Here is a 72089-nt window from a genome sequence, read left to right as displayed (position 1 = left end):
ACTTGCCTTCCTGGGCACTATTCCAGGGCCAGAGCACAGGCCCATCCCACCCATTGCTGTCGCTACCACTACCCAAGCTCGTTGTCCAGGAGGCTGGGGATCAACCCACACTGCTCTCTGTCATTGGCACCTGTGCATGCCTTCTTGTGACCTGAGTATGAGCCCACCCAGCCTGGTGGTGCCTGTGCACATTGTCTGGGAGCCTGGGGATTAATCCACCATGTCTATCACCATCAAGTACCTGTGTGTCTCCTGAGAGCCTAAGGATAGGACTTCCCAGCCTGCCATCACCGCTGCCACCAGTGCCCACATATTTGCACAAGGTGAAAGCCTGAGGACTACTCTGTCCATCATGTTGCCACGACTGTTGGTGTCTGCACATGCCATCTGGGGTCGCAAGAGTTGACCTGCTATGACTACTGCAATTGCTGATGCTACACATGCCTCTCAGGGTCTTGAGGGCATGCCTATCTACCTAGCTCACCACTGTCACTGCTGGCACTTGAGAAAGCCACCTGACTCACGCCTGTAATCCCAGCATTTTGGAAGGCTGAAGGGGGCAGATCACGTGAGGTCGGGAGTTCAAGACCAGCCTGACCAACATGGAGAAACTCCATCTCTACTAAAAAATAATAATAATAATAATAATAATAATAATACAAAATTAGCCGGGCATGGAGGTGCATGCCTGTAATCCCAGCTACTCGGGAGGCTGAGGCAGGAGAATTGCTTGAACCTGGGAGGCGGAGGTTGCAGTGAGCTGAGATCACGCCATTGCACACCAGCCTGGGCAACAAGAGCAAAACTCCATCTCAAAAAAAAAAAAAAAAAAAAAAAAAGCCACCTGAAGGCCCAAGGATGGCCTGCCTGAAACTTCAACCACTAGTGCCCACGTTCATCACCCACAAGTTCAAAGACCAATGCAACTGGTGCCCAAGGACCAAACTGCCTGGCTTGTCTTTCCCCAGCAAAATCTCACCACAGCCTCCATTAACAATGAAGGCTAAGACACTGAGGAGCTCACAGACATCAGTGATGCTGATTATAGCTGAAGAAATCATAGAAGTCTAAACTACTGAACCAACCCAGAACTAAAGGCAAAGTGTCTTACTGATTCAACAGTATAGATACAGCTACAGAAGTCAGTCTTTTACTACCAATGCCAATCTATAAAATTAGAAGAAGCAACTGTTTTACCAGATATTCAAATATCATTGTAAGGGCATAAGAAACATTAAAGAGCAAGGAAACATAGCATCTCTGAAGGAAAACCAATAATTCTCCAGCAACAGATTTCAATCAAACAAATCCATAAAATGAGTGAAAAGGAATTTAACAGCTGAAATGGAATAATTCAATAAATAAAATAAATAATACAATTTGAGAACCTCAACAATAGACTAGATTAAGAAGATGAAAGAATTTCTAAACATAAAGATCGGTCTTAATATGCAGGATTAAATGGATTAAAGACTTAAGTGTGAAACACAAAACTATAAAAACCCTGGAAGACAACCTAGGCAATACCATTCAGGACATAGGCACGGGCGAAAATTTTATAACAATGACACCAAAAGCAATTGTGACAAAAGCAAAAATTGACGAATGGGATGTAATTAAACTAAAGAGCTTCTGGGCAGCAAAAGAAACTATTAACAGAGCAAAAAGACAACCTGCAGAATGGGAGAAAATTTTTGCAAGCTATGCATTCGACAAAGATCCAATATACAGCCTCTATAAGGAACTTAAACAAATTTACAAAAAAATAAAACCTTTAAAAAGTAGGCAAAGACATGAACAGACACTTCTCAAAAGAAGACATACATGCTGCCAACAATCATATGAAAAAAAAAAGCTCAAGGGTCATGAGGGATTATGACAGACAGGAGGCAGAACTAGATGGCAGCTCTGGACAGAGCAGCATGCGGAGGCTTGCATTGTGAATTTTAGCTCCAGATGGACTGCAAGAACAGATCAGCAATCCTGACAGGACCTACAGACCCTCCGAAGGAAGCAGACTGCTCTTGCAGGACCTGGGAGACACCCCAAATACTTTAAGTCCCCTAACCACGGAAATGGGAAAGGGAGACCCTCGTCTCATGAACACACACCCCCACTGGAGAAGCTGAAAGTCTGTTTGTGGGAGAAGTTCGTGACTTTACCTGGAGCTGAGCCAAGTTAGAGAGCCAAGCTGAGCAACATACAGGAGTAAAGGAAGTAGCACAAAGGCACTGGAAGGCCGCTGGATCCCCAAGTAGCCCATTCCTGCCTGACACCACAGGCATCCATCAGGAGGGTGGCCAGAGGAGCACGGGGTAAAACTTCACAGGGAGAAGGACTTCTCTAGCTGAACTTTGTAAAAAATTAAATGGGGCTGGAAGCCTCCTGGCCAGAACTCGGGGGGAGGGCGTGAATCCGGCTTGCAGACTTCACAGGCGGGGTGAGAACTGAAGCCCATTTCTTTGTCAATCGGAAGGCAGAAAGCCTCAGGTAAGTTTTCAAGCCAGATTCGCCTTCGGCCTGGAAACAGACTCCGGGCTATCACAAGGGGCACTGTGGGAGTGAGACCAGCCTTTCAGTGTGCGTGGAAGCTAGCATTCCCCCACTTCCCTGACAACCTGCATGACTCAGCAGAGGCAGCCATAATCCTTCTAGGTACACAATTCCACTAACATGGGAATCTGAACTCCATCCCCCACAGCAGCGAAAGCAAGACCCACCCAAGGAGAGTCTGAGCTCGGGCACGCCTAGCCCCACCCCCACCTGATGGTCCTTCCATATCCACCCTGGTAGCAGAAGACAAAGAACATACGATCTTTGGAGTTCTGGAGCCCTGCCCACCACTGGTCCCTCTCCACAGTGTCCGGAATTGGTGGGTTCTTGGTCTCGCTGAGTTTAAGAATGAAGCCGCAGACCCTCCTGGTGAGTGTTAACAATTCTTAAAGATGGTGTGTCCAGAGTTGCTTATTCCTCCCAGTGGGTTCGTGGTCTGGCTGGCTTCAGAAGTGAAGCTGCAGACCTTCGCAGTGAGTGTTACAGCTCTTAAAGGCGGCAGGGACCCAAAGAGTGAGCAGCAGCAAGCTATGTTGCAAAAAGCGAAAGAACAAACTTCCCACAGCATGGAAGGGTACCCAAGCCTGTTGAGCTGTGGCCTCCGGTGGCCTGCTTTTATTCCCTTGTTTGCCCCCCGCCCCATCCACATCCTGCTGATTGGTCCATTTTACAGACAGCTGATTGGTCCGTTTTGACAGAGTGCCGACTGGTGCATTTACAAACCTTTAGCTAGACACAGAGTGCTGATTGGTGAATTTAAAATCCTTTAGCTGGACACAAACGTTCTTCAAGTCCCCCACCGGATTAGCTAGACCCAGAGCGCTGATTGGTGCATTTACAAAGTTTTAGCTAGACACAGAGTGCTGATTGGTGCGTTTACAATCATTTAGCTAGACAGAAAAGTTCTCCAAGTCCCCAGCGGGCCCAGAAGCCCAGCCGGCTTCACCTCTTGATGGCACTCGCCAGACAGGACTTTGCAGCACCCAGCCCCTGCACTCCAGAAGCCTAGAGAGAGCTCATCCCCCGGTCAAGCCCAGCAGGCACCGGCCATCCGCCCCAAGTGTGGGGCCCACTGAGCCCGCGCCCACCCAGAACCCGCGCCAGCCCACAAGGGCCACACACAGCCCCGGCTCCCACCAGGGCCTCTCCCTCCACACCCTTCGAGCAGAGGGAGCCGGCTCCGGCCTTGACCAGCCCCAGAGAGGGGCCCCCACAGTGCAGTGGCGGGCTGAAGGGCTCCTCGAGTGCAACTAGAGTGGACGCCGAGGCCAAGGAGGCGCTGAGAGCAAGCGAGGGCTGCTAGCATGTTGTCATCTCTCAACACTACTACAGCGGATGCTTTCTGGAAAGCGCCATCTCCCAGCAGGAGGCCCATCAGCACAAAAAATAGAGCCTTAAACCACCAAAATGGTGGAAGCAGTTTGAAAAACAGGTTGGCAGTTCTCAAAGAATTAAAAATAGAGTTACCATATAACCCAGCAATTCCACTCTTAGGTATATACTTAAGAAAAAAGTTTGTACGTAAGAGTTGAAAAATTCTCAGTGAATTCTTATAGCAGCATTATTCATAATAGTAAAAAAGCTGAAATAACCCAAATGCCCATCAGCTGATAAATATATAAACACATTGTGGTATATTTATATAATACAGTATTATTTATTGATACAAGGAATGAAATAGCTATATATCCTACAAAGTGGATGACCCCCATGGAGTCATCAAAACACCACCATCATTCTTCAGAGTTAGTAAAAACAATTCTAAAATTCATATGGAACCAAAAAAGAGCCCACATATCCAAAGCAAGACTAAGCAAAAAGAACAAATCTGGAGGCATCACACTACCTGATTTCAAAGTATGCTATAAGATCATAGTCACCAAAACAGTGTGGTACCAGAAAAATATATACATCAAAATATGTGCACTTCAATAACATAGCATCAAATTTATAAAACAAAAATTGAGCAACCTACAAGGAAAAATGAAAAAATTCCAAACTGTAGAGGGAGATTATAACTTATTTTTCTTAGTCATTCAAAGAAAAAGAAGACTTTAAACATCAATAATACATTGGATGTTAATAAAAATTTACTATTTTTGTGAAGGGAATAATTACAAAGAACTTCATTCAACAACTACCGAATACAATTTTAATAGGACATATTGAATATGCACAAATATTGACCATATAACGATTTGTTCTACATGCCAAATCTTAACAAAAGTCAAATAACTGACACTCTACAGAAAGTGTTCATTTATCCCACTGATATGAAATTATAAGAAACTGTTCTAAAACCCAGTTAATTAAAGAAAAAAACTTAGTGAAAAAATAAATATATTGAAATTAAAATATTACTTATTAAAACTTTTTGGATTCCATTGGTATATTATTAAAGAGGAAATTCAGAGTCATAAATGCTAATATTAGAAAATAATAATGGTGAGTCTTTGGCAATACCATCATGAACACTCCTGATCTCATCTGATCTCAGAAGAAAATAATAATAGAAAACAGAAACATCTCAGTCTTTGCAGTATGAATTACAAAGAAAATAAAATGCACAAATAAAAGTAACAGGAAAAAAGGAAGCATCTTCAAATATGCAAAAACATTAAAGAAACTTGACAAAATTAACTCAAGATGAAACAGAAAATAAGAATGTTTTCCTGAATTAATAAAGCAACTAATTCTGTAATCAATAACCTCCCAAAAAAGAGGGCACTTAACTTATATTTTCAACCACATTTCAGAAATTTAAACAATTGTAATTATATCCAACTCTTCTAAGAAAAAAAAGAAAAAGGGACACTCCAAAACATCGTATTTGTCAAAACAATTTTTATTAAGATAATATTCACACAACAAAATATTCACTATTTCAACCATTTTGATTTGTTTAATTTAATAGATGTTAGTATATTTACAATGTTGTGCAGCCATCACCACTATTTAATTCCAAAACCTTTCCATCACCCCAAAAAGAAACTCCTTCTCTAATCCCCAGAAACTACTAATTTGTTTTCTATCTTTATAGATTTGACTATTCTGGACATTACATAACTGGAATTATAAAATATATACCCATTTGTGTCTGCCTTCCATAACTTACCATAATTTTTCAAGGTGATCCAAGTTGTAGGATATATAGCTATTTCATTCCTTCTATCAATAAATAATACTGTGTTATATAAATATACCACATTGTGTTTATATATTTATCAGCTGATGGGCATTTGGGTTATTTCAGGTTTTTTTACTATTATGAATAATGCTGCTATGAGAATTCATTGAGAATTTTTCAATTCTTAGGTAGAAACTATTTTCTTAAGTATATACCTAAGAGTGGAATTGCTGGGTTATATGGGAACTCTATTTTTAATTCTTTAAGAACTGCCAACCTGTTTTTCAAACTACCTCCACCATTTTATGTTTCCATCAGAAATGTATGAGAATCCAATTTCTCCACATTTTCCACAACACTTGTTATTTTCCATCTTTCTTGATGATAGTTATTCCACTCGATATCAAATGGTATCTCATTGTGGTTTTGATTTTCATTTCCCTTTCATGTGCTTATAGCCCACTTAAATATCTTTTTCAAAAAACTATTCAAATCTTTTGATCATTTCTTAGATCATTTGTGTTTTATTGTCGTTGTTGCTGCTGCTGATTTGTAGTAGTTCTTTATATATTCTGGATATTAATCCAATTTTCAAATATTTTTCTCATATTCAGTGGGGTTTTTCCCCTTCCTTGGTAGTATCCTTTAATACACTCAAGTTTTTAACTTAAATGAAGTCCAATTTAGCTATTTTTTGTGGCTATGTTTTTGGTGTCATATTTAAGAAAGCATTGCCTAATCTAAGGTCACAACTATTTGTACCATTTTTTCCTGAACATTTACAATTCTAGTTATTACATTAAGGTCTTTGGTCAGTTTTGAATTAATTCTCATATACGGAATGAGGTAGACAAATTTTTCCTTTTACATGTGGATATCCAGTTGTCCCAGCACCATTTGTTGAAGTCTATTCTTTCCTCATTAAATGGTCTTGGCACCCTTGTTGAAAATCAATTGCATGTAGATGAATGGGTTTATTTCTGAACTTTAAATTTGATTTTATCAGTCTATATGTCTATTCTTACACCATTATCACACTGTTTAGATTACTGTGACTTTGAGGTAAGTTTTGAAATTGAGAAATTTGAGTACTCCCACTTTGTTCTTCTATTTCAAAATTGTTTTGGATATTTAATCGTCTTTTCATTTCTATATAAATTTTAGAATAATTTTTTCAATTTCTGCAAAAAGACAGAATTTTGATAGGGATTGCATTAAATCTATAATCAATTTGGGAAGTATTTTCATTCAAATTATATTAAATCTTCCAACTCATGAGCATGAGAAATCTTTCCATTCACTTGGATCTTCTTTTTCTTTCAAAAATATATTGTAGACTCAGCGTACAAGTCTTACACTTCCTTCATTGCACTATTTCCTATGTATTTAATGTTTTATGCTATTGTAAGTATCATTGTTTCTTCATTTAACTTCCAAGTTGTTCATTGCTATTACAGAAAAGAAATGCAGCTGATTTTTGCATATTGATCTTGTATCTTCAAACTTTATTGAAATTTTTTATTAGCCCTAATAGATTTTTGTGAATTCTTTTGAGTATTCTACATGTAATATCATTTCATGGCTTAATAGAGATAATAATGCTTCTTCCTTTCCTCCGAATGCCTTTAGTTTCTTCTTAGCCTAATTGCCTTTGCTAGAACTTTCAGCACATTGTTGAACGGAAGTGTCAAGGGCAGACATTCTTTTCTTGTTCCTATTTTTAGAAGAAAACCTTTTAGTCTTTCACTATTAGGTATGATGTTAGCTACACTTTTCTTATCGATGCTCGTTACCAGGGTGAGAAAATTGTCTTGGATTTATGGTTTCTTGAGTGTCATCATGAAAGGGCACTAGATTTTGTCAAATAATTGTTTATGTCTTTTGAGACGATTGTGGCTTTTTTTCCCCTTTATTCTACTAATATTGATTGATTTTGCATATTTAAAAAAACTTTTTTTTTTTTTTTTTTTTTTTTTTTTTTGAGACAGGGTCTTGCTCTGTCACCCAGGCTGGAGGGCAGTGGTGCAATCTCAGCTCACTGCAGCCTCTGCTTCCCGGGTTCAAGCGATTCTCTTGCCTCAGCCACCGGAGTAGCTGAAATTACAGTCGTGCGCCACCGCGCCCAGCTAATTTTTGTATCTTTAGCAGAGATGGAGTATTGCCATGTTGGCCAGGCTGGTCTCGAACTCCTTGCCTCAAGTGACCTGCCTGCCTTAGCCTCCCAAAGTGCCGGGATTACAGGCGTGAGCCACCCCCCACAAGCCAATTCTTAAAATAAATTGCACTTGGTTGTGGTGTATAATCCTTTTAATATATTGCTAGATTCCATTTTAAAGTATTTTGTTAAGAATTTTTGTATCTTCATTGATAAAGAATACTGGACTAGTTTTCATTTCTGGTAATGTCTTTGTCTTGCCTTCATATCAGGGTAATACTGGTCACATAAAATTAGTTTGGAAATGTGTCACAATTTTTTGAAGATTGTAGGAAAGATTAGCCTTCATTATTCTTTAAACGTGATTAAATTCACTAGTACAGCCATCTGGTCCTGGATGATTTTTTTGGAAGTTTTTAATCACAGACTCACTACCGTCACTTGTTATATGTCTATCTGTATTTTTTATTTCTTCTTGACTCAGTTTTGGTAGTTTATTTGTAGAAATTGTCCATCATTTTATTTAGGGTATCTAATTTGGTGACATACAATTATTCATAGGGTTCGCTTATAATTTCTTTTATCTGTGTAAGTTTGGTAGTAGTATTCCCACTCTTTTTTTTTTTTTTTTTTTTTTTTGAGACAGTCTCGCTTTGTCGCTCAGGCTGGAGTGCAGTGGCGCCATCTCCGCTCACTGCAAGCTCCGCCTCCCGGGTTCACGCCATTCTCCTGCCTCAGCCTCCCAAGTAGCTGGGACTCCAGACGCCCGCCACCACGCCCGGCTAATTTTTTGTATTTTTTTAGTAGAGACGGGATTTCACCATGTTAACCAGGATGGCCTTGATCTCCTGATCTCGTGATCTGCCTGCCTCAGCCTCCCAAAGTGCTGGTATTACAGGCGTGATCCACCGCGCCTGGCCTTTATTTTTAATTTTAGTAATTTATGTATTCTTCCTTTTTTGCTTGGTCGGTATAGCAAAAGGCTAGTGAAGTTTCTTGATCTTTTCAAATAATCAACTTTTTTTGATGTTGATTTCTCTACTATTTTGTTATTCTCTATTTCACTTTGCTCTAATATTTACCATTTTATTTTTCCTGCTTGCTATGAATTTAATTAGTTCTTCTTTTCCTGGGTTCTGAATTTAGAGTGTTAGCTATCTATTTTATTCATTCTTTTTTAAGGTAAGAGTTTACATCTATAAATTTTTATCTGAGCTTAGCTTTTGCTGCATCCCTGATTGTATTTTCATTTTGGTTCTTCTCCAAGTATTTTTCAATTCCCTTTGTGATTTCATCTTGGACACATGGGTTATGTAGGGGTATGGTGTTTAATTCTCACACATTTGTGAATTTTTCTGTTTTTTTTTTTTTTTTCTGTTACTGATTTTTAGTTTCATCCCACAGTGGTTGGAGAAAGTATTTTGTATGATTTTAATATTTTAAAATTTTCTGAGATTTATTTTATGGCCTAACGTGGACTATTCTGGAGACTGTTTTGTGTTTACTTAAGAAAAAAATATGTATTCACATGTTGTTAATTGGAGTGTTGTATAGATGTCTGTTAGTCTACTGGTTTATAGTGTTGCTCAAGTTTTCCATTTTCTTACCGGTCTTCTATCTAGTTATTTTGTATTATTAAATTTAGAGTATCAGAATATCCTTTTGGTTATAAAAATTTTGTCTTGAAGTCTATTTTCTCTGACATTAACATAGCTATTTCTGCTCTTTTTTGGTCACAATTTGCATGAAATATTATTTTCCATTCTTTTATTTTCAAACTACTTGTGTATTTTAATCTAAAATGAGCCTCATAGATACATATAATTGGATCATGTTTTTAAATATATTCTCTCAATCTCTGCCTTTAATTGTAGAACTTAATTCATTTACATGGAATATAATTACTAACAAGGAAGGATTTCTGCCATTCTTCTATTTCTTGTCTATATATCTTACACCTTTTTTGTTCTTCAATTCTTTCATTCCTCCATTATTGCCTTCCTTTGTATTAAATATTTCTAGTGTATCATTTTAATTATCTTGTTCTTGTACTACTTCTTTTTATTTTTTTCATTTTACTTTAAGTTCTGGGATACAAGTACAAAACGTCTAGGTTTGTTGCAAGGTTTACCTGTGTCCTGGTGGTTTGCTACTCCTAGCAACCCCTCATTTAGGTTTTAAGCGCCACATGAATGAGCTGTTTATCCTAATGCTCTCCCTCCCCTCGCACCCCCATCCCCTGACTGGCCCTGTTGTGTGTTGTTCCCCTTCCTGTGTCCATGTGTTCTCATTGTTCAACTCCCACTTATGAGTGAGAACATGTGGTGTTAGTTTTTCTGTTCCTGTGTTAGTTTGCTGAGGATGATGGCTTCCAGCTTCATCCATGTCCCTGCAAGGGACATGATCTCATTCCTTTTTAAGGCTGCATAGTATTCCGTGGTGTATATTTACCACATTTTCTTTACCAGTCTATCACTGATAGGCATTTGGGTTGGTTGCATGTCTTTGCTATTGTAAATAGTGCTGTAATAAACATACGTGTGCTTGTGTCTTTACAGTAGAATGATTTATGGTTCCTTTGGGCATATGCCCAGTAATGGAATTGCTGGGACAAATGGTATTTCTGGTTGTAGATCCTTGAAGAATCACCACACTGTCTTCTACAATGGTTGATCTGATTTACATTCCCACCAACAGTGTAAAAGCATTCCTATTTCTCCAGAGCATCACCAGCATCTATTGCTTCTTGACTTTTTAATAATCACCATTCTGACTGGCATGAGATATTATCTCATTGTGGTTTTGATTTGCATTTCTTTAATAATCAGTGATGTTGAGCTTTTTTTATGTTTCTTAGCCGCATAAAAGTCTTCTTTTGAGAAGTGTCTGTTCATATTCTTTGCCAACTTTTTAATGGGGTTGTTTTTTCTTGTAAATTTGTTTAAGCTTCTTGTGGATTCTGGATATTAGACCTTTGTCAGATGGGTAGATAGCAAAAATTTTCTCCCATTCTGTAGGTTTCCTGTTCACTCTGATGATAGTTTCCTTTTCTGTGTAGAAGCTCTTTAGCTTAATTAGATCCCATTTGTCAATTTTGACTTTTGTTGCAAATGCTTTTGGCATTTTCGTCATGAAGTCTTTGCCCATGCCTATGTCCTGAATGGTATTGCCTAGGTTTTCTCCTAGAACTTTTATGGTTTTGGGATTTACATTTAATTCTTTAATGCATCCTGAGTTAAATTTTGTATAAGGTGTAAGGAAGGGGTCCAGTTTTAATTTTCTGAATATGGCTAGCCAGTTTTCCCATCACCATTTATTAAATAGGGAATCACATCATCTGCAAACAGAGACAATTTGACTTCCTCTCTTCCTATTTTAATACTTTTATTTCTTTCTCTTGCCTGATTGCCCTGGGCAGAAATTCCAATACTATGTTGAATAGGAGCAGTGAGAGAGGGCATCCTTGTTTTCTGCTGGTTTTCTATCTCTGGTGGAATTCAGCTCTGAATCAGTCTGGTCCTGGACTTCTTTTGGGTGGTAGACTATTAATTACTGTCTCAATTTCACAGCTTCTTATTGGTCTATTCAGGGATTCACCTTCTTCCTGGTTTAGTCTTGAGAGGGTGTATATGTCCAGGAATTTATCCATTTCTTCTAGGTTTTCTAGTTTATTTGCATAGGGGTATTTATAGTATTCTCTAGTGATAGTTTGTATTTCTATAGGGTCAGTGGTGATATCCCCTTTATCATTTTTATTGTGTCTATTTGATTCTCCTCTCTTTTCTTCTTTATTCACCTAGGTAGTGGTCTATTTTGTTTATTTCTTCAAGAAATCAGCTTGTGGATTAATTGATTTCTTGAAGGGTTTTTTGTATCTCTATCTCCTTCAGTTCTGCTCTGATCTTAGTTATTTCTTGCCTTCTGCTAGCTTTTGGATTTGTTTGCTGTTGCTTCTCTAGCTCTTCTAATTGTGATGTTAGGCTGTCATTTTTGAGATCTTTCTAGCTTTCTGATGTGGACATTTAGTGCTATAAATTTCCCTCTTAACACTGCTTTAGCTGTGTCCCAGAGAGTCTGGTATGTGGTCTTTGTTCTCATTGGCTTCGAATAACTTCTTGATTTCTGCCTTAATTTCCTTATTTACCCAGGAGTCATTCAGGAGCAGGTTGTTCAATTTCCACGTAGTTGTGTGGTTTTGAGTGAGTTTCTTCATCCTGAGTTCTAATTTGATTGCACTGTGGTCTGAGAGACGGTTTGTTATGTTTTCAGTTCTTTTGCATTTTCTGATGAGTGTTTTACTTCCAACTATGCAGTCGATTTTATAATATGTGTCATGTGGCACTGATTAGAATATATATTATGTTGATTTGGGGTGGAGAGTTCTGTAGATGTCTGTTAAGTTCACTTGATCCAGAGCTGAATTCAAGTCCTGCATATTTTTGTTAATTTTCTGTCTTGTTGATCTAATATTGACAGTGGGGTGTTAAAGTTTCCCATTATTATTTTGTGGGAGTCTAAGTCTCTTTGCAGGTGTCTAAGAATTTGTTTTATGAATCTAGGTGCTCCTGTATTGGGTGCATATATATTTAGGATAGTTAGCTCTTCTTGTTGAGATGATCCCTTTATCATTATGTAGTACTCTTCTTTGTCTTTTTTTTTATCTTTGTTGGTTTAAACTCTGTTTTGTCAGGGACTAGAATTGCAACCCCCGCTTTTTTTGGCTGGGATTACAGGCATGGGCCACCATGCCCAGCTAATTTTGTATTTTTGGTAGACACGGGATTTCTCCATGTTAGTCAGGCTGCTCTTGAACTCCTGACCTCAGGTGATCCGCCCGCCTCGGCCTCCCAAAGTGCTGGGATTACAGGCGTGAGCAACCGGGCCCAACCTAAATCACATCTTTATACATCGTATGATCATCAACATAGGTTTATATTTATTGCTTTATGCATTGACTTTCTTTTTATTGTATTTAAGATATACAATATTATGTTTGTGTATATATACATATATATGTAGTGCAATGATTGCCATAATCAAGCAAATTAACATATCCATCATCTCACATAGTTACATTTTTGTGGTAAAAGTATCTTAAAATCTACTCTGGGCAAATTTTGGAGTATGATACATTATTAACTACAGCTCTTGTGTTGTACGTGAGCTCTCCAGGCTTATTTATTTTATATAGCTGAAACTTGTACCCTTTGGATTTCATCTTCCATCTTCCACACACCTCCCACCTCTTTCTAACCTTTCTATTTCTTAGGGCTTTTGTGGGGCTTTTTTGTTTAGGGTCTACCTATAAATGAGATAATGCAGTATTTTTCTTTCTGTGCCTGATTTATTATGAGCATAATGTCTTCTAGGTTCATCCATGTTGATGCAAATGAAAGAAACTTCTTACAAAACTGAGTGATATTTTATTATGTATATAATTCCTTTATCCATCTGTTCATAAACACTTAGGTTTTTTCAATATCTTGGGTAATGTGAGTAATGCTGCATTGTGATGTGTAGTTTTTTTTAAATCAGAAGAAAAGAGGATATTGCTTATATATACTAAAGTTACCTTTATTAAAGATACACACACACACACACACACCCCAGCATTTTTACTCCTTTATGTGTTTGAAATTACTATATAATGTTCTTTCATTTCAGCCCAAATAACTGCTCATAGAATTTTTTATCATCCCACTGTATTCTTAAAAGAGGTCAGCTGTAAATTTACTGTGAATCACTAATAACTAATCTTCCCTTATCTGCAATTTTACTTTCCATGACTTCAGTTACCTATGGTCAACTTTCGCCTGAAAATATTAAATGGAAAATTTCAGAAATAAACAATTCTCAATTGCATGCCACTTGAGTAGCATGATGAAATCTCATGCTATCTGGCTTCATCCCACTTGGGAGGTGAACCATCCCTTTGTCCAGAATATTCATCCTGTATATGCTACTGACCCATTAGTCAATTATCACCTATCCTGGTTATCAGATTGACTGTCACACTATCACAGTCCTGTATTCAAGTAACCCTAATTTTACTTAATAATGGCCCCAAAATGCAAGCGTATTCCCCCTAATTTATACATTAAAATTATCAAATTTTAAATTTTGATTAAATGTTATTGTAAGTTTTATTTAAAAACATAATATGTGTATGATTCAATACTATCCATGGTTTCAGGCATTCACTAGGAGTTTTGAAATCTATCCCTCATGGATAAGAAGGAACTACTATAAATGATAAGTCTCTTCTCTCCTACTGTTTTCAAGATTTACTCTTTGGCTTTGGATTTGAGCCATTTGGTTATGATATGTCTTCGGGTGGTCTCTTTGAGTTTATCCACCTAGAGTACATTGAGCTTATTGTACATGTAGATTAAATTTTTCATAAAATTTGGTAAGTATTAGACAATTATATCTTCAAATATATTTTCTGTACCTTTCTCTCTCTCTTTTCTTTTTGGAACTTCCATTATGCATATGTTGATATCTTGATGGTGTTCCACAGGTCTATTAGGCTCCATTTATTATTCTTCATTCTTTTCTCTAAGTGAGATTTTCTCTAACTGGATAATCTCAATTGACCTATTTTCATGTTCACTAGTTTTTCGTACCTCCTCAAAACTGCTGTTTAGCCCTCTAGAGCATTTTTCATTTCCATTATTTTATCTTTCAACTCGAAAATTTCTATTTGGTTTCTTTTTAAAAGAACATTATAAAATAAATAATTTTTAAAAAATATTGATAGTCTCTATTTTGTGAGATATCATTCTCATGTTTTTTTTTAATTGTCTCTTGTTGATATTATCTATTTTTCTGAGATATCATTCTCATGTTTCTCTTTAGTTCCTTAGATGTTGTTTCCTTTAGCTCTTTGAACATATCTAAAATAGTTGATTTAAAGTCTGTTTCTATTAAGGCCAATGTCTGGATCTCCTCGGGGTAGTTTTTATTAACTGCATTTTTTCTTTTCCATGTGCCATACTTTCTTCAGTTTTTTCTTTTTGTATGTCTCATACTTTTTTTGAATACCAGACATTTTAAACATGATAATGTGGCCACTCTGGAAATAAGATTCTCCCTCCTCCCCACGTTGTACTCCTCGTTGTAGTTATTTGTTTGTTTAGTATCTTTTCTGAATAAATTTTCTGGTCTCTATTTTTTGTCACCTATGTCGATTAAAATATTTTTTTTCCATTAGCTTAGAGGTCAGCTAATAATTTGACAAAGATTTCCATATGTGTTTGGAACTTGCAGAGCGGCTTTGTGTATGTGTTGGGCCCTGCTTTCAACACTCAGCCAGACAGTTTACAACTCTGCCTTGGCCTACACTTTCTGCTTGTGCAGGGAAGGTAGAAATTTCCCAGGTTTTTACTGAACATGCACACAGCCTTGACATACACAGTTTGCAAATTCTCAGAAATATGTTGAAGCTTTTCAAAGCCCATATTCCCCAAAGCATCTCATTCCCAGTACTTTCTCTCAAGATTTTTGTTTAGTCTATTGTTTTCCCCAGTATTCATGCAGCAGTATTTATGTTTTTCTGTAAATGTTTTCTAACACCGCCACACACCAAGTAGCAGCTTTACCACTACGTGAGGTCCAGATTAGGTGAAAAAACGAGGCTTTTGAGAATATATTTGAGGGAGTCAACAGGGAGATCAATTTTTCATGAATGAGGTCCATTCTGTTTCTTCTGGCATTGGTATTAAGAATCTGGGCATTATTTTCAAGCCTGCTGCTTCTCTGAGAAGAGTGGAAACAGGGTAAGTTAAAAACCACAAATCGATGTTCTTACTGAGATGAGATATTTTGCTAGAATTAGCACTCCCTAGGTTGCTAAAAACCTTAGGTTAGTTTTCAGAGTTCTAAAAAGCTTTATTTTGACAGTTGTTGCCAGCTTTTTAGTATATTTTATAAAGAGATAAAATTTTGAACATTTTTATTCCATTTTTGCTGCTGTCACTACACCACAACCTTGTTATTATACTATTTGTACCATATAATTTATTCATTATACTATTATTAGTACTTACTAGTCACAGCAATTCCCAATATTAAAAATGAAGGACATTAAAATTCTGGCAATTTTAGTCAAGAGCATAATGGATTGAACCACGTAAAATTGACATTTGTGAAACTGAAAAAAAATTATAGCTACAGTGGCACATTGTGTTTTTCAAAAACACGTTTCCAAAAGTTGTAGTTTTCTAAAAATATGTATTCCATCCCACAAGAACTTTTTATAATGTAACATTGATACTCCTCCACTGAGAGGTGAAGTCTATGTTCCCTCTGCTTGATCTGAGGCAAACCTTCGTAACTGCCTTAACTAACAAATACAGTGCTGATGATGCTTTCTGCCTTCTCAGGCTACATAATAAAAGGTTATATGACTTCTGTTTGTATCTCCCTCTCCAGAACCACTGGTTGAAAGAGTGGAAATCTTAGCCAGAGCAATAAGGTAAGAGAAAGAAATAAAAGGCATCCAACTAGAAAGAGAGGAAGTCAAACTATCTCTCTTCAGAGATAATATGACTCCATAATGAGAAAATTCCATAGTCTCTGCCCAAAGGCCATAGACCTGATAATCAGTAAAGTTTCGGGATGCAGAATCAATGTACAAAAAATCAATATCATTTCTATACACCAAGCTGTGAGCCACAGCAAGAGCAAAATCCCATTCATAACAGCTGGAAGAAAAAATAAAAATACCTAGGAATACAGCTAACCAGGATGATGAATGATCTCTAAGTGAGAATTACAAAACAATGCTGAAAGAAATCAGGGATGACACAAACATGAAAAAACATTCTATGCTCATGGATAGGAAGAATCAATATTATTAAAATGACCATACTGCTCAAAGCAATTTACAGATTCAGTGCTATTCCTATCAAACTATCAATGACATGTTTACAGAGTTAGAAAAACTATTTGAAAATTCATATGAGACCAAAAAAAAAAAAAAAAAGTCTGATGAGTGAAGTAATCCTAAGCAAAAAAGAACAACACTGCAGGCATCACATTACCTGACTTCAAACTATATGACAAAGCTGTAGAAACCAAAACAACATGGGACTGGTACAAAAGCAGACACATGGGCCATCGGAACAGAATCTCTATTCCAGAGATAAAGATTATTGTAACACAGAAATAAAGCTGCGCACCTATAACCATCTGCTCTTTGACAAAGTGGACAAAAATAAACAATGGGGAAAAGACTCCCTGTTCAATAAATGGTGCTGAGATAGCTGGCTAGCCATATGTAGAAGGATGAAACTGAATGCCTACCTTTCACCATATACAAAAAACTAACTCAAGATGGATTAAAGATTTCAATGTAAGACCTCAAACTTTAAGAATTCTAGAAGAAAATCTAGGAAACATCATGGTCGACATTGGCCTTGGGAAATAATGCATGACTAAGTCCTCAAAAGCAACTGCAACAAAAACAAAAATTGACAAGTGCAGCCGAATTAAACTAAAGAGCTTCTGCAGAGAAAAAAAAAAAAAAAAACTATTAACAGAGTAAACAGCAAACTACAGAATGGGAGAAAACATTTGCAAACCATGCATCTGACAAAAGTCTCATATCCAGAATCTATAAGGAATTTAAGTCAACAAGCAAAAACTAAAACCTTTATTCAAAAATTTGGAAAACATGGACACTTCTCAAAAGCAGACATACAGGGAGACACCCAACTTATTTTTAAATATGCCCAATATCACTAATAACTAGAGAAATGCAAATCAAAACCACAATAAGATCCCCTCTCACACCAGTCAGAATAGATATTATTAAGTCAAAAAATAACAGACCCTGGTGAGGCTTTGGAGAAAAGGGAATGCTTATACACTGCTAGCGGAAATATAAATTAGTTCAGCTATAGTGGAAAGTAGTCTGAAGATTTCTCAAAACACTTAAAATAGAAGCACTATTTGACACAGCAATCCCATTACTTAGTATATATCTAAAGGAATATCAATTATTCCACCATAAAGATACATGCATGTGTATGTTCATTGCAGCATTATTCACAATAGTAAAGACATGGAATCAACCTAGATGCCCATCAACAGGGGGCTAAATAAAGAAAATTTGGCATATATGCGCCATGGAATACTATGCAGCCATGAAAAATAAAAAATCATGTCCTTTGCAGGAGCATGGATGCAGCTGGAGGCCATTATTCTAACCAAATTAACAGAGAAACAGAAAGCCAAATACCATATATTCTTACTTAAAAGTGGAAGCTATTGGGAGGCTGAGGCAGGCAGATCACGAGGTCAGGGGATTGAGACCATCCTGGCTAACATGGTGAAACCCTGTCTCTACTAAAAATACAAAAAATTAGCTGTGCGTGGTGGCACACACCCGTAGTCCCAGCTACTCAGGAGGCTGAGGCAGGAGAATCGCTTGGACCTAGGAGGCGGAGGTTGCAGTGAGCCGAGATCATGCCGCTGCCCTCCAGCCTGGGCAACAGAGCAAGATTCCGTCTAAAAAAAAAAAAAAAAAAAAAAAGTGGAAGTTAAACACTGAATACACATGGACACAAAGAAGGGAACAACAGACACTAAGGCCTACCTGGGGGTGGAGGTTGGGAGGAGGGTGAGGATTGAAAATCTACCTATTGAGTAATATGCTGAATATCTGGGAAAATTATCTGTATACTAAACCCCCAGGACACACAATTTATCCATGTAACAAACCTGCGCATGAACCACTTGAATTAGTTACATAAACAAGAATGAGGGCATAAAAAAAAAAAAAGACTTTACTTAGCACCTTTGTCAAAATCACTGAGCATGGATAAATATATATGGTCTTACCCATATACAGACCATTCATATGATGGTCTTATCCTTGACTCTCCATTATGTTCTGTTGAACTATATGTCTCTCCTTATTCCAGTATCACAGTGTCTTCATTATTGTAGCTTTGTCTTAAAACAAGGTGGTCTAAATTCTCTGGCTTTGTTCTACTTTTCAAAAAATATTTTGAATATTAGTCTTTTGGAACATTTATGCAAACCTAAAATTATTAAGGCATAAATTATTAATGAAGAAATAAATAAGCAAATGCTTATAAATACATCAGCTAACATGAAAATGATCAAAAGTAGTCAAATAAAAGCTATATAAAAGTTATATTATATATGTATATATAATTTTTCAGAAAAGACTGACACCATATATGAAAGTTTACAAATTTAAAAAAACATCAATTCAGGGAAATATGCCAATAAGAAATTGAACAGAAGGTAAATTTGTTTTGGGTAAGTTGGATCTTGGTCAATTGATTCTTGATTAAAGGCAGGCTCTTAAGCTTTCAATATTTTGTTGCTATGTGGTGGGTTAGGGTGAAAGGTTAGGGGAATCTCTTTAAGCTGTAGACTCAGAGTCTTTTGACAGGAGCTGCGCACTTTACTCTGTCTTTTATCTTTCAACTCTCTTGATCTTACTTGTCTTGTTGTATGAGATAATTATACAAAGGATCCATAACGATGAAAAAAATCTGTTGTCAATGCGAATTAAATGTATCCACCATTCAGATGTGATTAAAACCACCTCAGGGCCGGCCGCAGTGGCTCACGCCTTGTAATTCCAGCACTTTGGGAGGCCGAGGTGGGCGGATCACGAGGTCAGGAGGTGGAGACCATCCTGGCTAACACGGTGAAACCCCGTCTCTACTAAAAGTACAAAAAATTAGCCGGCTATGGTGGCGGGTGCCTGTAGTCCCAGCTACTGGGGAGGCTGAGGTAGGAGAATGGCGTGAACCTGGGAGGCGGAGCTTGCAGTGAGCCGAGATCGTGCCACCGCACTCCAGCCTGCAGCCTGGGCGACAGAGCGAGACTCCGTCTCAAAAAAAAAAAAAAGAAAAAAGAAAAGAAAAAAGAAAAAATACCTTCTCATAAATGGACCTTAGACAATACTCTTGTCCTTCTTGTAAAAAAAAAAAAAAAAAAAAAAAAAAAAAACAGTGTATTATGGAAATGTTTCCTTACAAGCCCTAGGACTTTTGCAATAAGGATGTTCTGTACCGACATGGCTTTACTTCTTGGCCCCATTCAAAAAAGCAAATTAACTACAGGTATTAATTAACCTCTGGTGAAACTGAGAGCCATAGAAAAAGGAAAGGGTTAGCCATCTGCTTTCCTACAATTAGGTTAATTTGTCACCAAACTTAGAGACCTTCGAGTTTGGAAATATTCCAACGGAAGCTGTTTTATTTCCTTTCTGTTAAGCTTCACTGAGCAAGAGGAACCTCAGGCCCCCAGAATTAAATAAAAGCCCCTGTGTTCCACCAGCCATGATCACTCACCTCTCTATTGGGCACTCAACCATGAAACTCCATTCCCTTATTTCTGTTCTCCTCCTCTTTGTGACTTTAATACCAAAAGGTAAGATGGTGAATGATTGTAGAAGTCTATTGGGACGCCTAGACCGGAGGAGGTCTACTGAGATAATTATACTGTGGCCATCCTAACTCAGACCCCAATTCACAGCCTTAGGAATTCAGAAATCCAACATGTTTCTCTTCTTTGGTACTAATGAGGCCACAATTGAGAAGCAGGACAAGGAGTTATTTCAACAGAAAATGGGGGTTCAAGAGCTCAATAATTAGAAAATGGGGCCGAAATAGAGTTAGGGGTATAGAAGCTTTGATATGTGATTTAAAGGTTAGTAAATAAAGCAAACAGCTATCATCAAGGCTTCACTCTCCAAAAAGGAGAGTGAAGATGATAGCTCTTGGTTCCAACTCGGTAGTGGATGGAAGTGATGTAGAGTCTATTGGTGAGGAATATTTGTGAAGGGTAGCAGTTAGGTAAATAAGACAGAGTTCAACAAGAAAATTTTGCATCTAATTATAAAAGACCAATAGAAATTTGGGAGCAAGGGAATTTGGAAAAGAATAAACAGTGGCATGAAGCTTTAATGGCAAAATTTTAAGCATAAGACAAATAGTACAGAAAACACTTCAAGACTCGTAGTTGCATCCTTAGGGTCCATGATTCAGAAGTTTCAATATCGAAATGTAGCATCAAACTGAAAAGGGAATAAAGAATCAAACATCTTCAGGGTGTTTCATCCAGATCCTGATAAGATACGGTAAAATTATTATCTCGACTGTTAATAGTGGGATGTTCATATCCCCCAAAATAAAGTGTGTGGTCAATGAGCAAAGATCTCTTCCTCCCTTTATCTCTGAGATTATTTTTTAAATAATTTCAACTTATATTGTAGATTCAGGGGGTACATGTGCAGGTTTGTTATGTTGGTATATTTTGTGATGTGAGGTTTGGGGCATGATGGTAATCCCATCACTCAGGTAGTCAGCATAGTACCAAATAGTTTTTCAATCCTTGTTTTCCTCCCTCCCCACTGTAGTAGTCTCCCATGTCCCATCTTTATGTCCATGAGTATCCAATTTTTAGCTCCCACTTATACGTGAGAACATGTGGTATTTGATTTTCTATTTCTACATTAATTTGCAGTCCTCCAGATCATCCATGTTGCTACAAAGGATATGATTTTGTTCTTTTTTATGGCTTCATAGAATTCCATGGTCTATATGTACCACATTTTCTTTATCCAGTCCACCATTGATGAGCACCTGGGTTGATTCTTTGTCTTTACTATTGTGAGTAGTTCTGTGATGAACATAGGAGTGCAGGTATGTTTTGGGTAGAATTATTTGTTTTCTTTTGGACGATATACCCAGTAATGGAATTGCTGAGTGGAATGGTAGCTCTGTTTTAAGTTCTTTGAGAAATCTTCAGACTGCTTTCCACAGTGGCTGAACTAATTTACGTTCCCACCAACAGTGTATAAGCACTCCTTTTCTCCACAGCCTCATCTGCATTTCTGTCATTTTTTGACTTTTTAATAATAGCCATTCTCACTGGTATAAGATAGTTCTCATTGTGGTTTTGATTTGTATTTCTCTAGTGATTAGTGATGTTGAGCTATTTTTCATGTTTGCTGGCTGCTTCTATGTCTTCTTCTGAGAAGAGTCTGTTCATGTTTTTCATGTCTTTTCCCCACTTTATTTGTTTTCTGCTTGTTGATTTAAATTCCCTGTAGATTCCAGTTATTAAATTTTTGTCAGATGCATAGTTAGCAAATATTTTCTCCCATTCTGTTGTTTTCTGTTTACCCTGTTAATAGTTTCTTTTTCTCTGCAGAAGCTCTTTAGTTTAATTCGGCTCTACTTGTCAACTTTTGTTTTTGTTGCAATTGCTTTTGAGTACTTAGTCATAAATTATTCCCCAAGGCCAATATCTAGAATGGTGTTTCTTAGGTTTTCTTCTAGGAGTCTTATAGTTTGAGGTCTTACATTTAAATATTTAATCCATCATGAGTTAATTTTTTGTATATGGTGAAAGATAGGCATCCAGTTTTATTCTTCTGCTTGTGGCTGGCCAGCTATCCCAGCACCATTTATTGAACAGGGAGTCCTTTTCCTATTGTTTATTTTTGTCAACTGTGTCAAAGAGCAGATGGTTATAAATGTGCAGCTTTATTTCTGGGTTCTCTGTTCTGTTCCAGTGGTTCATGTGTCTGCTTTTGTACCAGTCCCATGCCATTTTAGTTACTGTAGCCTTATAGTATAATTTGGAGTCAAGTAGGATGATGCCTCCAGTGTTGTTCTTTTTGCTTAGGATTATTTTGGTTGTCTGAGTTCTTTTATGGTTTCATATGAATTTTAGAATAGTTTTTTCTATTCTGTGAAAAATGTCATTGGTAGTTTGATAGGAATAGCACTGAATCTATAAATTGCTTTGGGCAGTATGGCCATTTTCACAATATTGGTTCTTCCAATCCACAGCAGGGAATATTTTTCTATTTGTGTCATCCGTGATTTCTTTCAGTAGTGATTTGTAGTGTCCCTTGTAGAGATCTTTCACCTCCTTGGTTAAATGTATTCATGGGTATTTAATTTTTTGTGTGGCTGTTGTAAACGGGATTGCATTCTTGACTTGGTTCTTGGGTTGAACATTGTTGGTGTATAGAAAGGCTACTGATCTTGTACATTGATGTTGCATCCTGAAACTTTACTAAAGTTGTCTATCAGGTCCAGGAGGCTTTCAAAGAATCTTTAGGGTTTCTTAAGTGTAGAATAATATCATCTATAAAATGAGGTAATTGGATTTCTTCTTTTCCTATTCGAATGCCTTTTATTTCAAAAGGCTGATTGCTCTGGCTCGTATTTCCAGTACTATGTTGATTAGGATGGTGAGAGAGGGCACTCTTGTTTTGTTCCAGTTCTGAGATTCTTTTAAGTGCGATCAAAGCTACTCAATTGTTTGATCTTTACCTAATCTGTGGACATGTTGAGATCCACCTCACATATGATTGCCTCCTTCTGAAGGAGCTTATGCAATTTTCATTTGGTTCTCAGCTTTGGTCAGAAGATACCATTGAGGTCAGATACACTTGTAGTGACATGTGATATGAAATTATATGATTGTAATAATTTCAAATTAAAATAAAATTTAGTGGCAGTTGTTTTTATTTTAGAGAATAAAACCCATGTACAGATAAAGAACGTGATTTTACTCAGATCACATAGGTACTAGCAACATTGCAGCTAAAAGTAAATCTCTTTAATCTGGGTCAATGTTGTTTTTAATCAATCCATAGGTGTAGATATGTATACAAAAATGATAACTCTGATTTCTGCCAGACTTTTTTCTCAAAATCTTCTAATTATATATTGAGGAAACTAAGGAGGTTTTCTACTCTATGTGACAACATGGATGAACCTGGAGGACATTATGCTAAATGAAATAAGCCAGTCACAGAAGACAAATACTGCCTGATTGCACTTCTATGAGGTACCTAGAATAGTCAAACTCATGGAAACAGGTAGCAGAATGGTGGTTTCCAGGGACTGGGGAGGGAGGAGGAAATAGGGAGTTGCTATTTAATGAGTAAAAGTTTTCAGTTTTATTAGATGAATAAGCTCTAAATATCAACTGTACAATATTATATCTATAGCACTTACAAATTTCTTAAGAAGGTAGATCTCACTTTAAGTGTTATTACCACAATAAAATAAATGATGCAGAACAAGAGGTTATTTGAGGTTGAAAGCTGAGTTAATCTCCCCACAAATATGACAATAATCCTTCAGAGGCCTGCCTTTCAAGCTGTGACATCTTCCTGGAGGAATAGAAATATCAGCCCTTCTTTCTTCCTTCCAAATCGGTTATACCAGGAAGAAGGATTAAACAAAGGTCCTATAATTCTGCACAGGAGGGAATCACTTTTGAATAGCCAGGTTTCTTGTGATCAGAGGATATTAAAACCATACATAAAGGTCAAAATGCCTTACTTGTGCATATTGAGATGTTCTTAGACACATTATGAAGTGGGACCCAGAACACTCAGGTCAAAAAATAGGAATTTCATTATCAGTTTTGTATGGTCTCTTAGTACTGAATAGTTAATTGCTGAGCTGTCTATACAATTTAATAATACTGCACTCCAAAAATTCTGATCTTAATCTCTGCTGTGACTGTTGGGCATGTAGAATTTATCAGGTGTCTAGAAGCATTCTGATAATCTTAGAAATTTGATAACTCCTATATAACTTTTATGTCATAAAATTTATTTTAAGAAAAATTGAGTGGCTAGATCATGAAGAGTTTTGTTAAAGACATTTTTACACCAAAAAAATCCAATTAAGTAAAAAAAGTTATTGTTTTCATGAAAAAATTTCTCCAAAGAAACTACATAATCTGTAATATTAGTTTATCAGCTTAATGTCTGATGAATATTAAGTTATAGCTACTTGAATATATGTTTTTATATATCCTTATATTTAATCCAAAAAGAATCCATGGTATCCTATAAAAAATTGGAATAGTGGCCGGGCGCGGTGGCTCACGCCTGTAATCCCAGCACTTTGGGAGGCCGAGGCGGGCGGATCACGAGCTCAGGAGATCGAGACCATCCTGGCTAACACGGTGAAACCCCGTCTCTTCTAAAAATACAAAAAATTAGCCGGGCGTGGTAGCGGGCGCCTGTAGTCCCAGCTACTCGGGAGGCTGAGGCAGGAGAATGGCGTGAACCTGGGAGGCAGAGCTTGCAGTGAGCCAAGATCGAGCCACTGCACTCCAGCCTGGGCGACAGAGCGAGACTCCGTCTCAAAAAAAAAAAAAAAAAAAAATTGGAATAGTTCATATAGATTTATATGTACACATAAACATACATATATATGCTGGGAATATGAGTCTAAAGAGGTTAGAATGGCATAAATCTTGGATTGCTGCATTAGCTGTCTGAGAATTAAGAAAATTATAGCATTTTTCTTACACTGACCGTGGAGAATAACATAATATCTAAATACACGACATTGGATAGGAGCAGAAGACAGCTTGAACTCACATTATGTAGAGAAATGGAAACTGCACTTCTATTTTTTGATTGATAAAGTTCCAGGCAGAGCCTGTTCCATTTAAATCCTCTACATCATTCAAAAAAAAACTTAAAAGTTACTGACTCAATGAGTTCTAATGCTAAGAAAGTTATATCCTTTTAGAAAGTAGATGAATGCGCTATTAAGGGTCTTTTCCAGTGTGATTCTAAGTCCTTCTCACTGCATCCACAGAAATTAATGTTGTGATATAATATGAAGTGAACATCTAAATTGTTTCTTTTTCCAAAGGCACTTATTAAATATGCATCCTTTCCTCAACTGCTGTGTGATATAACCATTATAACATATTAACGTCAAATAAATTCTAAAGTGTATTAGAGAGTGCCTCTCTTCTTTTGCTCTACATGTATATACTTCTGTCAATAAGTCTGAAAATAAATGTGAATATCTGGGAAGAAATTTCCTTCCTCATGAATGAGGAATATGAATCTGAATATGAATTAAGTAATTTAATCTTATCTTTTTGACTTAAACTAGTGCCCTTGGCATGAGGATATGTCACAGTCATCGGTAAAAAGGGAGATTATAACTCTTTGGCTTCATGCTCAAAGCATACCTCCTTAAATTAAGCTTCCCATGTAGCAAGAAGCACATCACTGGTAGGATGAATTGTTCCACTCCTTTTGAGTGAAGCAAGGGACATCTCCCAAATAGAGGAATTGGCACTGTCTTAGGCTACATGCTGTGTCAGTAGGCTGAACTTTACCGTAGAGTGGGTTATGCATCCTACTGAGAGGAAGTTCACTCTTTTGGCTTCAGCTGAAGATTCACATTCCACCTCATTTTGCATGGGATGCCTCTAAGTTCACACGCATAGGCCTCCTTGATGCCATACTCTGCCTCTGACTATATCTTTCCCAGTACTAATAACCCCTGATTTTAGCTTCATTTAAAAAGTCTGACAGTGTTGCCAGATGTTAAATGTATGGATGAAGTTATCAGGGAAAAGACCAACAGTTAGCAACAGGTCTGCTATGCTTCTTAGCATGAAGCCTGTGTTCTGTGTAGACAATGCAGTTGAACCAGCGCCTTCCACAACTGGCCGGGGAGACTTCAGGTCTCTCTCTGAAAGTCAGCCACTTTCTCTTCCACAATAGTCTTGGAAAAAAGAGAGAATATTACAAGATATTACCCAACTCCCCCATCGTGATATTCTCTTGTGCACAGAAACCCTGAGTTTATGAACTGCTAGTCTGACAGTAGAGTATAATACCAGACTGCACTAGGTTGAAGCTTCTAACAAGAGTGGAAGACAATCTTGCATAGGTTATGAGCACGCAGTTCCAAAAGGCGGCATTGGTTTTTCTGGCTATGGATCTATTTCTACAGAGTAGAGAAACAACAATGATAGCCTAGTTTAAATACAAAACAATAACAAGCAACAACAAAAAGACTGAGAGCTGAAATGGCCACCAAACTGTTACTCATCTACAGAAGCAAAGAAGCCAGAGGTAGTATATTAGAGGCCAGTAAAAACAAAATAAGATCCAGGTGTGTTAACAGGCTGGTTCAGGAACTAATGTCTGTTAATGAACATCAGCAAAAGTGTTTTTCTTATATAACATCTGCAGTGATATACAGTAGGAAAAATAAACTATGGTTGTGCTGAGAAGGCAAGAGAAAGGATAGTAAGCATAGAGAAAACTACTGAATTAGAGCACACCCTTAGCCATATGCTTCTCAACAACCAGATGAATTAAGAGAACATGTGGATACACTTAAGGGAAAATACCTTTTAGCTCTGTGAGTAATTCTCTCCAGGTGTCTGTCTGTCTGTCTATCTATCTATCTATCTATCTATCCATCCCTCCATCTATCTATGAGGTATTGAGCAACATAGGAAAGGTATTTCTTACATAGTCCTGAAATGAGGAAATTAGTTTAGATAAAATCTAAAGGATTGATAGGCTTTCTATGAAAGGAGATGAAGATATGAACATGAAACATTTGATAGGGACGATGTATGCACAGATGGGAATTTGGAGGGACACATACTTCCTTTGAAATTGTTTCTTAGTGGTGGCATTGTTGGTGTTTGGTGCAAGACAATTCCTTAGGTGAAAAATTTAGCAATGCTGTGCTATCTGCTAAATACAAAAGTCACCTTCCCTAGGCATGGTGGTAAGAACAAATGGTCCCACACATTCCAAAATGTACTGCGCTAGGGGAGGACAATCCCTTTAAAGGATTTTAGAAATTGGCCTATTTCCTCCAGGGTGTATATAATCTACAATCTTAGCTCCCTTCCCATAAAAAGGCACTATTTCTGTCTACGGGTCTCATCCTTTCATATAGACAATGTTTTCTTTCCTATCCCAAAGCCATTCTTCTGGGGGTTTATTCTTCTATGTATATTTTCAATAGTGAATTAATGATGTTCTTAAATCTCTTCCTGTGTAGGAAAGACTGGCGTTATTCCAGGACAAAAACAGTGTATGGCTTTGAAAGGGGTGTGCAGAGACAAACTATGCCGCACACTAGATGATACCATTGGTATATGTAATGAAGGAAAAAAATGTTGTAGAAGGTGGTGGATACTTGAGCCCTATCCAACTCCGGTTCCCAAAGGAAAATCTCCTTAGGTGGGAGCAAACGTTAAGCCCTTTGAACTCCAGAATGGATGGATAAATTTTGCAGACTCCTGTTTAACCCAATTTCTTATTCTTCCTTGACTGGAAATAAACGTTGTCCTAATCCCACGTTTACTGACTGCCTCCTGGAGCATTTCTTCTTGATGCACATGCAAGCCTCTTAAGAACTATAAGAATAAAATAAATAACAGAAGAATCTCATACCCTATAGGTACTTATAAAAAATATGTTTCTAAGAAAAAAAGATAAAAATGTTAAATATGTGAAACAATAAGAATATGAAGTATCAGTAGGCAGTGTTTGATTATTTGAAGTGCAATGTCAGTCTGCTTCCTCATCCAGTTCTGAACAAATATCATTTTCATTACTAATAGAGACCTACTTAGATAATATGGGTTAAAGCCTGCTAATCATGTGACCTTGCTAACATTTCACCTGAGAATTAGGCGCATGACCATTCCAGTCACTCCAGCACTTGAAGCAGGTCTCCCCTCTACTGCCCCCTGCCCCTAGAGAAGTAGAAAAGAAGACCCGCTTTTTACAACTAGGCTCACTAGGAGGAGCTGTAGAGCTGAAGAGTTGCTAACTCAGCAAGCCTGGTTAGTTCTTTCCAAACTCTCCATCAGATAACTCCATTTCCTGGGGCCAAGAAAATTAAAGGGCAGGGAGGATACCAGGAGTATGACATGGCATGAGTGTCACAAAGATGGAAAACATCTAGAATGAGGCCAAATTACCCCACAAACAAAATTCAAGAGTTTGTATTTTTTTAACCACAGAGCTTATGGTCAATGAATCAGGGAAGGATGGGTTATCTCCCTATGCAGAGGAGATGTCAGGAGTCTATTAAAATAACTCTAATCTCATCTTCATGGATCTGTTTCTTCAATACTAGTCATTACTTTTTCTATATCTTCTCAGAATCACTCATGAACGGCATGTTACTCTGAGATCAGATGCTAAGCTAATCTCAGAATAATACACTAATACAATTTTTACCATATACATTTTACACATAGCTGAAAATTTACATCTTCTCTTCTTTGCCATCTTAAGTTATGTGCCACTACATTATCCACTGTAGCACATTAGAGATTCTTTGATAATTAAATGACATTAAGAGACTTTAAAAGTCATAAATACCCTCCTATATTAAAATGCTAAAAAAGAAAAACTTCCCACATTTGAATATAAACAAGTGTTCTTATAAAATTTCTAGGCATAAATTGAAGTTCAGAGATTGAATCTCTTCTATCTCTATGTTAAAGCCCAAAGACATTAGAATCCAAATGAATTACTGCCTGAAATGAAATTATCTTCCCCTTGTCAAGTCCAAATTTTTCTATTAAATGTAAGCAAAAAAAAAAAAAAAAAAGTCATCACTCATTTCTTATTCTCCGTCTTAGTGAATTAGGGAAAGTTTCTTCAGAGACTTGACATTGAATTAATATAACATCTCAACTCACTGAAGCAAAAAGAACTTTTTTTTTTTTTTTTTTTTTTTTTTTTTTGAGAGAGAGTCTCGCTCTGTCACCCAGGCTGGAGTGCAGTGGCGCGATCTCAGCTCACTGCAAGCTCCACCTCCCGGATTCCCGCCATTGTCCAGCCTCAGCCTCCCAAGTAGCTGGGACTACAGGCGCCCGCCACCACGCCTGGCTAATTTTTTGTATTTTTAGTAGAGACGGGGTTTCACCGTGTTAGCTAGGATTGTCTCGATCTCCTGACCTCGTGATCTGCCCGCCTCGGCCTCCCAAAGTGCTGGGATTACAGGCGTGAGCCACCGCACCTGGACAGAACGTTTTTTTATATCTGAGCAAGGAGAAAAAACAGGTAAGGGAAATGAAAAATATAAGGAACAAACAGAATCAGTCCAGAAAGTCTAATTTCTTTTTTTTTTTTTTAAGTGAAAGTTTATTAAGAAAGTAAAGGAATAAAAGAATGGGTATTCCACAGGCAGAGGAGCCTCTAATTTCTAATTCTGATTGTTTTTCTTAATTTTCTTTCAGATAATACTCTCGATTTTACCATACAGTATTGGCCATTTAATAAAGAAGTTCAGTGACAGACAATACAATATAAAGTAGAGCAATGTGTCTGATCTCCAGCACTGTCAACATTTTGAGAAGAACAATTTTTTTTTTTTTTTTTTGCTGTGGGGAGCTTTCCTGTATATTGTAGGATGTTTAGCAGCCTCTCTTTCCTCTAAAACATTTCTCCCACCTGTGACCAAAAAATAAATAAACAAACAAACAAACAAATAAAAATCTCTACACATTACTAAAAGTCCTCTGAGGGCAACATTGTCCCTAGTTGAAAACCACTATAGTAAAGAAATTATCAGTTAAAGTTGAAAGTAAATAGGAGTTAGAAAATTCACTCAAGTAGAGACCTTTGCCTGTAAACTTTCAAAAATAAGACAGCTTCACATATAAAACAATAGTTCAGAAAAGTCTTCTGACAATCCAAAGATGAATTATATGTCTTTATCTGAAACATATAGATCTAGAGATAACCCCTTTGGTTTTTTTACTGCTGTGCTAGTTGTTACAAATACCTGACCATATCTTAACCATTGAGATTTTAGGGCAATATTGCTCTGATATCTCATCCAGAGGTGCAGAAATCCACGTTTTAGGGACATTTAAAATATTTCTGGGAAAAGGCTGTCTGTGCCTTTTGATAATAAGACTGGGTGAATTACATGCAATCTGTTGGAGTACTTGACTATATCTTCTGGAGAAGGCCATGTTTACTGTATACAATGATATGATTCTGTGCATGGAACATATTATATTGATACTAATTTATGAGGGCATAGTTGATAAACCCCAAAGGAATTAATTTTATTGTTATATAAAGGCAAAGGCAGGCCGGACGCAGTGGCTCACACCTGTAATCCCAACACTTTGGGAGGCCGAGGTCAGGAGTTCAAGACCAGCCTGGCCAACAAGGCAAAACCTCGTCTCTACTAAAAATACAAAAATTAGCCAGCCATGATGGTGGGTGCCTGTAATCCCAGCTACTAAAGAAGCTGAGGCAGGAGAACCGCTTGAACCCAGGAGGCAGAGGTTGCAGTGAGCCGAGATTGTGCCACTGCACTCGAGCCTGGGCGACAGAGCGAGACTCCATCTCAAAAAAAAAAAAAAAAAAAAAAAGAAAAAGACAAAGGCAATACTATATATCATGAAAGCTTGAGATACTCTCAGATCTTTGCCAGTTATACATTTAGAAATTTGTTTTGTTCTTTCTATCTTTCTGGAAAATTTGATATGAAGGAGACAATAGAGTTTCTGAATAAATGGCAAGTCACAAAAATACTTGAAAATAGTCCAAGTAAAATGGATTTTACTATCATTAGAAAAAGATTGCAATTTCCATATTCAAAATACAAAATAAAATATTTTTGCTGCTGTAAGAACCATAGCTCATATAACCTTGAAAGGTTTTTATATTAGATGTAAAGTAGTATGACACCCAATGATAGACTGTGATGGGTTAAAGAGCAATACTATGAACACTAAAGCAACTCTTAAATAACACAACAGTTTAATAACAAGAAAAATTGAAGAATCACAATGACCCAACTACATGAAAAAAACAAGATAAAGAAATCAAAGAACAAATGAAACAGAACATCTGTAAGATGGCTAAGTAGAAAGTCCCCAGCCTTCATCCACCCACAGAACACTGATTTTGCAACAATCCATGGATAAAATCTCTTTGTGGGAACATCAGGACCCAGTCAGGAGCTCATGACAACCCACTAGAGCCCAAGACCAAGGAAAACTGCTTTGAGAAGGCAGGCCCATGTCCCTGGGAGTAGGCTCACCAATCATAGACCTGGCCATGAACACAGAAACACCGCCATCTGCCTGTGGAACCTGCTGCAGCCCTGCGTACATGTGGTTCCAGATGCAGCCTCAAAAGTCATTCCCAAAAGTCATTCAGGAGCAGGTTGTTTAATTTCCATGTAATTGTATGGTTTTTAGTGATTTTCCTAATATTTATTTCTATTTTTATTGGGATGTGGTCAGAGAGTGTGGTTGGTATAATTTCGAGTTTTTTGAATTTGCTGATTATTGTTTTATGGCCAATCACATGGTTGATTTTAGAGTGTGTACCATATGCAGATGAGAAGAATGTGTATTCTGTTGTTGGGTGGACTGCTCTGTAGATGTCTTTTAGGTCCATTTGGTCAAGTGTTGAGTTAGGGCCTAAATATCTTTGTTAGTTTTCTCTCTCGATGATCTGTCGAATGCTGTCAGTGAGGTGTTGAAGTCTCCCACCACTACTGTGTGGTTATCTAAGTCTTTTTGTAGGTCCCTAATAACTTGTTTTATGAATTTGCGCACACTTGTATTGGGTACATATATATTTAAGATAGCTAAGTCTTCTTGTTGAATTGAACCCTTTACCATTATGTAATGCCCTTCTTTGTCTATCTCTATCTTTGTTGGCTTAAAGTCTGTTTTGTCTGAAATTAGAATGGCAACCCCTGCTTTTTTGTTTCCCATTTGCTTGGCAGATCTTTCTTTGAGCCTTTACTTTGAGCCTATGAGTGATGGGTCTCACATGCAATCACACTGAAGACAGCATACATTTGGGGCTTGCTTCTTTATCCCACTTGCCACTTTGTGCCTTTTAAGTAGGGCATTTAGTCCATTTATGTTCAAGGTTAATGTTGCTATGTGTGGAGTTGATCCTGTTATTGTGTTGTTAGCTGGTTATTATGCAGACTTCATTGTGTGTTGCTCTATAGTGTCAATATCTATGTAATTAATTGTGTTTTGTGGTGGCTGGTACTCTTTCGTTTCCATAGTTAGCACTCCCTTAAGGACCTCTGGTAAGGCATGTCTGATGGTAACAAATTTCCTTAGCATTTGCTTGTCTGAAAAGGATTTTATTTCTCCTTTGCTTGTAAAGTTTAGTTTAGATGGATATAAAATTCTTGGTTGGGATTTCTTGTCTTTAAGAATGCTGAATGTAGGCCCACAATCTCTTCTGGCTTATAGAGTTTCAGCTTAACAGTCCACTGTTAGCCTAACGGGATTCCCTTTGTGGGTTACCTGCTCCTTTTCTCTAGCTGCCTTTAATACCTTTTCTTTCATGTCGACCTTGGAGAATCTGATGACATATGTCTAGGGGATGGTTGTCTTGTGTAGTATCTTGCAGGCGTTCTCTGCATTTCCTAAATTTGAATCAACCTCTCTAGTGAGTTTGGGGAAATTTTTATGGAAGATATCCTCAAATATGTTTCCCAAGTTGTTTTCTTTCTCTCCTGCTCTTTCAGGGATGCCAGTGAGTCATATATCTGGTCGCTTAACATAATTCCATATTTCTCAGAAGTTTGTTCATTATTTTGAATTCTTTTTTCTTTATTTTTGTCTAACTGAACAAGTCTTCAATCTCTGAGATTCTTCCCTCAGCATGGCCTTTTTAAATTATTATTATTATACTTTAAGTTGTAGGGTACATGTGCACAACGTGCAGGTTTGTTACATATGTATACATGTGCCATGCTGGTGTGCTGCACCCATTAACTCGTAATTTACACTAAGTATATCCCCTAATGCTATCCCTCCCCCCTCCCACTACCCCATGACAGGCCTCAGTGTGTGATGTTCCCCTTCCTGTGTCCAAGTGTTCTCATTGTTCAATTCCCACCTATCAGTGAGAACATGCGGTGTTTGGTTTTCTGTCCTTGGGATAGTTTGCTGAGAATGACGGTTTCCAGCTTCATGCATGTCCCTACAAAGGACATGGAGTCATCCTTTTCTTATGGCTGCATAATATTCCATGGTGTATGTGTGCCACATTTTCTTAATCCAGTCTATCACTGATGGGCATTTGGGTTGGTTCCAAGTCTTGCAATTGTGAATAGTGCTGCAATAAACATACGTGTGCATCAGCATGGCCTATTTTGCTGTTAACACTTGTGATTGTATTATTAAATTCTCATAGAGCATTTTTCATATCTATCAGATAACTTTTGTTCTTTCTTAAAAGGGCTATTTTGTCTTTCAACTCATATCATTTTATTAGATTCCTTAGATTCCTTGAATTTGGTTTCAACTTTCTCCTGAACGTCGATGATCTTCATTCCTATATTGATTCTAAATTATATATCTGTCATTTCAACCCAGTTAAGAACCATTGCTGGGGAACTACTGCAGTCCCTTGAAGGTAAGAGGACACTCTGGTTTTTTGAGTTGCCAGAGTTCTTGTGCTGCTTCTTTTTAATCTGTGTAGACTGATGTTTCTTTAATCTTTGGTGTCGCTGTCTGTATTAATCTGTTCACAAGCTGGTAATAAAGACATACCAGAGACTGTGTAATTTATAAGGAAAGAGGTTTAATTTGCTCACAATTCCACATTGTTAGGCTGGGGAGGCCTAACAATCATGGCAAATGAGGAGCAAAATTACGTCTTACGTGGTGTCAGGCAAGAGAGCTTGTGCAGGGGAATTCCCATTTATAAAATCATCAGATCTCATGAGAGCTCACTCATGGGGGAACCACCCCCACGATTAAGTTATCTCCATCTGGTCCTGCCCTTGATACATGGGGATTTATTCAAGTTGACATTTGGGTGGGGACACAGAGCCAAACCATATCACTGTCCTTTGGATGGGGTTTTTGCTCTTATATTCTTTGACAACTTTGACGTTTTGATTGTGGCATAAAGTGGGTTCCGTTGATTGGCTTCATTTCTGGGAAACTTCTGGGGGCCAAGGCTCAGCTCATTACTCCTAGGCTGTGTGCCCTAATCCTGGGAAGCTGGTACCAGGCTCCTGGCTTTGTTCTCTTGTCCCTTGAGGTGAGAAACCTGCTGCACCTGACATTGGGCATTTTAAGTTCTAACTTAAGTTCTAACGGCAAAAGCACAGACAATGCAAGCAAAAATAGACAAATTCAATAATAATCAAAATAAAAAGCTTATGCACACCAAAGAAAACGATTAAAGAGATAATCTACAGTTTGGGAGAAAATATTTGCAAGCCATACATCTGATAAGGGGTTAATAGACAAAATTTATAAGGAACTCAAACAACTCTACAGAAAGAAAACAAATAGTCCAATTAAAAATTGGGCATGGGAAGTGAATAGACATTTCTCAAAAGAAGACATACAAATGACCAATTAACATATGAAAAAGTGTTCAACATCACTCATCATTAGGGAAATGGAAATTAAAACCACAATGAGATATCACCTCACACCTGCTAGAATGGCTACTACCCAAAAGAGGAAATGTAACAGGTGTTGGAGAGGATGTGTAGAAAAGGGAACACTTGCACACTGTTGTAGGAATGTAAATTAGTGTAGCCATTATGGAAAACTTATAAGTTTCTCAACAAAAATAAAAATAAAATTACATATGACCTAGCAATCTCAGGTCTGGGTATTTACTGAAAAGACTTGAAATTTGTATATTGAAGAGATGTCTGCATTTCCATGTTCATTGCAGCACTTTTTGCAATAGTCAAGTTTTGGAATCAACATAAGTGTCTCTCAACAGATAAATGGATAAAGAAAATATGGTATATATACACAGTAGAATACTATTCTACCTTAAAGAAAAGAAACTTTTTTATTTGCAGCAACAAAGATGGAATTGGAGAACATTACGCTAAGTGAAATAAGCCTGGCACAGAAAGACAAATATTACATGTTTCACTTATTTGTGGAATCTAAAACAATCGAACTCAAATAAGCAGAGAGTAGAACAGTGGTTACCAGAGGCTGGGGATGGTAAAGGGATGAGGATATCGTGGTCAAACAGTACAAAGCCTCAACTGGACAAGAGAATTAGGTTTCTTTAAGATATACTGCACAGAACGGTGAATATAGTAAAAAATGTGTTATACATTTCAAAATTGCCAAGAGAATACATTTCAACCATTCTCAAGACAAAAAAATCATGATTTTAGGTGATTGGTGTGTTAATTACCATGATCTAATTATTCCACATTGAATTCATAAATCATAACATCACTTCGTACCCAATAAACAAGACAACTATAATTTATCAATTTATAATTAATAATTTGTTAATAAATAAGATAACAGGCAAAAGATTTGAGTACACATTTCACCAAAGAAAATATGTGAATGGGCATAAACACATGAAAAGATGATCAGAATCATTAGTCATTAGTGAAATGCAAATTAAAAGCAGAATGAGAAGCCACTTAACACACACTAGAATAACTATAATAAAAATGACCAGTGATAAAATATGTCCATGAAGATGTGGCTAAATGAGGGCCCTTTACAATGCTGATGGAAATATAAAATAGTATCACCGCTTTGGTAAATAGTTTGGCCTTTTCTTAAAACTGATAAATATGAATATATCATGCAATTTAATGATACTATTCTTAGGTTTGTATCCCATATATTAGTATATGGATAAACATAATTTACTATATCTCTACGGAGAAATAGTATTTCATAATAAAAAAGAACAAATACTAATAGATTATACATCATGGATGAACTTCCACAACACTATGCTGCATGAAAAAAGCCAGTGAATGAGTTTATATATAACCCCCACAATCCTAGTCTTCAGATTAAAATGTGGCCCCAGCTGACAGCTTTTGTCTGCAACCTCAACACAGACCTTTAGCCAAAAGCACCCAGTTAAGCCTCATCCCACAGAAACTTGTGATAATCAGTTTGTTGTTTTAAGCCACTACATTTTGGAATACCTTGTTATGCAACAATAACTAATACACTACCCCTGTGAAATTTCTATATTGTGCTTATTCTCTTTCATAAAATGTGTTGAGTAACCACCTAGCTCAATGTGTAATCTCAATTATTCTTAAGAAGTAGGAATTATCACACTTTGGGAGGCCGAGGCGGGTGGATCACGAGATCAGGAGATCGAGACCATCCTGGCTAACAGGAGGAAACCCCATCTCTACTAAAAAATACCTAAAAGAAATAGCCGGGGTTGTTGGCGGGCGCCTGTAGTCCCAGCTACTCGGGAGGTTGAGGCAGGAGAATGGCGTGAACCTGGGAGGCGGAGCTTGCAGTGAGTCGAGATCGCGCCACTGCACTCCAGCCTGGGTGACAGAGCAAGACTGCGTCTCAAAAAAACAAAAAAAGAAATAGGAATTATCTATTCCTTCAGGATTGTACATAAAATCTTGCTAGTTCTAGCACCTTTTGGATGTAAAAGTATAGAACATTGACCACTTGTAAGTTTCTTTTGGTCAATATTATTCATTTGTATTTTCCTAAAAGTGTCCATTTCATTCACTTATTCAGGATAGAGGGTTTAAAGGATTTTATCGTGATATCAAAGCTCTTCCCTATCTGTAGTTTATGTTCCTTTTCTTCCCTGTATTTTTTTTTTCTCTTTTTCTCATGATGTTTTCCTAAGACTCAACTAATATATGAAACTTCCCATAAACTACCTAGTGGTCTTACTAAATAACTCTACAATGTTTCCTGCTTTGTTTTGTTCCTTATTTATGTGTGATATTATTTTTGTTTATTGCCTCCTATTTTGTTTCAGGTTTTTCTTCTTTTTATTTTGTTATTTATTTCGATTCTTCAGTTGAGCAGTTCGCTGCTTTCATACTTTCATGAATTCTAGTAAATGTCTTGAAGACCATAAATGTCCCTTTTTATACCACTTTGGCTGCAATCCACAGGATTTCATTCATAGTGCTTTCCGTTTTTTCAGATCTAATTATTTTGTATTCATTTTTATGTATGCCTTAGCCCAAGTGTTATGTAGGAATGTGTTGTGTTTTAATATCTCTGTGTATGAATCTGGGAATATATCTTATTGTTATTGATTTCTGATATTAGCAAATTGCTGCAGGGAGCATGCCCTTTTTGATATCAATTTTATTTTATAATTTATTCAATAATCATGGAAAGCCTCTCTGAGATGGTGACACAGGAACAAAGACTGAATGAAATAGGGGGACAGAGTTTCCATAGAAATATCTTAGAAAAGAATAATCCTTGGAATGGTAATAGTAAAAACAGAGGCTATGAGGTAGAAATGAGTTTGAAATGTTTATGGAAGAGCAAGAAAACTAATACGTGTGGAACAGAATGAAAAGAGGGAACAGTAGCGGGAAAAAAAAGATTGGAGAAATATTCAGCAACCAAATCAAGTAGGACATTATGTGCCATGTAAACAGACTGGATTTATTCTATGTAGTTTTTTTAAAAAACATAATTAGATTCTCAATAACGAAATAATTTGATTTAATTTGCATTTTAGAAACATATCTCTGGTGTCTGAACATAAATTAGAGTATGCAAAGCTCTCACAGAAACATAGAGACAAGTTAGAGGGCTCTCTCCAGAGACACTAGTGACTTGGACAATGGTGCAATGACAGAGGAAGTGAACAAAGGTTGGATTTAAGACACATTTTAGGCCGGGCCCAGTGGCTCACACCCATAATCCCAGCACTTTGGGAGGCCAAGGCAGGCGGATCATCTGAGGACAGGAGTTTGAGAACAGCCTAACCAACATGGCGAAACTCCATCTCCACAAGAAAAAAAAAAAATACAAAAATTAGCTGAGAATTGGTAGCTAGCACCTGTAATCCCAGTTACTCGGGAGGCTGAGACACAGAATCGCTTGAACCTGGGAAGCAGAGGTTGCAGTGTGCAGAGATCGCACCATTGCATTCCAGCCTAGGTAACAGAGTGAAACTCTGTCTCAAAAATTATAAAAAATAAAAAATAAAAGAGATATTTTAAAGACAGAACTGGGCTTGCTAATGGGTTGTAATTATGAAATGAGAGAATCAAAGGTATGCTCAGAGTTTTTGTTCGTTTTTGTTTTTTAACCTAAACAACTAGGTACATGAGCCCATCATTGAGATAGCAAGACTAAGGGGAATGTGAGTATTAACAGATAAAGCGGTATGAATCAAAAATTCATTTTGGAATTCTTGAGTTGCTTATTAGACATCCAAAAGTAGATGTCAAGTAAATAGTTGAATTTTTTTATTCTGAAGCTTATAGGGAACATCCAGGCTAGAGCTAATACTTGATTTACACAGACAGAGACAGCAACCTTCTGCCAATATGCTTCTCATAGCTATGAAGAGAATCTATCTATAGACTTGATCAACTCAAGTGCAGAAAGAGAAAAAAAATTGCCTCCTAACAACTGATGGAGTGATTTTACTCATTTCGTTTGACTTTATGTCTATCATTTATTTTTACCTTATTTTCTATCTTTTTCTCCTATTTTGCTAGTTGAACAAAGTTATTATCCATTTTTTACCTCTACTGGAAAAGAGTCTATACTAAGATTCTCCTTTCAATTAACAACGTATTGAACTAAAGGTTTCACTCGCTCCATATAAGTTAAGCACACCTGCAACTCCAGCGCCACTTGGGTCAGGAGACCTAGCCAGAAATTGATTTGGAAATAGTAGAGAAGCCCCTTGGGACAATCTCATAACATTTACATAGTGAAAGTAGAAACACAAAACAATGCCCAACAATGAAAGGGTGATTACATAAATATATTATGAAATATCCATAATATGAAATATTATGCAGAAAGTAAAAATTACTCTTTTGGAGTATTTGAAAATAGTATAGGAAAATATTTACAATAAAGTAATACTTATTAAATAAATAAAGCTATAGGTGAATCACAAGAATAAGAGAGAAATTTAAGGGAAAGTAAATAAACTAAAATAGTAATGATCGTTTAAGTGATCAAGTAATTTCTTATATCTATTATCATGACAATCTTATTTTTTCCAATTTTACATGAAATAATATTTAGGAATCAATAAAAATAAAATATACATATAGGATATAGGCATATATGTGTTTGTCTACTCTTATACAGAGAAAAACTTGTGAGTGATTTAGCAAAAGTATATTCAATGGAAAGCTGAAGGAAAATGTCAGCCACGTGTGGGGTAAGAAGTGAATGAAAGATAAAATGGAAATGAAGCATAGAGACTATGATTTTCCTGAGGGGGAAAGGGAAAAGCTAGGACATTCATTAAAAAAACAAACTAAATACAGGAAAGACAATTTTGTGTTTTGTTTTTAACATGGGAGGAACTTGAGGATATTGACAGACTTAAAATAAGGAAAACAATGGATTTAGAAAGCTGGAAGCAGCCGGGCACATAGCTCACAGCTGTAATCCCAGCACTTTGGGAGGCAGAGGCAGGCAGATCACTTGAGGCCAAGAGTTCAAGACCAGCCTGGCCGACATAGTGAAACTTCATCTCTACCAAAAATACAAAAATTAGCTGGGTGTGGTGGCACACACCTGTAATCCCAGCTACATGGGAGGCTGAGGCAGGAGATTCACTTGAACCTGGAGGTGGAGGTTGCAGTGAGCTGAGATCACGCCTCTGCCCTCCAGCCTGGGCAACAGAGTGAGACTCTGTCTCAAATAAATAAATAAATAAGAAAAAGAAAACCGGCATCAACAAGAAGAAAAATAGATAATTAATGCATCAAAGTCCCCAAAGCTGTCAGTACTGCTGAAGGCAGGGAAGGAAATTAAACAATGAATACTTGATTATAAATTGTTTATTGAAAATCTGGTGCCTTCCTGGAGAGTTATGTGCAATAAAACGCTATAATTTCTAGGTCAAATTTAATTATCTAATGGTAAATTGCCTTCTTTCTTCTTCTACTGTGACAGCTTATATTTGATAGGTTGATAGCTATCTGATTTTCTTCTTGGTGTTCTTTTAAGGAAAGTCATTGGTCAGAGCACTTTATCTTTCTTCACTGAAGCCCTCTGAAATCTAAGCCATCTTTCAATGCTCATCTGGTACCTACTGGTCCACCCCCAGCATGCAATGAACCTTCGTCTGACCCTTCTTTGATATCCCTGATTTCTAGCCCATGGATTACACAATGTTCTTGGGCTTCCTGGACAGGATTCCAAGCCTGCCTCCTGGCTCCAAATCTCTTAGGTTGGTGCAAACGTAATTGGGATTTTGGCCATTGAAAGAAATGGCAAAAACCGCAATTACGTTTGCACCAACCTACATCAGGCTGACAAACAAATGTTCATAGAAAATATCAAGCAGTGAAAATTATGCCCTTAGTGTTCCATAAAGGATTTCAGTTATTTGTTCTCATAAATTGTATTGCTTTGCAGTGTAAACTGTACTTCCAAAGCTTTTCCTCGTGATCAAGAAAGAAATAATTCTCAGAGAGGTGAGAAAAATTAGTAAATTCTGGATCCTTGATCAGAGATGCTAATGATCCTAGGCCATTCTGCCTTCAGTAAATGGAACATTCAGCAATAACCAGCACAATGACCCTAAGATCCCCCTTTGAGTTTCTAGGGTGCTGGCAGAGGCTTGTGTCCAGGCACCGCTGCCCCAGCAACTCAGGAGGAAGGACCTGAATGGAGGTTTAGGTAAAAACATCCCCAGAGCTTTCATGCCCCTCACTGGCCCTTCTTAGGCTAAGACTTGGGAAGTTTGCCTCTCCCAAGACCTCCCCATCCCTGACTCAAGATTTCATTTCCAAAGTCTCTAAAGTCAGGTAGGACCTGCTGAAATAATGTAACCACGTGTTCCATTCACTAACACTCTGAAGTATTATAGAAGTAGCACCAAGAAGAAGCCATGGCAGAAAGAGAACTTCCGTCTTGGTACTGAGAAAAGTTACTTCACCTGTAGTGAGACCATCTAGAAAGGAATGAAGGTCAAGTAAGACCAGGAATGTGCATGTACTTTGCAGTTTCTGAAGTTGATATTCTGCCAGACGTGGTGGCTCACCCCTGTAATCCCAGCACTTCGGGAGGCCGAGGCGGGTGGATCACTTGAGGCCAGGAGTTCGAGACCAGCCTGGCCAACATGGCAAGACCCTATTGCTACTAAAGATACAAAACTTAGCCAGGCATGGAGACGTGTGCCTGTAATCCCAGCTACTCGGGAGGCTGAGGCAGGAGAATCACTTGAAACCGGGAGGCAGAGGTTGCAGTGAGCCAAGATCGCACCACTGCGCTCCAGCATGAGCAACAGTGTGAGACCCTGCCTCTAAATAAAAAATAAATAAATAAATAAAGTTTACTCATACCCTCTTTAAGCATTCCCTACGGCACCCAAAGTATTCTGGTGTTTATGTTCATTTCCTTAGTGTCTAAGAAGTAATTTGTGCCTCTTTGTCAGAAATATGCTCGTGTTGCATTGCCATTTCTTTGTATATATTATTTTCTTTCCGAAGTGTATTATAGGTTCCCTAAGACCCACTCTTCTTTCTTTAATTTCTCTAAAATTACACATAACTGATGTGCAAACAATTTGTGTTAACTTAGATTTCAGTATAAAAATTAGATTATCTCATTTGATCGATTGGACAGAAAGATAATCAAATAAAAGTTTTTCTGTATCTCACTAGTCTGTTTATAATTTCATATTTAATTCCATAGCTTCAGCATGCTAACACACGGTGCCAAAATAGTAATAAATAGGCATGCTGTTGTATTACGTGCTTCTTCCTATTATCAGAAAAATAAAATGAATGCTTTTCCTCTATAACTGCTTCCTTAACTTTTACAGTTCCTCCAGAATGCATAAGACAATGCTGATATTTCAAGTCTCTCTCCTGCCTTTGCCATGGCTGTGCTTTCTACTACCTTTGCAGACATTCTGTTGACCTTTGATAAATGTACTTTAAATGACTGATAGTCGTGATGATTGCATGCTTTCTCCTGATATAAAATCTCCTTGAAACACAGAAATCTTCTTGCTCCTGAAAGGTTCAATAATCACTCAACAACTCACCTCTTCAGAGGACTGAATGTACACAGAAGTCCTCTTCATCTCAGCTACTGATTCCCTCTAACCTGCTTTACCTATTCAAACATGAGGGTCTTGTCTTTTGTCTTTGGAGTCCTTTCCTTGATGTTCACAGTTCCTCCAGGTAAGACAGAAACTTTTTTATTCCAAAGTTCTAAAAATATAAGTAAAAGAAAATGTAAGGTCTTTCAAGAGTCTGAAAATAAATTAGGCACAGGCAGATTTTACTGTACCATGAAGGCTGCTCAGAGGATTGAAGAGTTGATACTAAAGAAATAAATAAGGTGGTTCACTGCAGTGATTTAACCTATGATAAACTCACTTGAGGCCGGGCACAGTGGCTCATGTCTATAATCCCAGCATTTGGGGAGTTTGAGGTGGGTGAGCTCAGGAGTTCTAGACCAGCCCGGTGGGGGCAACAGGGTGAAACCCCATCTCTACAAAAAAAAAAAATACAAAAACTTAGTCAGGTATAGTGGCGCATGCCTGTGGTTCTGGCTACTCAGGAAACGTAGGCAGGAGGATCGCTTGAGCCTGAGATGTCAAGGCTGCATTCAGCTTAGGTCATGCCACTGCACACCAGCCTGGGCAACAGAGTGAGACCCTGTTTCAAAAAATAATAATAATAAAAAATAAACTTACTTGAGAGTTGTGTTTGATCAAAAGATGGTGAGAGGATGCACACAGAACACAGGAAATTTAAAGAATTGGAAAAATGAAAAGCGAATGATGACTAGAAGAAGGGCTAGAGGTGACGAGGTGGATACTCCACCATAACCCTTGGTTCACAGGATAAATTCACCACTGATCCAGGCAAGGAGCTAGCTTCTGTGTTCCTTTAAAGTTGAAGAAAACTCATATGATATCATTTAATGTATATGGAAATTACTTTTTGTATGGTGAGAGTTAAGATTCCACCTTAATTTTTAACCACATAACTAGCCAATTATATATAAGCATATTTATTAAATAATCAATATGACTTTCCCAAATTAATTTTAAAATTCATCAATACCCCATAATAAAAACATATTAAACTGTGGTTTATACCCGAGATTTAGATTACTGGTTGACTTATTGATCATTTCTGAAGCACATTTTAATACTTCACGATTCAAGATTCCCTCATTTATATAATACTGCATGATTCAAGATTCCCTTATTTATATAATTATAAATAATTATGCCTTTCCTCCATGAATGTTAGTGGGTTTTTTTATATTTTTATTGATACACAATTTACCTAACATTCATTGCCTTAAAGTGTTCTATTCAGTGGTTATCAGTGTATTCTTAAAATTGTGCACCCCTCACCATTATCTAATTCCAGAATATGTTTATAAGCGCAAGAACAAATCTCTCCTCCTCCCAGTCCCTAGCAACCACTGATCTCATTTTTGTCTCTATGTATATTCCTATTCTGGACATTTACTATGAACAGAATAATAAATATGTGATCCTTCATGTCTGCCTTCTTTCATTTAGCATAATGTTTTCAAGATTAATCCATGTTGTGGCATATATTCGTACTTCATTCCTTCATTCATTGGTCATCAGTATATCCCACTTTAAGAATCCACTGATACTTACTAAATGGAACACTCTAAAGGAATGAATTTTATAGTAAATTCTATCTCAATAAAAATATAAAACACCAACATTCATGGAGGAAAAGTATCATTCTGTATAATTATATAAATGATGGAATCTTGAAATACATTTTAAAATATGCTCTGAGGTAATATGCGCCTCAGAAAAGATAAATAAGTCAATTGATAATCTAAATCTCAGGTATAAACCACAGTTTAATATGTATTTATTATAAAGTATTGGTGGATTTTAAAATTAATTTGGGAAAGTTAGATTGATTATCGGTGTTGGTAAAAAAAAAATTTCATCGTATGGATTATTTAGCATATGGTTGCTTATAACAGACTCTAATGATCCATTGTGTTTCTTTTATATCAGTTGTAATGTCTCCTGTTTTATTTCTGATTTTATTTATTTGGCATTCTCTCTTTTGTTCTTGGTTAGTCTAGCTAGCAGTTTATAAAGTCTGTTTATCTCTTCCAAAAGTCAATTTTTTGTTTCATTAATTCTTTGCATTTTTTAAATCTCAAATTCACTTAGTTCTGCTCTGATTTTTATTATTTCTTTCCTTCTCCTAAGTTTGGATTTCATTTTATCTTGTTTTTCTTGTTCCTTGAGGTGCATAGTAGCTTGTTCATAATCTTACTATGTTCTTGCAGTAGGCATTTATTGCTATAAAATTCTCTATTAGCACTGTCTTTGTTGTATTCCATAGGTTTTGATATGTTGTGTTTCCATTTGCATTTATTTCAAGAACATTTGTTATTTTCTTCTTAATTTTCTCATTGACTCAATGGTTGTTCAGAAGCATGTTGTTTAATTTCCGTGTTATCTGTATAGTTTCCACAGTTCCTCCTAGTATTCATTTCTAGTTCTATTCTATTTTTGTCTAGAATATACTTGATATAATGTTGATTTTTCAAAATTTGTTGAAACTTGTTTTGTGTCTTAACATGTGGTCTAGCCTGGAGAATGTTCTATGTGATGAGGAGAAGAATGTGTACTCCACTGCTATTGCATGAAATATTCTGTAAATGTCTGTTAAGTCTATTTGGTCTGTGGTACAGATTAAATTCAATGATTATTTGTTAGCTTTCTACCTAGATGATCTGTTCAATGCTGAAAGTGGGGTATTGAAGCCCTCAGTTATCATGATGTTGAGGTGTATCTCTCTCTTTAGTTCTAATGACATTTTTAATATATCTAAGTATTCCACTAGTGGGTACATATATATACATATTTGGAATTTTTTGTACCCTCTTGTTGAATTGGCCCTTTTATCATTATATGATGGCCTTCTTTGTCCCTTTTTATGTTTTTTCACTTAAAGTCAATTTTGTCCAATATAAATATAGATGTATTAGGCCATTCTTGCATTGCTATAGGGTTATCATAAGAAAGTACCACAGAATGGGTGCCTTAAATAACAAAAGTTCATTTTCTCACAGTTCTGGAAGTTATAAATCTGAGATCAAGATGTCAGCACATTTGGTTTCTCCTGAGGCCTATCTTGGCTTGCAGCTGCTTGCCTTCTTGCCATGTCCTCTTATGGCATTTTTTCTGCGCACATGCATTCCTGGTGTCTCTTCCTCTTCTAATAAGGACATCAGCCATATTGCACGAGGGCCATACCCTGAGAGTCTCATTTTAGCTTTATCACTCCTTAAAAAAAAAAAAAAAAACTTATCTTCAAATATGATTACATTCTGAGATACTGAAGATTGGGACTTCAACATACAAATTTTATTATTACTTGTTAGCCCATAATGATGAATTCATCAATAGACTGATATGATCAAGGAAAGAATCAGTGAGCTTAAAGAAGTTTAAATAGCAACTTCCAAAACTTAAAAGCAAAGAAAAAAGAATTAAAAAGAACAGAATATTTAATAAGCGTAGGCCAATTACAAAAGGAACAATATATGTGTAATGAAGTATCAGGAGGAGGAGAAAGAAAGGAATAGAAGAAATATTTGAAGAAATTCTGATTGAAATTTTCCCAGAATTGAAAATAAACAAAATGTACATATCTAGGAAGCTGAGAGAATACCATGCAAGATAAATACAAAAAATTTAAACATAGGCATATTATATTGAAACTGCCAAAAATCAAAGACAAAAAAAAATCTTAAAAGAAGCCAGGAGGGGAAAAAATCTTTTTCTATGGACAACCAAGGATAAGATTACATCAGACTTCTCTAAAACCACATAAGCAAAAAGAGAGGAAAGTGAAATATTTAAAATGTTAAAAAAGAGAAAAAAAACACTATCTTAAAACTCTCTACTTAGCAATATTATCTTTTTTTTTTTAGACAGAGTCTCACTTTGTCACCCAGGCTGGAGTGCAGTGACAGTGACCTTGGCTCACTGCAGCCTCTGCCTCCTGGGTCCAAGCAATCTCGTGCCTCAGCCAGCCACCACCACGCCTGGCTAATTTTGTAATTTTAGTAGAGACTGGGTTTCGCTAGGTTGGCCAGGCTGGTCTCGAACTCCTGACCTCAGGTGATCCGCCCGCCTTGGCCTCCCAAAGTGCCAGGATTAAAGGTGCAGGCCATCGCACCCAACCTACCCTTTAAATTAAGGTAAAAATCCATAATTTCCTTAGGTAAACAAAAATAGAGTTTGTCACCAGTAGTCCTACCTTACAATAAAAGTAAAAAGAAATTCTTCACTCATACTCAATGGTGAAAAACTAAAACCTTTTCTTCTAAGATCAGGAACAAGGCAAAAGTGCCCCTTCTTGCCACATTTATTTAACATGATACTAAAAGTTCTAGCAAGAACAATTAGGCAAGAAAAGGAAATAAATGGCATCCAAACTGTTGAGGGGTGGGAATGAGTAAAATTATCTATTTCCAAATAACATATTTTTTTGTAAAAAACCCTAAACTTCACTCCCCCAAAATTATTACAACTAATAACAAATTCAGTAAAGTTGCAGGATAGAAAATCAAGATACAAATATCAGTTGTGTTTCTATAGCATTAACAACAAGCAACTGGAAAGCAAGTAAAGAAAATCCCATTCATGATAGCAAGAAAAAAGATAAGATACTTAAGAATAAACTTAACCAAAAAGATGAAAGACTAGTACATTAAAAATTGCAGACATTCATGAAAGAAATTAAAGAAGACACAAATCAGTGGAAAGATATCGTATGTTCATGAATTGGAAGACATAATAATATCAAAATATCCATATTATTCAAAGCAATTTATAGATTATATACAATCCCTATCAAAATCTTAATGGCACTCTTGACAGAAATAGGAAAAAGAATCTTAAAATTCATATAAAACCACAAAGGACCCAGAAGAGTCAAAACAATGAGCAAGAAAAACAAAGCTAGGGGCATCACATTTTCTAATTTCAAAATGTATTATAAAGATAGAGTAATCAAAACTGTGTGCTACTGGCATAAAGACAGACATATAGGCCACTGGAAGAGAATAGAGTGCCCAGAAATCAACCGACACTTTTACAGTCAACTGGCCTTCAACAAACATGCGAAGAATATATAATGGGGAAAAGACGGTTTCTTCAATACATGGTACTGAGAAAACTGAATATTCACATGCAAAAGAATAAAATTGGGCCTGTATCTTATACTACACACAAAAAGCAACTCAAAATGAACTACACATTTTAACATAAATACCTGAGACTGTAAAACTTGTAGAGGAAAACATAAGGAGAAACTTTCATGATGTTGTTCATGGCAATTATTTTAACTTATAAATTGTGACAAAAGGATTTGGGAAGGACTGGTAGGTTTAAAGGGAATATTTATGGGAGATTATGGGTTATAGGCTCCTGTGCATATCTCAGTAACTTCCTCAGTAAAGGAGACATGGCCTTGAGCCCGAATACGCTGGGAAGCTGGAACTAAGACTCAACTCCTTCTGACCCCTTCTCTCAATTAAGGATTCTTTTTTCTCATTTCACCAAGAACAGAGAAGCAACCAAAGATAGCTTTTCCACTTTCCCACCACCATATCTCTTCACATAATTTTATCTTTATCCATAATCTACCTTCTCTTCACTCTCTCATTCAAGGCCAACCCCTCCACTTACACTAGATTCCATCCCCAATGACTTTTTCAAGAATTTAACTCCAGAAGTTAAACATTATTTCCTGCATTATGAATCTCTACACCACCCCCAAGCAGGATAATTCATTTTAGGTAGAAATATGTGGTAATAGTTCTCATTGAAAATTCTGTACATTTCCAGCTACTGCCTCATTTACTACTCTCTTTACAGAAGAAAGCATCGTTTGTCTTGATTCAGCATCTCCACTTTTTCTCTTGCATTCTTTTGCTGTTGTTTTGTTTTTCTGGGAAAGTTCTTTAATGTTTTTAATTTATTATAAAACATTTCAGACTTTAAAAATAAAAAGTAAGTATATTGTGTCATATAATTTGTCTTCTCCTCTTAAAGCCGGAAGCTTCATTTCTAATGATGAATGTCCTTCAGAATATTATCATTGCAGACTGAAGTGCAATGCTGATGAACATGCAATTAGATACTGTACTGACTTCAGCATCTGCTGCAAACTGAAGATCATTGAAATTGACGGACAAAAGAAGTGGTGAAAATGCTAACTCCATCTTCTTCAGACTCCAGGAGCAAACACATGTCTTAAACTCTCTTATCTATGAATAATTAACATGATGGATGAAAATTATTATAATTGCATGTTTAGATGGTCAGGTGAAAATGAATATAAATTTTATAAATGCTTACACTCTATTTTCATTTGTGCATTTTAACATTTACTCCCTTAATTTACATCCACAGCCACATTGTTGTTTCACCCATAGTACTATATCTGATGTGGGGAGTAAGAGCCAGCCCCTTTTGCCCCCTGGCTCTGAGGAACCCCATCGCAGTTGGGTAAGGCACCCACGGCGATGCCGTGAGTAACAGCCAGCCCTTCTTGCGCCCCTGGCTCTTAGGACCCCCATCGCACGGGGGTGAGGCGCCCTCCGCGATGCGGGGAGTAAGAGCCAGTCCCTCTTGCACCCCTGGCTCTTAGGACCCCCATGGCACGGGGGTGAGGCGCCCACCGCGATGCGGGGAGTAAGAGCCAGTCCCTCTTGCCCCCCTGGTTTTTAGGATCCGCGGTGGCCTCACAGCCTGTTTATCATATTGTGAGTAATATCATCTCCGCTCTGGAGATTATGAACTGTTTCACAAACCGGTGTACACCCTGGGTATACAGAGATTGTACAACCCTCTGTATTGGGAGGCATATCATCTTCTTCCTCCCTGAATATTAAGAACAGTATCACAGGGGTGTTTCTACTCCCTGGTATATCGGGTGTCATATCCTCCTCTCCCATGTTGCAATTAGAAACAATATCATTGGGGGTGTGTCCACCTTCTGTGATATTGAAAGTAATATCATACTCTTCCCTCCAGGATCATGGGAACAATATCCTTGGTGGTGTCCATGTTCTGCCACATATGTAGTCCTATCACCCACTCCGCCTTGGAATGTTATTAAGGACCATCTCACACAGGGGTGTACACTTCCTGCGATGTTGGGAGTAATAGCATTGTCTTCTTCCGTGAATATTAGGAGCAAAATCACCAGGTGGATGCACACCCAGTGCTATATTGGGAGAAACATCATACTCCACCCCCTGGAGATTATATTCTGATCAATATCACCGGCTGGGTGTACACCTACTGCGATATTGAACGTAATATCATGCTCTCTCCCTCCCTGGACATTGGGAGCAATATCGCAGGTGGGTGTACACCCACTGAGGTATTAGGGCGTAATATTAGTATGAATTATACCTCATTTATTATTAACATCAATATGAATGACGGATATTAATATTAATATTAAGAAATAATTGCTAATAAAAAGTTTTCAGACTATTAATATTAATATGAATTATTAGAAGTTAATATTTCTGTTTTCTAATGAATAAGATCAATATCAGTTATTAATATCCGGCATCATTAATCATTAATATTAATCATGTATTGTTATGGTTAGTATAACTATTTAACATTAATTATCATTATTATCGGTATTGATTTTAAAAATTATATTATGGGTTATTAATATTGATAATTATTAATAATTGAGATTATTAATTGCGGTAAGTCGCATTGCGCCATTCCACCCCTCCCTCGGCAGCTCGTTTACGACCCAAAAAAGCTACACAAATGCCCCTGAGAGAGCAGCGGTAGACTGGGATAGATGAGGATGGGCACGTGGTGGAGAGGCGTGTTTTTGGGTACCAGCCCTTCACCTGCGTCGACCTTCTCAACTGGAAAAACAATACACTGCCCTATACCGAAAAGCCACAAGCCCTAATAGATTTGCTCCAACCTGTTATCCACACCCACAACCACACCTGGGCTGATTGGCACCAGTTGCTCATGTTCCTCTTTAACAGCGAAGAAAGGCGGAGAGTCCTCCAAGCAGCAACTAAGTGGCTAGAGGAACATGCACCAGCTGATTATCAAAACCCCCAAGAGTATGGAAGGACCCAGTTGCCAGGAACGGACCCCCACTTGGACCCACATGAAAGAGAGGATATGCAAAGGCTAAACCGAGACAGGGAAACTCTCTTGGAAGGATTAATGAGGGGAGCTCAGAAGGCCACAAACGTTAACAAGGTCTCTGAGGTCATTCAGGGAAAAGAAGAAAGTCCAGCACAATCCTATGAGAGAGAATTGTGGGAAGCCTATCGTATGTATACTCCCTTTGATCCCGATAGCCCTGAAAATCAGCGCATGATTCCCATGGCTTTAGTCCATCAAAGCGCAGAAGACATGAGAAGAAAACTGCAGAAGCAGGCTGGGCTTGCAGGGATGAATCCATCCCAATTACTAGAAATAGCTAGCCAGGTGTTTGTAAACAGGGATGCAGTAAGCTGTAAGGAAAACGGCAAAGAGAATGGAGGTCAAGCCCGGCGACACGCCGACCTGTGTGTCAGATGCAGCAATCAGAGGGCTCCCCTCCCAAAGAGGCAAGGGAAGGGGGCCCCTGGGAAAGAAACTCACCTTGGCTGTAAGAGTTTGCAGCGTAACCAGTGTGCTTATTGTAAAGAAATAGGACAGTAGAAGAACAAATACCCTCAGCTCAAAAGAAAACAAGGTGACTCAGAGCAGGAGACCCCAGACAAGGAGGAAGGGGCCCTGCTCAACCTGGCAGAAGGGTTCTTGGACTGAGGGAGACCGGGCTCAAGCCTCCCAAAGAGCCTCTGGTCAGAATGACGGTCGGGGGTGGAGACATTCACTTTCTTGTAGATAGCGGTGCCGAACATTCGCTAGTAACCGCCCCGGTCGCCCCCTTATCCAAAAAGACTATTGACATCATCGGAGCCACGGGGGTTTCAGCAAAGCAAGCTTTCTGCTTGCGTCGGACTTGTACTGTAGGAGGACATAAAGTCATTCATCAGTTTTGGTACATGCCTGACTGTCCCTTGACCTTTTCAGGAAGGGACTTGCTCAGCAAGCTGAAAGCCACTATCTCTTTGACAGAGCACGACTCTTCGCTGCTAAAGTTACCCTGAACGGGAGTCATTATGACCCTTATTGTCCCCCAAGATGAGGAATGGAGACTTTTCTTAACTGAGCCAGGCCAAGAGAGAAGAACAGCTCTGGCTAGCCAGTGGCCAAGAGTACGGGGAGAAGACAACCCTCCAGGACTGGCCAGTTAAGAATGGGGCCCTGCCAGTGAGGCAAAAACAGGAGCTGGTCCCCAGAGAAGCCCTTCAAGGTATCCAGGTCGGTCTCAAGCACGTAAGAACTTTTGGAATGATTGTTCCTTGTCTGTCTCCATGGAACACGCCCCTCCTGCCTGTTCCCAAGCCATGGACCAAGGACTACTGGCTGGTACAGGATTTGCGCTTGCTTCATCAAGCTACACTGATTTTACTTCCAACAGTACCTAAACCGTCCACATTGTTGTGGTTGCCGCCAGCTGAGGACAGCTGGTTCACCTGCTTGGACCTGAAAGACGCTTTCTTTCCTATCAGATTAGCCCCTGAGAGGCAGAAGCTGTTTGCCTTTCAGCGGGCAGATCCGGAGTCAGGTGTCACTACTCAGTACACTTGGACCGGGCTTCCCCAAGGGTTCAAGAACTCCCCCAACATCTTCGGGGAGGCGTGGGATCGAGGCCTCCAGAAGTTTTCCAGCAGAGACCTAGGCTGCGTGCTGCTCCAGTAGGTTGATGACCTTCTACTGGGACACCACACGGCAGTCGGGTGTGCCAAGGGAACAGATGCCCTACACCGGCACCTGGAGGACTGTGGGTAGAAGGTGTCCAAGAAGAAAGCTCAGATCTGCTGACAGCAGGTACGTTACTTGGGATTGACTATCCGCCAGGGGTCAGAACGCAGCCCGGGATCAGCCGGGATCAGAAAGAAAGCAGGTCATTTGCCATCTAGCGGAGCCTAAGATCTGAAGGCAGGTGAGAGAATTCTTAGGAGCTGTGGGGTTTTGTAGACTGTGGATCCCAAACTTTGCAGTATTAGCCAAGCCTTTGTATGCAGTCACAAAGGGGGTGGGGACAGGGAACCTTTGGAATGAGGATCCCAACAACAGCAAGTCTTTCATGAGTTAAAGGAAAAACTTCTGGCAGCCCCAGCCCTGGGGCTACCCGATCTGACAAAGCCTTTTCCATTATATGCATAAGAGAGAAAAGATGGCAGCTGGACTTTGAACCCAAACTGTGGGGCCCCGGCCGAGGCCGGTGGCCTACCTCTCTCAACAACTAGACGGGGTTTCTAAAGGATGACCCCCCTGTTGGAGGGCCTTGGCAGCAACTGCTCTGCTAGTACAAGAAGCAAATAAGCTGACTCTTGGGCAAAGCCTGAACATAAATGCCTCCCGTGCTGTGGTGACTTTAATGAGTACTAAAGGACATCATTGGCTAATGAATGCCAGACTCACCAAGTACCAAACTTTGCTCTGTAAAAATCCCCGTATAACCACTAAAGTTTGTAACACCCTACACCCCACCACATTGCTGCCGGTATCAGAGAGCTCTGTCGAGCCTGATTGTGTAGAAATGTTGTACTCAATTGACTCTAGCAGGCCTGACCTCCGGGACCAGGCTTGGGCATCAGTAGACTGGGAACCATACGTGGATGGGAGCAGCTTCTTCAACCCCCAAGGAGACAGAGGTGCAGGGTATGCAGTGATAACCCTGGAAACTGTTGTTGAAGCCAGATCACTGCCCCAGGCCACATCAGCCCAGAAAGCTGAACTCATTGCTTTCATTGGGGCCTTAGAACTCAATGAGGGTGAGACTGTCAACATTTACACTGATTCTCCGTATGTCTTTTTAACCCTTCAAGTGCATGGAGCGTGATAGAAAGAAAAGGACCTTTTGAACTCTGGGGGAAAAGACAGAAAATATCAACAAGAAATCTTTCAATGATTAGAAGCAGTATGGAAACCCCACAAGGTGGCAGTTATGCATTGCAGAGGACACCAGCGAGCTTCCATCTTGCTGGATTTGGGGAATTCCCGCGCTGACTCAGAGGCTTGAAAAGCAGCATCTGTCCCCGTCTGGGCATCAGTGCACTCTCAAGCACCTGATCTTGGATCTGCTTTTTCTAAAGAAGAAAAGGACTTTCTCCAGGTAGAGGGAAGGACAAGTGATGGAGGAAGGATGGATTCACGTACCAGTTGGGAGAGTAGCTGTGCCATAGCTGCTAGGAGCTGCAGTTATACTGGCTGTGCAAGAAACCACCCATCAAGGTCAGGAGTCACTGGAAAAGTTGTTAGGCCGGTATTGCTACATCTCGCCTTTGTCAGCCCTTGCCAAAACGGTGAGGCAGCAGTGTGTTACTTGCCGACAGCATGATGCGAGGCAAGGTCTAGCCGTTCCGCCCGGCATAGGAGCTTATGGAGCAGCCCCCTTTGAAGGTCTCCAGGTGGACTTCACAGAGATGTCAAAGTGTGGAGGTAACAAGGATGTACTAGTTCCTGGGCGTACCTACTCTGGGTGGGTGGAGGCCTATCCAACACGAACTGAGAAAGCTCATGAAGTAACCCCTGTGCTTCTTCATGATCTGATTCCTAGATTTCGACGGCCTTTAGGGATCGGCTCAGACAACGGGCCTGCGTTTTTGGCTGCCTTGATACAGAAGACGGCAAAGGTATTGGGGATCACACGGAAACTGCATGCTGCCTCCCGGCCTCAGAGTTCCGGAAAGGTGGAGCGGATGAATCGGACTATCAAAAATAGTACTATTGTCTTCCCCGCTGGATATTTAAAACAACACAGCAAGGGGCGTCAAACCAAATGCTAAATTTGAGGGAATGTTATCCTCTCCCCCACTCCCCCAGCCCTGGATATTAGAGACAATAACACAGGGGTGATGTACACCCACTGCTTTATTGGGAGTAATATCATCCTCTCCCTTCTTGGATATTAGGAACAATATCACACTGTGCGTGTAAGCCTGTCACGAAATTCAATGGAATGTCATCCTGCGCCTCCCTGGATATGACGAACAATATCACGGGGGATGTACAACTTCTGAGATATTGGGAGTGATATTATCCTCTCCCCTCTGGAAGTTAGGGACAATATCACAGGGGTAGTGTACACCCTCTGGGATGTTGGGACTAATATCATCCTCCCGCCCACTGGATATTAAAAACCATAGCACAAGGGGCGTGTACACACACTTCGATATCGGTATGAATACCATCCTCTCCCTCTTTGGATATGCGGTGCCATATTTCAGGTGGGGTTTACACCACCTGCAATATTGGAAGTAATATGATTTTCTCCCCCCCTGGATATCAGAAACAATATCACAGGGCGTTGTGAACAACCCCTGAGATATTTGGAGTAATATCATCGTCTCCCCTCACGATTATTAAGAACAATATCGTAGGGGTGGGGGATGTACACCCACTTTCATATTTGATATCATCCTCTTCCCCCCTGGATATTAGGAACAATATCAGGAAGGGTTGTACAGACCCTGCAACCTTTGCTGTCATGGAATTATCTCTCCCCTAGATAATAGGAAAAAATGTCCCTGGGGATGTGAACAGCCCTGGGATATTGAGAGTAGTATCATCCTCTGCCCCGTTGCATATTGGGAACAACATCACGGGTGGGGTGTCCTGCCTCTGTGATATTGGGAGTAAAATTTTCCTCTCTTCCCCTGGACATTAGGAAGGGTATCAGAGGGGGAGGGTGTACATTCCCTGCGATATTCAATGTAATTTTATCCTCTCCCTCCCAGGGTATTCAGAACAATATTACAGGAGGGGTGTACACCCTCTGCGATATTGAGAGTCATATCATCCTCTTTCGCTCTGGATGTTACGAACAATATGATAGGGTTGTGTACACCCCCTGCGATATTGGGAGTAAGATCATCCTCTCCCCCCAGGAAATGACTAACAAGGTCACGGGGGGGTGTACTCCCCCTGCGATATTGGGAGTAATGTCGTCCTCCCCAACCCTGGATGTTAGCAATGAGATCACAGAGGGGCTGTACACACCCTGCGACATTGGAAGTAACATGATCCTCTCCCCACCTGGATACTGGGAAAGATACCACAGCGCGGGTATACGTTTCCTACACTGGTGGGAGTAATATCATTCTTTTCCTTTCTGGATATTAGGAAGAATATCACAGGGGTGCTGTACAATTACTTCCATATTGGGAGTAATATCATCCTCTATTTTCCTGGATATTGGGCACAAAAACACAAAAGGGTGTACAACCCCTGCGATATTGGGAGTAATAGCATACTCTCCTTCCCTGCATGTTAGAAAACAATATCATCAGGGCTGAACACCCCCCGCGATAATGGGAGTCATGGTTACTCTTTCACAGGCCATTTGGAACCATATCACAGGGGGTGTTTACAAACAGGGGTGGTGTACACCCCCTGTGAAATTGGGAGTAACATCATTCTCTCCACCTCCAGATACTAAGAACAATATCCCGGCGGGAGGTGGTACAGCCCCAGTGATATTGCGAATAATGTCATCCTCTCCTTCCCTGGATATTAGGAACAATATCACAGGCGGGTGTACACCTTCTGTGATATTGGAAGCAATATCATCCTCTCACCCGCGGGATATTAGAAAAAAAATCACTCACGGTGTACACCCACTGTGATATGAGGAGTAATATCTTCCTAGGGTATTACGAATAATTTCACAGTCCGTACACACATGGTGTACACTCACTGTGATATTAGGAGTAATATCTACCTGCTAGATAACAAATAACATAGCAGGGTGTACACCCACTTTGATATTAGCTGTAATATTTTTCTAAGTTGTTACAAATAAGATCACATTGTGTACCAACATGGTGTACACTCACTGTGATATCAGGAGTCGTATCTCTGTGATATATTATGAATAATATCACAGGGTGCACACCCACTGTATTATTAGGAGTAAGATCTCTGTAGGATATTACAATTAAGATCACAGGGTGTAGAGCCACCGTGATATTAGGAGCAATATCTTTCTAGGATATTACAAATAATATCACAGGGTGTACGCCCACTCTACTGTCAGGAGCAATATCACCCTAGGATATCAAAAATCCCATCACAGGGTGTCCAATTTCCGCCTTCCAGGTTCTAAGGGATTCTCCAGCTTCAGCATCCCGAGTAGCGAGGGTTACCCGCCACCACGCCCGGCTATTTTTTTTTTTTTTTTTTTTCACTGGAGATGGGGTTTCACCACGTTGGCCAGGCTGGTCTGGAACTCCTAACCTCCGGTGATCCATCAGCCTCGGCCACCCAAAGTGCTGGGATTACAGGTGTGAGCCATGGTGCTGGGCCAAGAGTTATAGATTTTATTCATTTGGAAACACAGCTCCCATTTTTGAGTGTGCGTGTCCTTTTATGAAGAAATGATGTCAGAAAACCGAAAGATGATAATAAATATGAAAACTAACAGGCATGTGAAAAGGTCTTCCGATTGAGAATTATAAGGTTCGATTTCGTTTCCAGATAATGGGGTCCTAGCCCTTGTGTCGTCCTTTTACATATTCTACATCAATGGAAGTTGTAGCACCGTGTCAGAATAAAGTAGAGTGTATTTCACGGTTTCTTAATTTCTTTCAATTAGACTGAGATCTTTTTCTGAAAGAGAGAAGGACATTGTCATTGCATTGTATTTTTTCTGAAAAGAGTAGGCCATATTTTACTGAGATCACGGATTTGTTATATATGACGTTTTGGTCTTCTAATATTCTCCAGTGGATATTCTCTAAAGTAGTATGTACAGAAAGCCTTGAATAGCAAAAACGTAAATCACGTAATAATTCTGAGATTTTGGAATTGTCACAACTGAGAATCATTGCTGGCGGTGTATGGCCCACAAATGTGAAGATGTTCCTTGTGAATTGCTTGCATCTAGCATTAAGGGCTCGTTTTTATCTTTTATTTTTCCAATCCTCTTTCCTTCTCAAGGTGTCCAAGACACACAGGGCCACGGAATCTCACAGGTGTCTGAGAATTCCTCCTCCTGGGACTCTCAGAGGATCCAGAACTGCAGCCAGTCCTCGCTTTGCTGTCCCTGTCCCTGTCCATGTATCTGGTCACGGTGCTGAGGAACCTGCTAAGCATCCCGACTGTCAGCTCTGACTCCCCCCTCCACACCCCCACGTAACTCTTCCTCTCCAACCTGTGCTGGGCTGACATGGGTTTCACCTCGGCCACGGTTCCCAAGATGATTGTGGACATGCAGTCACATAGCAAAGTCATCTCTCATGCGGGCTGCCTGACATAGATGTATTTCTTGGTCATTTTTGCATGTATAGAAGGCATGCTCCTGACTTTGATGGCCTATGACTGCTTTGTAGCCATCTGTCGCCCTCTGCACTATCCAGTCATCGTGAATCCTCACCTCTGTGTCTTCTTCATTTTGGTGTCCTTTTTCCTTAGCCTGTTGGATTCCCAGCTGCATAGTTGGATTGGGTTACAATTCACCATTATCAAGACTGTGGAAATCTCTCATTTTGTCTGTGACCCCTCTCAACTTCTCAAACTTGCTTGTTCTGACAGCGTCATCAATAGCATTTTCATATATTTCGATAGTACTATGTTTGGTTTTCTTCCCATTTCAGGGATCCTTTTGTCTTACTATAAAATTGTCCCCTCCATTCTAAGGATTTCATCGTCAGATGGGAAGTATAAAGCTTTCTTCACCTGTGGCTCTCACCTAGCAGTTGTTTGCTGATTTTATGGAACAGGCATTGGCGTGTACCTGGCTTCAGCTGTGTCACCACCCCCCAGGAATGGTGTGGTGGCGTCAGTGATGTAGGCTGTGGTCACCCCCATGCTGAACATTTTCATCTACAGCCTGAGAAACAGGGACATACAAACTGCCCTGCGGAGGCTGCGCAGCAGAATAGTGGAATCTCATGATCTGTTCCATCCTTTTTCTTGTGTGGGTGAGAAAGGGCAACCACATTAAATCTCTACATCTGCAAATCCTGCCCCTTAGTCACATTATTTTTGTGGCTTGATGGATTTTATTCCTTTCTGCATTTCCTTTGTGAATATTGCTTTCTTCGTTATGCCTTTAACTGGAATGGGTGAGGATTCTGGGATCCTTGGTTTAGCAGAAACCTCATGACAGAATCCTCTATACCTAGGCGGCCTCTATTACTTTCTGAGCAATAACACTGTCATCCAGGTGGAATCACTACCATCTTTTTATATACACGAAGTCCTCACTTCGTTTTGGAATTCCCTGAAAACTGACTTTATGGAAACAATGTACAGGAGGTCCTCCAACAGCATTGGCTGTTCAAAGTCGTGTAGTTATACAGTGGAAGAAACATAAGTGGTTTCACTATACATAATTTTGCTTCAAGGTGAAGTTTCCAAGAGACTTTCAAAGATGTTAAGTGAGGACATACTGTATATCAAATTCATGTCCTCTTCCACAGTTCATGTGGAATTTCTTTATAAACTGCTTCCAGAGAATCTATTTAGGCAGGTTCTGTGTAGAGATCCATGTCGCCGTTCCTCAATCTTGGCTTTGAGTCAAATCACCTGGGGAGCTTAGAAATGATGAGGCCTGGGTCTCAATACCTGAAATTCTCATTTCCTTGCATCTGTGTGAGTATGTGGATTTTTTTTTTTTTTAAAGCACCAGAGGTGGTTCCAATGATGAAGTTTTTAGAGGCATCAAGCTCCAATGAGTAAGAACAGAAATTAATTGTAATATGATTTCTTCAATTATTATCTTCAAATGCGTTGTCCATCAACACCATACAAATGTTTATTATGCGGTTTTTTCTTACCATTTCGCATTTTCAATTTATTTATTTTCCTTTTTTTTGAGTCAGAGTTTCACTCTTGTTGCCCAGGCTGAAGTTCAATGGCACGGTCTCGGCTCACTGCAACCTCTGCCTCCCGTATTCAAGAAATTCTCCTGACTCAGCCTTCCAAGGAGCGGGGATTACAGGCATGCGCTACCATGCCTAATTTTTTTTTTTTTTTTTTGTATTGTTAATAGAGACAGTTTTTCTCCATTTTGGTCAGACTGGTCCAGAACTCCCGACCTCAGATGATCCGCCAGCTTCCGCCTCCCAAAGTGCTGGGATTACAGGCATGAGTGACCGTGCCCAGCCACCACTTAGCATTTACATTTTACAATTGTTGAAGTTATAGATTTATACACACATTTATTGCTGCTTTGTATACACTTGCATATACATAAGATGGGAAATAGAAAAGAATAAAATGGGCACAGTATCCCTGAAGTTTCACATTCCGAGACATTTTAAAAATATTTGCTCTTCAGAAATTTGTTTCAATGAAGAAACTGTGGTATACACATCCAATGAAGTATTATTCAGCCTAAAGAGGAAGAAACTCCTCTCCGCTGCCAAAAAAATGGATGTAGGAAGAAAAAAGGAAACCTTGGCCAGGTGTGGTGGCTCAGGCCTGTAATCCCAGCACTCTGGGAGGCCGAGTCGCATGGATCACCTGAGTCCAGGAGTTCGAGACCCGCCTGGCCAACATGGTGAAACCCCATCTCTATGGAAAACACAAACAATGAGCCGGGCGTGGTGACGCTTGCCTCTAGTCTCAGCTACTCGGAGGGCTGAGGCCCAAGAAAAGCTTGAACTCGGGAGGCGGTGCTTGTAGTGAGCCCGGATTGTGCCTGTGTACTCCAACCTCGGCAACAGAAAGAGACTCCATCACACAACTACACACAAAAGGAATCTCAGGAGGGTGGAGAGTATAAAGGTGGCTAGCAGACGCTAGGAAGAAAAGGGGTGGGATGGGGAATGAAGATAAGTGGATAATTAGGTCCCGAAATACAGAAAGATGGAATAAGTGAGTTCTAGTGTTTGATAGTACTGTATGAAACTTTTAGTTCACAAGAATTGCTTGCATATTTCCAGATGCTTTGGTAAGAAACTTCCTAACTTTCTCATTATGATGGTTTTTAAGCTCTTCTCTTTCTGCTCTTGAAATCATGCTGGTTTTTTGTTTTTTGTTTTGAGATGGAGTTGCGCTCTTGTTGCCCAGGCTGGAGTGTCATGGTGCAATCTTGGCTCACCGCAATCTCTGCCTCCTGGGTTCAAGCGATTCTCCTGCCTCCACCTCCCGAGTAGCTGGGATTACAGGCATGCGCCAGCACGCCCAGCTAATGTTGTATTTCTAGTAGAGACGGGGGTTTCTCCCTGTCTGTCAGGCTGGTCTTCAACTCCTCACCTCAGGTGATTCGCCCGCCTCGGCCTCCCAAAGTGCTGGGATTACAAGCCTGAGCGACCGCGACCAGCCCATGCTGTATCCTTATCTGTTGTCTGTTGTTGTTTGTTTGTTTTGGAGCCCAGAAATAACTTCTCACCTATATGTTCACATGATTTTTCACATGAGTGCTAAGAAAGCTGATTGGTGGAAAAGCAGCCTTTTCAAGAAATGATGTTGGAGAAACTTGAGTTCTACATGCAGAAGAATGAAGGTGGACTCTATGTCACACCAGGTGCAAAAATTAACACAAACTGGAACAGAGACCTCACCCCAAGCGCTAAAAGTATGATACACCTAAAATAAAACACTGGCCACGCTTTCATGACAGCAGATTGGGCAATGTTCCCTGGGATATGACACCAAAAGCATAGGCAACAAAAGAAAATTAGATTCCTTGGATTACATCTAAATGACAGACACTTTTGTGCAGCAAAAAACACTGCAAACTGAGGGAAAAGATTACCCATGGATTAGGAAAAATATTTGCAAAGCATATATCTGAAAACAGGCTGATATCCATCATATGTAAAGAACAGCTAGAACTAAACAACAAGAAACCCAAAGCATCCCATCAACAATGGTCAGAAGACTCGAGTAGACGTGTCCCTAAAGAAGATATCGCAATGGCCAATAAGCATCTAAAATGATGTTCAAAATCACTCATCATAGGGAAGCACAAATCAAACCAAGAATGTGATACCACACATTAGGATGGATATGATAAACAAACAGGCATTGGTGAGACTAGAGGGAAGTAGGAATGCTCGAATCTGATCGGAGGGAATGTAAAACCGTGAAGGAACGGGGAAAATAGTATGGCGTCTACTGGAAAAATTAGAAACAGAATGATCAGATGTTCCCACAGTTGCATTTGTGGGTACCTACTAAAAAGAATTAGAAGCCAGGAGTGGAAGACAGATTTGTGTACACCCATATTCATAGCAGCATTATTCACAACAGCCAAAATGTGGAAGCAACCCAAGGGTTCGTGGACAGATGAATGAAAAAGCACACTGCAGTTCCTTCATACAATGGAAGACTATTCAGCCTTCAAAAGGCAGGCATTTCTGGCCGGTGCGGTGGCTCACGCCTGTAATCGCAGCGTCTTGGAAGACCGAGATGGGCGGATCACCTGAGGTCGGGAATTCAAGACCAGCCTGGCCATCTTGGGGAAACCCTGTCTCTACTTACAATGCAAAAAATGAGACGAGCGTGGTGGCGTGTGCCTATATTCCCAACTACTCGGGAGGCTGAGGCACAAGAATAGCTGGAACCCGGGAGGCGGAGGTTGCAGTGAGCCCAGATTGTGCCACTGCACTCCAGCCTGTGCGACAGAGTGAGACTCCATGGAAACACAAAACAAAACAAGGTCAAACGAACAAACAAAAAACAAAACAAAAAAAAACAGACAGGCACTTCTGACGCAGGCCGCAACATGGATGAACCTTGAAGACATTATCGTCAGTGAAATAAATAAATCCCAAAAGGATAAACAGGTCCACGTTCAGTGGCTCATCCCTGTAACCCCAGCACTTTGGGAGGTTGAGCCAGGCGGATCACTTCAGGTCAGGAGTTCGAGACCAGCCTGGCCAATATGGTGAAAGCTCGTCTCTATTAAAAATCCAAAAATTAGCTGGGCGTGCTGGCGCATGCCTGTAATCCCAGCTACTCGGGAGACTGAGACACAAGAATCGCTTGAACCTACGATGTGGCGATTGCAGTGAGGTGACATCACGCCACTGCACTCCAGCCTGGGTGACAGAGAAAGACTCTGTCTCCAAAACAAAAAAAAATAAACACGGTATGATTCCACTTTTCTATGAAGTGTCTAAAGTAGTTAAACTCATAGAGTTGCAAACTAGAAAGGTGGCCCCCAGGGGTGAGCGAGAGAGAGGAATGGAGAGGTTGGTGAATGGGTGGAATTTCCATTTTGAAAGATAAAACTGAGACGATGGCGGTGATGGTTGCTAAACAATGTGAATGTACTTAATGTCATTAAACTTTAAACTGAAAAAGAGTGGAAATTGTAAATGTTTATACTGGCCATTCTATATGAACTAATATATATTTATAATTTTTAATATTTTTACGTGGTATATTTTCCGATAATAAAAGATGAAAATTAAAGCAATTGGACCTTTAAAAAGAAAAGAAAGAAGCGAAGAATACACACCAGCTTTCTCCTGATTAGAGGAAGAGCCCCAATGCTTCTATGGACACTCACTTTCCTCTTCTCCTGCTTGCAATATTATGAGGAAATCCTTAGAGGTTGGGGAACTTGGGCGACTTTGGCTAATGAGGAGCTCTGTGCCTTGAGACCCCCATGCCACAGAATGGTAAATAGTCATTCTGTGCCTCCAGCCCTGCAGTGTGAGGTTCCAGTCCTGTGGGCTCCACTCCCGTCACCTGTATCAGGAGACTCACGTCTCACCGTGTCTTCTTGCCCACTTGAGGACGGAGTCTGAGCCTCCATGGTGCACCACACAGAGAGGACAGTGGACCTGTTCTCCGTGGTCATGGCCCAGCAGAGGGGAAGGGCAGTTCAGTGAGTGTAGGGAAAAGAAAGAGAGATCAGACTCTTACTATGTCTACGTAGAAAGGAAAGACATAAGAGACTCCATTTGGAGAAAGACCTGTACTTTCAACAATTGCTTTGCTGAGATGTTGTTAATCTGTAGCTTTGCCCCAGCCACTTTGACCCAACCTGAAGCTCACAAAAACATGTGTTGCATGAAATCAAGGTTTAAGGGATCTAGGGCTGTGCAGGACGTGCCTTGTTAACAAGCAGTACTCCTGGTAAAAGTCATCGCCATTCTCTAGTCTCAATAAACCAGGGGCGCGATACACTGTGGAAAGCCGCAAGGAGCCCTGCCCTTGAAAGCGGCATATTGTCCAAGGTTTCTCCCCATGTGATAGTCTGAAAAGTGGCCTCGTGGGAGGAGAAAGACCTGACTGTCCCCGAGCCCGAGCCCCGTAAAGGGTCTGTGCTGAGGTGGATTAGTCAAAGAGGAAAGCCTCTTGCAGTTGAGAGAGAGGAAGGCCACTGTCTCCCGCCTGCCCCTGGGAACTGAAAGTCTCGGTATAAAACCCGATTGTACATTTGTTCAATTCTGAGACGGGGGAAAAACCGCCCTATAGTGGGAGGTGAGACAGGTTTGCAGCAATGCTGCCTTGTTATTCTTTACTCCACTGAGATGTTTGGGTGGAGAGAAACATAAATCTGACTTACGTACACGTCCAGTCATAGTACCTTCCCGTGAACTTCATTATGACATAGATTCTATTGCTCACATGTTGGTTGCTGACCTTCTCCTTATTATCACCCTCCCCTCCTACTACATTCCTTTTTGCTAAAATAATAAAAATAATAATCAGTAAAAACTGAGGGAACTCAGAGGCCGGTGCAATTGCAGATCCTTGGTATGCTGAACGCCAGTCCCCTGGGCTCACTGTTGTTTATACTTTGTCTCTGTGTCTTATTTCTTTCCTCAGTCTCTCATTCCACCCGACTAGAAATACTCACAGGTGTGGAGGCGCAGGCCACCCATTCAAGTGAGTGCTGAGGGACGGTCGGGAGCCTTGTTTGGTTTCCTCATCCTCAGGACAAACAGGAGAGTGCGGTGGGCAGATGGGAGGAGACCAATGTGCAAACTGTCCGCTCAGCAGACTGTGGAGTTTCTGTTCTTGGTTGTGCTGGGGGTCTCAGAAATCTTATACAAAATTTTGCTTTCCTCCCCCACTGGTTGTCCTTTTCATAGACATCTCACCCATGATAGCAGGGAATCAGTCCCTCTAAACCATTCCCTAACAACAACAAAAAGATTATGAAGGTGATGATGAGGATAAAGAGGATGATGACAGACACCATGGCATCATGAACCCTTACTGAGGGCTTCCTAAAGGCCAGGCTCTGAGCTCTGTGCTCTATGCAGCTTGTTTCATTTCATCTGCATAGTCTCCACATTATTGGTGCACATTTCAGGATGATTTTACAGACTAGAAAAGGAGCAACGCCTTTTCATATAACTCGTACTAGATCATGAAGTCAAAAAGGGTGAAGTCCAATTAGAACCAGGCAATCTAGGTCCAGACACATGGCATTTGGCCAGTCCTCTCCCTTCAACCAACCTGCCCTCTCAAATCCTCGTCACTCAGGCGGATGCCCCTGCTCACTGTGCCCTTCCCTTTGGGGGTTCCTTGGAGACCACAGCTAGACCAATGGGTGCCACAATCACTGTGTCAAGTGTGGAAAGGGCAGCTGAGATCACATCGACGATTCCAGAAAGAATTGGCACAGGATCATTCGGGACGCATCACTCCCTTGCCCCTGTTCCTGGCTTTCCGTACAGCTCTCGACTTCCTCAAAGGAGTCATCAGTTCGGAGTTTGGCTTCCATTCCTATTGAGGAAGCTGGAAAGCGTTTCAAAAATGCTCCTCCGATGTGCCTGTGGTTAAGACCTCTGAGCTCTGCTTAAAACTTTTGGAAGCTGGGAGCGGTGGCTCACGCCTGTAATCCCAGCGCTTTGGGAGGCTGAGGCATGCGAATCACAAGGTCAGGAATTCGAGACCAGCCTGGCCAACATGGTGAAACTACGTCTCTACTCAAAATAGAAAAAAATGAGCCAGACGTAGTCGGGGGCGCCTGTCATCTCAGCTACTTGGCAGGCTGAGGCAGGAGAATAGCTTGAACCTGGGATGCAGAGGTTGCGGTGAGCCGAGATCACTCCACTGCACTCCAGCCTGGGCAACGGAACGAGACACCATCTCAAAACATCAAAAAGAAAAACAAAAGCCAAAAAAAACCACAACTTTTTGAAAGTTGGAAGACCAGGAAGTATAGTACCCGGGACTTCGAGTCTGGCCATGAATTTTGAATACCACCCTTTCTACTTCTCTGTATGGCAAAGGGTGAGATGTCCATCCTCTGAGACTCAGCACTCTCATCTGACTTGATTTCCAGTTGATCCGATGGAAGTGAGTGATGATTAAGCTGATCGTGGGTGCCCGCTACGTGATCCCTAGGTGACGGATGCGTAAAGTAAAGGCAAAGTGAATTTTAGATACATTCCTTAAGATTTTCAGCTTCAACTCCACACAATTCAACGGAAATATCCCGTGACCTGAAGTTCTGCTTTCCCTGCATTCCAGACATGACATTTTATTTTGTCCTTCTCTCAGTAAGGACTGAGTATTGGGAGAGGAACAAGTGATTCTCTTTGGTTTCTGATTTCCCAGAGCCTATATCGTGCTTGGCACACAGGAGACAGCAAAAGTCAAATATATGTGAAGGATTGAATTGACACTTCCTTGCTTCACCAAAATTGGCTGTCATCAGCGTGACTTTGACTTACTTGATTCTTTTTTTTTTTTTTTTAACACGGAGTTTTGCTCTCGTTGCCCAGGCTGGCGTGCAGTGGTGTGATTTCGGCTCACCGTAGTCTCTGCCTCCCAGGTTCAAGCCATTCTCCCGCCTCAGCCTCCCGAGTAGCTGGGACTATAGGTGCGCGCCGCCATACCGGGCAACGTTTTTGTATTTTTAGTAGAAGCGGGGTTTCACCATGTTGGCCAGGATGGTCTTGATCTCCTGACCCCGTGATCCGCCCTCCTCGGCCTCCCAAAGTGCTTGGATTACCGGCGTGAGCCACCGCATCCGGCCAAACTTTCTGATGAAAACTCTAAGTCCACCGAAGCTAAGGACAGGAGTTAGAGCTTCCATGAATTTTAAAACAAGACCCACCGATTTGAGTAAGCAATTACTCTCTCCAAGGAGAAAAGTCCGAAAACACAATGATGAAATCACTAGGACCTAACTGGCATGTAGAACTATTTTCTGCTTATGAGCTATCAACTTTCATTTCATTTCCAGATGGCATGGTCTCAGCTGTTATACAGTGTTTACAAATGTTGTAAATCAAGGGAATTTGTATCAATCTAGTAGAATAAATAAAATATTTGAGTTCTTAATTTCCTTTAATTAGGATAACCTTTTTCTTAAAGTGAAGACAATGGTTTTATTACATCTTTTCCTTCGGAAAAGATAGGCTGTATTTTCTAGCAATTACGAATTTGTTATATATGATGATCTGGTTCTTGGAACGTTCTTGAAGCTAGTGTCTCTAAGGCAGGTGTTTATAGCAAGACGTGAATAACACAGCAATCGATGTTGAAAGCATTATAAGGCAATTGAGTTTGTCAGAACTACAAAATATTGCTGAGTGTGGATTGCTCTGAAATCTGAAAACATTACTTGTGAATTGCTTCTATCCAAAATGCAGACACAATGCTGGGTATTGGTTTACTTGTTTCCGATTTTTCAACCCTCTCTTCCAGGCAAAAGAGGGTTGTATCCAAACGATACAGACCCACAGAGTCGAACAGATGTCTCTATATTCCTCCTCCTCGAACTCTCAGAGGATACAGAACTGTAGCCGGTTGTCGCTGGGCTGTTCCTGTCCATGTGCCTGGTCACGGTGCTGGGGAACCTGCTCATCATCCTGGCCGTCAGCCCTGACTCCCACCTCCACACCCCCATGTACTTCTTCCTCTCCAACCTGTCCTTGCCTGACATCGGTTTCACCTCCACCACCGTCCCCAAGATGATAGTGGACATCCAGTCTCACAGCAGAGTCATCTCCTATGCAGGCTGCCTGACTCAGATGTCTCTCTTTGCCATTTTTGGAGGCATGGAAGAGAGACATGCTCCTGAGTGTGATGGCCTATGGCCGGTTTGTAGCCATCTGTCACCCTCCATATCGTTCAGCCATCTTGAACCCATGTTTCTGTGGCTTCGTAAATTTGTTGTCCTTGTTTTTTTTTCTTTTTTTTCCCCCTCAGGCTTTTAGACTCCCAGCTGCACAACTTGATTGCCTTACAAATGACCTGCTTCAAGGATGTGGAAATTCCTAATTTCTTCTGGGAACCTTCTCAACTCCCCCATCTTGCATGTTGTGACACCTTCACCAGGAACATCAACCTGTATTTCCCTGCTGCCGTATTTGGTTTTCTTCCCATCTCGGGGAGCCTTTTCTCTTACTGTAAAATTGTTTCCTCCATTCTGAGGGTTTCCTCATCAGGTGGGAAGTAGAAACCTTCTCCACCTGTGGGTCTCACCTGTCAGTTGTTTGCTGATTTTATGGAAGAGGCGTTGGAGGGTACCTCGGTTCAGATGTGTCATCTTCCCCGAGAAAAGGCGCAGTGGCCTCAGTGATGTACACGGTGGTCACTCCCATGCTGAACGCCTTCATCTACAGCCTGAGAAACAGGGATATTAAAAGTGTCCGGCGGCGGCAGCACGGCTGCACAGTCTCATCTCAATATCTTCTTATCTGTTCCATTCCTTTTGTAGGGTGGGTTAAAGAAGGCAGCAAGGTCAAATAAGAATGATATCACAGGGTGAATACCCACTGTGACATTACGAGTGATACCTCCCTAGGATGTAAAAAATACTGTCACAGAGTACACACACATGGGTTACACCCGCGGTGATATTAGAAGCACTATCTCCCTTAAATATAATGAAAAAATCACAGGGTGTGCACACTGTGTGATATGACGAGTCATATTTACCCTGGATATCACGACTCATATCAAGGGTGTACACACACCGGGTACACGCACTGTAATATCAGGAGTTGCATCTCCCTAGGATATTACGAAGAATATCACAGGGTATACACTATGTGTGAACATCCACTGTGATATTTGAAGTCATATCTCTCCATGAGATTACAAATAATATCAAAGTGTGTACACCCCTGTGACATATGAGGAGTAACATCCTTCTAGGGTATTGCAGATAACATCACAAGGTGTACACCTTCTGTGACCTTTTGCACACACTTTGTGCCATTCAAGGAAACATCTCCCTAGGATATTACGAATAATGACACAGGCAGTTGACACACATGCTGTACATCTCCTGTGCCATCAGGAGTAATATTCCCCTAGGATATTACGAATAATATCACAGCAGGTGTACACATATGGTGTTCACCCCATGTGACATTAGGAGGAAAATGCCCCTAGGATATTAGGAATAGTATCACAGGCGTTGAATACGCATGATATACACCCCCGGTGACATTGAAAGTAACATCCCTCTAGGATATTACGAATAATATCACAGGGAGTACACCCCGTGTGACATTAGGAGTAACATCCCCCGAGGATATAACGAATAATATCAGGGGGCATACATACATTGTCACCTTAGTGGTAACATCTCTTTAGGATATTACCAATAATATCACAGGATGTCCACTGACCGTGATATTAGGAGTCCCATTTTCCTAGGATGTTATGGATAATATCACAGGAGGTGTTCACACACAATATGTACACCATGTGTGTACACCCAATGTGATATGTGAAGTCATATGTCCCTAGGATCTTATGAATATTATCAAAGGGTGTACACCCCATGTGACATTTAAAGTAACATCCCTTTTGGATATTCCGAATGCTATCACAGGCTGTGATATTAGGAGTGTGATATTAGCAGTAACCTCTTCCTAGGATAACCCATGTGATATTAGGAGTAGCCCCTTCCTAGGATATTACGAATAACATCACAGGGTGTACAACCCTGTGACTTTAAAAGTAACACCCCCCTAGAATATTACAATAATATAACAGGGTGTACAACCCCTGTGACATTACGAGTAACATCTCCCTAGGATATTTCAAATGATGTCACTGGGGTCACACCCTCTGTGATATTAGCAGCAACATCTTTCTAGGAGGTTACGAATGATATCACAAGGTGTGCACTCACTGTGATATTAGAAAGAATATCTCCCTAGGATATAAGCTATCACATCACAGAGTGTACACACATAGTGTACACCCACTGTGTTATTAGAAGCAATATCTCCCTATGATATTATGAAAAATAGCACAGGTTGTACCCTCTGTGGGATAGTAGAAGTAATGTTTACCATGGACATTACAAATAATATCACAGAATGTACACACATGGAGTACACCCACTGTGATATTAGGAGTTATATCTCTCTAAGATATTACAAATAATATCCCAGTGGGTGTAGCCCATGTGTGAACACCCACTGTGATCATTAAAGTAATATCTCTCTATAAGATTACAAATAATATCGAAGGCTCTACACCCCCTGTGACATTAGGAGTAACATCCCCCTACAATATTGGGAGCAATATCAAACGGTGTACACCCCTGTAACGTTAGGGGTAACATCCCTCCCAGAATATTACTCATAATATCACAAGGTGTACACACATTGTGACATTAGTAGTAATATCCAGCTAGCGTATTTTCAATAATATCACAGAAGGAACACACCTGTGACATTAAGAGTGACATCGCCCTAGAATAGTAAGAATACTATCACAGGGTGTACACCTCCTGTGATATTAGGAGAATCATCTCACCAGAATATTACGAATAATGTCACAGGGTGTTATCTTCTGTGACATTAGGAGTATAGACCCCTGGGAAATTATGAATACTATCACAGGCTGTACACCCCTGTGACATTAGGAGTAACACCCTTCTAGAATATCATGAATAATATCACAATGTGTACACCCCCTGTGTCATTAACAGTACAAATCCCCTAGGATATTATGAAATAGAACACAGGGAGCACACACCGAGTGACATTAGAAGTCACATCCCCCAAGGATATAACGAATAATATCAGAGAATGTACATGCATTGGGACATAAGTAGTCACATCTCTTTCGGATAATACGAACAGTATCAAAGGGTGTACACGCATGGTGAAATTAGTAGTGAACTACCGCTGGGATATTACGAATTTTATGACAGGGTCTACACGCCCTGTGACAATAGTAGTCACGTATTACTAGAATATGACGAAGAATATTAAAGTGTGTACAGGACCTGTGATTTAGGAGGAATATTTCTATAGAAGATTACACGTAATATCACTGGGTGTACACCCCGTGTAACGTTAGGAGTCACATCACACAAAACTATAACGAATACTTTCACAAGGTGAGCAACATCTGTGATAATAAAAGAAACATTTCCCTGGAGTATGAGGATAATATCACAGAGCGTACATCCTCGGTGATATGAGGAGTGACATCTTATGAGGGTAATACGTGTAATTTGACAAGGTGCAAAAACCCTGTGACATAAGGAGTGACATCCCTTCAGGATATTCCGAATCATGCCAAAGGGAAAATACTCCATGTGACAATAAAATCAACCTCCCGTTAGGAGATTAAGAATAATAGCACAATAGGTACACACATTGTGACATTATTATTAACGTTTCGCAAGGGTATTGCGAATAATATCAGAGTGTGTAGAGGCGTGTGACATCAGGATTCACATTTGGCTACAATATCACGAATAATCTCACAGGGTGTATACCCACTGGGACTTAAACAGCGGCATCGTCCTAGAATATGGAAAATAATGTCCCAGGGTGTTAACCAAGTGTGTCAGTAGAGGAAATACAGGGGCAGAAAGGGAGGAATATCACCCCCTCTCCCCACCCTGGATATTAGGAGCCAAATCGAAGTGGGGCGAGGGCGCCACCCGGCGGTGGCGGAGTAAAATCACCCGCCTTTCCACCCGGATATGACGTTCCACATCACAGGCAGAAGAGCTCCACCCTCGATGCGGGGAGCAATATCACCCCGCTCTCGCCCCTGCATATGATGACCCACCTCGGATGGGGGCGGACGCCCCCGCGATCCGGGGGAGTAACATCAGTCCCCACTCCCCCCATGGATATGACGATACACATTGCAGGGGGGCGGGCGACCATCCCAAGCCGGGAGTAATATCACCACCCTCTCCCAACCTCGATATGACGATCCAAGTTCGAAGGGGGGCGAGGCGCCCCCCGCGAGGCGGGAGTAAAGAGCCAGCCCCTCTCGCCCCCCTGGCTCTTAGGACCCCCATCGCAGGGGGGCGAGGCGCCCCCCGCGAGGCGGGGAGTAAAGAGCCAGCCCCTCTCGCCCCCCTGGCTCTTAGGACCCCCATCGCAGGGGGGCGAGGCGCCCCCCGCGAGGCGGGGAGTAAAGAGCCAGCCCCTCTCGCCCCCCTGGCTCTTAGGACCCCCATCGCAGGGGGG

General features: G+C 39.8%; 1 protein-coding gene and 2 pseudogenes across 1 annotated transcript; all 3 read left to right on the top strand.

The window, feature by feature from the left end:
• Positions 1-42323: 42323 nt before the first annotated feature.
• LOC129398574 (beta-defensin 131A) lies at positions 42324-48854 on the top strand. Its single transcript, XM_055116262.2, has 2 exons — positions 42324-42793; positions 48700-48854. The coding sequence occupies exons 1-2, from the start codon at positions 42736-42738 to the stop codon at positions 48852-48854; spliced, it is 213 nt and encodes a 70-aa protein (XP_054972237.1). The 5' UTR covers positions 42324-42735.
• A 6809-nt stretch (positions 48855-55663) lies between these two features.
• LOC117981343 (putative gustatory receptor clone PTE01) lies at positions 55664-58560 on the top strand (annotated as a pseudogene).
• Positions 58561-64843: 6283 nt separating this feature from the next.
• LOC134730964 (olfactory receptor 7E24-like) lies at positions 64844-68439 on the top strand (annotated as a pseudogene).
• Positions 68440-72089: the final 3650 nt, after the last annotated feature.

Source organism: Pan paniscus, chromosome 7, assembly GCF_029289425.2.
Source record: "Pan paniscus chromosome 7, NHGRI_mPanPan1-v2.0_pri, whole genome shotgun sequence".
In the NCBI taxonomy this organism is placed as follows: Eukaryota; Metazoa; Chordata; class Mammalia; order Primates; family Hominidae; genus Pan; species Pan paniscus.
This window is presented reverse-complemented; position numbering and strand designations above follow the sequence as displayed.

What these genes read in the sequence shown, in the direction of transcription:
- LOC129398574 (XM_055116262.2), top strand. Translation starts at nt 42,736, where the DNA reads ATGAGGGTCTTGTCTTTTGTCTTTGGAGTCCTTTCCTTGATGTTCACA. An exon ending in GATGTTCACAGTTCCTCCAG is followed by an intron (nt 42,794 to 48,699) that starts GTAAGACAGAAA and finishes CTCCTCTTAAAG; the next exon opens with CCGGAAGCTTCATTTCTAAT.